The following is a 65,000-nucleotide window of genomic DNA, read 5'->3' as shown; positions in this document are numbered from 1 at the left end:
ATGCCGAGAGTAACCATGAAAAGGTAAGTGTCAGCGATTGGCGTGGTGTGTGGTTGCGTTGCCCAGACCGCATTGAAATGAATTGGACACGGCAAGAAGCACTCAAGATACGGATGGGATAGACGATGGTAATACGGGAACGGAAGTGACACTCACAAGCACCACTTCGTGAGAAGTGTGTCATGGTCGGCGTCAAGCCAGATAGTGTGTGAACTGAAGTGACAGAAAAAAGAAGAGGGGAATTTAAAGGTAAAAAACTTTCGTGTCAGCCCACACATCGAACACTCCGTCAGCACGCGTGACGTCACGCATTCCAGCTGACTTTCGTGCTGACCACGGATCGAACGGAACCTAAGTCAGCACACATGATGGCATGCATTCCAGCCGACAATCGTGCGGACGACAGATCGAACAGGGTCAAATACATACACACGTATTCCTGTAAACAAAACAAAAAAAGCGCCACTTCCGACAAGAAAAAAATGTTACAAGGCAACTAAGCGGAAGTTTTTCATTTTTCGTAGCTGGGTTGGTAAACGCACGAAATCCCAAACGTTAACAACTTACACCGCTGCGCGTGCGCGACGGGGTTGCCGCGCAGACAAGTCGTAAGGGCAACTGAAGTCAGCTCGAAGCTCCACAGGCAGCAACAGGGGTGTAGTTTCCTTTTGATTTGGAGGGGCTTTAGCCCCCCCCCCCCTCTCCCCTCCCTCGCCAACTTGGGCTTCAGCCCCTAACTCTGGGAATGAAGTGGTCCAATTGTGAGGAAAATATGTTTGTTGACATGTTTTGGAGAGAGATTAAGTCACGTTTCCCCGTTCAGCCCCAACTTTTTTGTGAAACCACTCTACCGGGCAATGATGCTGGGCGAGGTGCAATGAGCAGCCGCGTGTGTCGTCCACCCAGTATCCGGGGAGGGACAAACCCGGGGCCCGTGATATGCTTTGGTTGGGGCTCCTAAGTCAAAGAGGGGCTCCAGTGATTGTCAGCGGCCCACAATGCGGACAACCGGCGGACAAAAAAGACGCATCTGAAAGAAGCGCCTTTCAGCGCTTTATAGCATTGATTCGTACGTTTAAAATGTAACCTGGGCGTATTTTTCAGCAGTGTCATTTTTAAATTGACAATATGATCAGATCAGCACTTACAGCACAGCGAGCTGGTGCTGTAACCTCGTGGTGGAACTGGAAGAGTGAAGGTAGAAGATCTATCTTCGTGGCGCTTTGAGTGGTGATCCGCTCAGAGAGCGTCCGTAGCATCAAATTTGAAATATTCGTTCCAGTCTAGTCTTGGAAAAATATGAATTAATTCCTAAAGACTTTCGGAGGAGTGATTGCATGACGGCTGTTTTAGCACGTACTGCGCCTGCTGCCTGGTGTCATCTGCAGCGGTAAGCTTCGTTTGGTTCTACGGAACCTGCAACCCCGACCATCGCTGCTCTTCCTCATAAGATGCGAACATGCAGGCTCAAAACTATTTATGCAATCTGTCCCACAAATAGATCCTGTAAAATACTGAAAGTTTTCAGGCAAACATGATTTGTTTTTTTCATTTTTACATAATTTCCATCCAGTCTAATGGATGATTATGAAACGTCTTACTGTTTTCTTGGCTAAGGACCCCGTGGCAAGTACATAAGAGGACACACTATTGTACCTGGTCAAGGGCTGAAGGACCATTCCGCTCAAGCGTGGGCTGCCTACCGACTGCTATTCTGCCATTGGACAGCTATATTGCTATTAAACACGCAAAATAATACCTATGCTGAAAAAGGCCTGTAGTGGAGCTGCAGGCCTCTACCTTGCGTATAAGCACGGAGAATGTTGTGAGAAGTTTTAAATTTAGATGGCGAAGCCGATAAAGAATACGCGAAACAAAATGTAAATATTGTCACGTCCTAACAAAACTACCGATTTGATCGGAACGATTCTTGCAACACATGCGTGACGCAAACTCGCGACAACCTTGCGTGGTTCCTGAATGAATGTGAACGAAATTTGATAACCGAGCCATCCGATCTGGAGTTTGCTTGTCTGGAGCATGCTCTGCTGTGCAACGCGGCCAATTTCACGCGCCAGGCCCGGTGGTAGACTAGTCCATGAATATGTGTGTAAATATCTAAAATATGTACGTTAGGTTTGTAGATAATGAGCAACTTGAACTCACTCCTTTTTCCAAAATTACTCCGCTTCGTATCCAACGCAATTTGCGTCAGCATTCGGCCGCCGTTCTCCGCCCGTTTCTAGCATGTACGGAATTTCAGTATAGCCTGCAAACCTCCTCGCCAGGCTAAGGTGAGAAAAACGCCCGGCACGTGTTGGCGAAAATAGCAGCATAATAGCTGAAACGGCTCCCATTTGTTTATCGTTGAAGACCAACATGCTTTCCATTTTAGCGCCTCGGATCCACTTGTGCAGATTTCGCAGGTGCGATCACATGTGGGAAGCCTGGCTGGAGCGTATTTAAGAGCGACCCCAGCCTGCAGAGTACCGAAGCAGGCACAGTCCACGTATCTTCAAGTGACATCTCGAGCTCAGCAATGAAGGCCGCCATCTTCGTCACACTCGTAGGCGTGGTAAGAAGCCTGATGTTGGGTACATGCAATTTAAGTTTACGTTGGCGTATATGCGAGGTAGTATATAATGAATGACCGGCGTACATGTTCCTTTGCCATTTACACTGTTATTTGTCTATCATTTCCGTAGTTAGTTTTCCGATCGTGGTTGGATGTTCCTGGCAAATTTCGTGACATGATTTGTGCTCATATCTTTGAAATGTGTATAAACGTGTCAAACACAAAAGGTTGGGTTTGGGTTCGCTGTGGGGGCGTTAATAACATTTTCTCTGCGGTCCGGAGTTCGGTCCGTCCATGCTATATGACCAAAGACTGTGCAAATGGTCATGCTTACGACGCGAAGGAGGGCATTGACACTAGTGTTTGAACTGCACGCTAAGACCTCATATGAAATGAGTGTGTCCCAAAGATGGTGCTCTCGCTGCGTTTTGGCCCGGGATTTGAATGAAGGCCAGAGCCGGATAGCTTTAATTTCGGAGCATTATGATGTTCACTTGAGACGAACGGCTGGGCGTCATGCCTGTAACAGGTCATAATATCTACAGGTCATTTTATCCATAGTGCACAATGTTCACACTTCATAATGTCCACAGCTCAGAATGGCAGCAGTTCATAATGTCCACGGTACCTTATTTCCACATGTCATAATAGCCACAGATCACACGGCCAGGCTTCGGGAAGCTGCGGAGGATTCACTTTACATCAGTGGTGTTGGACTGCATGTCGAATCAAAGGAAATGACCTTACGGCATTATGAGATGTTTCTCTCCCACGAGGGTGAAGCTTCCCACCGTGACGGACGCAGGCTGAACCATTTTGTGGACATTATGAACGACAGACATTACAAACCGTGGGCATTATGACCCGTAGACGTCATGAGCTGTGGATATAGCTAACTTTAGAGATTATAAGCTGAGCACATCTTGAACTTTGGACGCTGTGAACTGTGGGCATTGTGAACTGGGGACGCCATTGACTGTGAACATCATGAACTGTGCACATCATGAGCGTTTGACATTGTGAACTGTGGACATTGTGAACATCGGACGCTATGAACTGTGGACATTATATGGTTCCCGATGAAACAGACATCTGACAATCGGGCGTGTGTCATCGTTTGACCAATAAATGAGAGCATGTTGTACGTGCATGAGTCCCCGCATGCACCGAAACACACCAGACACAGGGCAGAGCTTTCGGACGTGTTTGGACATTGACGTCGAAAATGACGAATAAGCGGATACTTCGCTAACTAGCACCGATGAACTTTCAAGCGGGTACAATCAGTGTCCAGGCAGAGCTTTTCCACCGGGGTTAGGTGAGCGTGTATTCCTTCTGTCCCATGCGTGGCGGGATCCCGCATGCGGCGTACGATCAGTGTATTTTTGCAATGCTCTATAGCCAGTCGAAGACAAGTCAATTTTCGTGTCTGATTCGCGTTTTTTTTGGCAAATGTATGCATGTATGCAGATGCGTGTGTGCACGTGCGTGCTTTGGTGCGCGTGTGTCTGCGTACAGGTGTATGGAGGCGTGGAAGTGGGTGCTGGAGGCGGGAGCTAGAAGAACGCGCTCGCTCACACAAATATATCCACACCAAATTTGATCTGAATGGTTGTTGATTTCTTCACAGATGGCCGTTTACCTTCAATCCACCGAAGCGACAGTTGCGAATCCAGATCTGGGTCTCCTAGCTGGAATGTTCATCTCACGCCACGAAAAGCATCCACAGGAGCGCGATCCGGGGAGGAGTTCTTCGTCTTCGTCTTCTTCGGATGAAAGTAAATATTTTTGTGGGGCGTAAAAGTTGCCGATTAAGAAAGCATTATTTTGTTCATAGGCGAAGGAACGTTTCGAAAACTGCGGGGCCAAGCTCAGGGTGTACTTCAGGAACTTTTTCTGGAAAGCGAGCCCGATGACCGGGGAGGGGGGGGGGGGTAGGGGGTAGGGATGAAGGTTGTTTTCGCTCTTATTCAAGTGTCATGGCTGCTCTGCTGCATCTGCATTTAGAACTGTTTCTCAATAGCGCACAATCTTGCCTACCCGGCTTATTTAGCAACTCATTCAAAATCATGTCATTTAGCAAATAAGGCTATCCATCTTCCCTAGATGATTCGTCCATTTTAACATTGTCTTTCCTGGGGAGGCGAAATTCCGCCAGCGTAGGCATTTTGGGTCATTGAGGAGGCATCTGCCTCCACAGTGTAGATGCCAGTATACGGCCTGGGTATAGGCTGGCGAGAATTTTAAAAGTGGATTGATAGCTCACAGTGCAACAGACTTTTCATGCACCTTCATTTCGCTCGCTGCGTTTCAAGAGATAAGACTTGTCGCAGCATTTAAAGCGGAAGAAAATCGGAGGCTTAAAGCTGCTAGAGACAAGGTGACAAAAGGCCCAAAACTGGAGAGTCTCTTTTAAGAATCTGTCATATGTTTCTTATCTGGGCACTGCTCCTGTCGGACGTCAGTGGGCACCGGCCTGGCCCGGATGTCGCCCACATGACTGACTGCGAACTGATCGTATGGCTGCATTGCTGCGCACTTTTGGATCAGCGTTGCTACTACATGGTGCATGAAACATGTGTTGGACACCTGCAACAGTATCTTTTTCCGAATTGTCTTCCCTCACACCACACCATGACAGAAAAATAGCCTCCGGGAAGCTGTCTGCTTTAGGCATAAAATGCCCCAACGGAAATTTAGTTGCCTATCATGCAACGTATGCGACTTGATCTGCTTTTGTGTATAGGCAGAGGCGTAGCCAGAGCCTTGCCAAGGGGTAACACAAGATTGACAAAAGCCCATCTTATGGTTATCCCCCACCAAAATCCTCGGATATAGCTTGCTTGTTAACAAGTTACACAGTTTTCTTCGTTTTAATGTTTTTTTTTTACTTTGCAGCCAGAACAGAAACCAGGGGCTACCGTAATCTCAATTCTGTTCGTATTTTGAGACAAATAAGTTGCAGAGATCAGGCGTGAACGACTGCATGGAAGAAACCATCGGGGCTCGTAATTTACGATGCGTAGTTGTCTCTTTCTAAACCGAATCAATTCAAAAGATTTGTCAATTTTTTATCTGGGTTCTACAGACATTGGCAACATCGCGAAGGTAGGTTGTAGATCGATATGCTTGATCCAAATTTGAAGATGAAAATTTGATTGCAGATCAAGTGGTCAACAATGTGTATTAGCATGGTCAAGCCACGCTTGTCTGAAAATGGTCAACATTCAGTTGGAATCGATTAGTGATACAATTTATGTTACGTGTTTCTTAACATGCGCGCTCGCAAATCTTGCAACAAAAGCCTCGACACCAGGCGTTGCAGTCTCCATAGTCCGCGGAGCGTTAGCCTAGAACCTAATATTTTAGCCGTGGCCCATCGGTGGACGAAAATTATGTTGCTTCCGAAATGATTACCTTTGAACACTTCAATCAACTAGTAATACAATGTGACATATTTTTGAGCATGCGCACTCCAAAATCTTAGAAACACAAGCCTCGACCCCAGGCGTTGCAGTCTACGTAGAAGGCGCAGCGTCGGCCTAGCACCTAATATTAAGTTGTGGCCAACGGTTGGGCGAAAATGACAACGCTTCTGAAAAATGTATCCTTGAACGCCTCATGACATCAGATTTTACATTTAGAAGGCAGTCTGAGCGCATATTTAACGTGTGCGCTTTTTAGACTGATGAAAAAATGCATTAGCCCTTAACGCGCGCCCGGATGGCCGGCATGTCCGTGAAGCTGGCGACTTATTTGGCGATTTTTTCAATGACGAGATCCGATTTCTCTGAAAAAGGGTCTCAATGTCAATTGTGGCATGAGAACACCAAAAATGACCCTTATTTTCCAATATCATGTGACCTTCAAGGCCAAAAGCTGGGTCAAGCGACGGGAAACTCGATATGAGCCAAAAACTTCTGGCCGATTTGAGAACTGCGAGCATCAAAATATTCACAAGCGCAAAATAAAGTAAAAGGTAGGTTTAGTTCAAAGTTTTAAGTTTTGGTTTCAAAGGTAAATGAATTATTTAGTCCGTCAAAAAGTCGTGAAACCTTAAGGTAACCCTTCAAGGTCCAACGCGGGCTTAAAGGACGGGGAACTCCATATCACCCAAAAATTACCGGCCGATTTCAAACCTTCAAACATCAGACTATTCGCCACAGACAGAACTAGCGTCCGTCCAAAAGTCAAGACCTCTCAAGGTCACTCTTCAATGTTACACACGGGCTCAAAGGACCGGGAACTCCATATCACCCTGAAAGTACCGGCCGATTTCTGACCTCCGAACATCAAAATATTTACCACAGAAAAACTAGCGTCCATCAAAATGTTCTGACCTCTCACGGTCACCCTTCAGGTTAAACGCGGGTGGAAAGGACGGGGAACTAAATATCACCCAAAAATTATCGACCGATTTTTAACTTACAGACAGCAGAATCTTCACCACACAAAGAACAAGCGTTTGTCAGAGCGTCCTGACCTCTCAAGGTCACCCTTCAAGGTCAAACGCGGGTTTAAAGGACCGGGAACTCCATATCGCCCAAAAATTACCGGCCGATTGTTAAGTTACAAACACCAAAACATTCGCCACAGAAAGAGTGGTGAATATTTTGCGTTCGTCAAAAATTCCTGACCTCTCACGATCACCCTTCAAGTTTAAACGATGGATCAAAAGACGGTGAACTCCATAATACCCAGAAATTACTAACCGATTTTTAACCTACAGACATCAAAACATTTAACTAACTTACTTATCAAAACAACACCATTACATTGATCCTTCAAGGTGAAACGCGGACTTAAAAGACGGGGAACTCCATATCGCCCAAAAATTACCGGCCGATTGTTACGTTACAAACATCAGAATATTCACCACAGAAAGAGCTAGCGTTCGTCAAAAAATCCTGACCTCTCACGGTCACCCTTCAAGGTTAAACGCCGGCGCACAAGACGGGGTTCTCCTTATTACCCAAAAATTACCGACCGATTTTTAACTTACAAACATCAAAACATTGAACTAACTTACTTAACAAAACAACATCATTACACTGATCCTTTAAGGTCAAATGCGGGCTTTAAGGACGGGGAACTTCATATCACCCAAAAATTACCGGCCGATTTTTAACTTACAAACAACGGCATATTCAGCACAGAGAGAACTAGCGTCCGCCAAAAAGTCCTGACCTCTCAAGATCAACGTTCAAGGTCAAACGCGGGCTTAGAGGACGGCGAACTCCATACCACCCAAAAATTACCGGCCGATTGTTACGTTACCACCATCGGAATCTTCACCACAAAAAGAGCTAGCGTCCGTCAAAAAATCCTGACCTCTCACCGTCACCGTTCAAGGTCAAACACCGGCTCAAAAGACGGGGAACTCTATATCACCCAAAACTTACCGACTGATTTAAACTTACAAACATCAAGATATTCACCACAGAAAGCACTAGCGTCCGTCAAAAAGTCAGACCTCCCAAGGTCACCCTTCAAGGTCCGCGACAATTGCAGTTGTCGCGGACTAGAGATACACTCTAGGGTTACCACCAAAAAGAAAGAGTTGTAGTGCAGCGACAAAATTTTAACAGTGTACTCCAGGAAAGAATATAATAAAAAATGTCCTCGTGATATCTTCACGGTGGCTTAGTGACACTAGCCTGTGCAACCGTAACACCTAACTGGTTCTGAGATTTCACCAGAGCACGTTTTTTCATTACGCCCCAAAGGTGGGACACTCCTTTTAATTGGCCGAGGCATTATGTATACGTCAAAACATCAGACGAGAACGATGGTTCGGACCCTTGTTCCATTTGTAATCGTAATGCCTTGCCTCAGTCCTTCCGCAAAGTTTCAGTACGATTGTGTGATGACAAGATTACGCCGAGATATGGCGGCTTCTGACCTTGTTGTAATTCTCGAAATTTTCTCGGGATTCCAATCAAACGTTGAAAGGATCGAAAGCGAGTACTAGAAAGTTGAGACCTGTTAGAGCAGCTGATGGCTTCGCCGATATCCAGTGCGATTCCCCGACGCCGACCTTGTGTCTTCTGTTGGATGAGATGTGATTAGCGAGGTCGTCAGCTGTGCACAGGTGGACAGATCTCTTGGTGGACCACTGGAGGAGTGTGATCTGAATCGGGTGAACGTTCGCCGCTGTTGTAGGGTGGCAAGGCTTACCTAGAAACTTGCGCCACCGGCTTGGTGTACAACCCCAACATCCAGAACCGTGACCTGCCCAGCAGCCACGACTGTGGTAAGAGGGCCGTCAAGGTTCGAACCGGGAGGTCAGGTGGGTAAGGCCGGTGGGCGGCCGATGGGCCAGTGACCCGGGCGTGGTGGGCACTCACTGCGGCTGCCCTTCTGTTCCAGGTGGTCCCGAGCCGACGGCCGATGCGTCGGGCTGTCCCAGCGGAGTCGCGTTCATCCCCGACCCGAAGGATTGCAATGGGTACATTTACTGTCTCAATGGAATCCCGAAAAATCAGTTCTGTAACGAAGGTCTCCACTACAACGCCAAGGCAAAGGCGTGCCAGGCGCCCGAAGATGCTGGCTGCCAGTACCCAGCCTAGTGCATCTCCTCTACCGCACCACGTGCTATTGCTAATGCATCTCCTTAGCTGCACCCAGTTGGCATATATAACAAGTGCACACATTTGGCAATAAATTTGCACGTCATAACTTCTGTGATCATGTAATCCCAAGAGAGATGTATTGCACAGTGACACCCTTGGATCCCGAAGTGGCGCGTGTGCTCCGAATGTGTGCATGACCTGCAGAACGGACGCAGCTTTTTTAGCACAAAACGCTACAAAATTGGACATCTTTGGGCTTACAGGCGTTCAAGAACAGTCGCGAGCGAAAGTAAAGGGCCCATGAGCAGATAAAAATGATTCCTTGAGAAGTACGAGAGTGCTGATTCGTTTTTTGTTCGCCTTCTTGTTTTGCTCAGAGACCCGCGCGCTGCTGGCAGGGCAGTAGCGCAGGTAGAAAGAGGAATAAAACTCCGTCCGCTTAGTCCCCAGGGTCCGAACGGCCCCTCGGGACGAGCGAGTCAGGGCGTTTTGATGCCCCGAAGGGCTGGCTGGACATCGCATTAAAGGGCTTGGCTCGCAGTGCCGGACCCTCAAATGCCAGTCAGAGAGCACTTTGCACCTATGAGGGACCCCCTGAGTCAATAAGGATCGGTACTGAACAGTCGGCTCCGTGTCGTTTGGACCTGGGGACCTATTTACCGAACAGAAAGATGACTGGGCAGGTAGTTTACATTGATTAGGGCCACTGAGTCAATAATAGCCTCAGGCTGGCCAAGACGCACCACCACCAGCATGAAGAAGAGACCACCAACACGAAGCAGTCGACTCCGTGTCGATCTGAGCCCTTATGACCCAGTATCCAAGCAGGGATGAGCCTGGGGCCAATGATTTAGATTGGTCAGAGCCCCTGGGGCGATGAGGAGCCCCTGGGTTGCTCAGAGGCCTCCAAAGTAATATGAAGCTGCACGTCCGCAATAGGTCCCAATTCGGCCAAGGGAATAATGTACTGACCAAGGACAGGGACGGAATACCAAATATCAGATAACCTCTTGGCGTCATTTGGGGACCTGTAACAATGAATGGAGATATAGAAACTTAGTGAGAGTCCACGAGACAATGAAAGGGGCCTGTGGCAGACAGGGCCCTCAGTACCCCACTGCCCCCCTCCCCCCCCCCATTTAAGCCAATGGCCCGTTAGGAGCCCTGGAGCGTCTCTGCCAGTTTTGACGGTGGCGCGCCAAATATGGTATTACGGTGGCAGACTGTCTAGCACGCCAAACAAATGGGAGAATGTAGTATATTAACGCCGATGGTAGTTCTAGCGAAGTGTCAGCCGTCATTTCTGGCACTAACTGCTTTCAATGATATGCTGCTACTCATTAACATCACTATAATCCTCATTTAACTAGTGTTGACAAGGGAGATGGCAGCCTTTTAATTTCACCGAACGAATGTAATGTAAAAATGTAATCAACGAATGATTGGTGTCTCACGTATGTCAGCACGATATCTGGTATTAATAGACTTCAGCCGGCCCTCAACCTATAGTATACGTTCAGTGCATGTTCAGTGCTACATAATGCAAGAACTTTGGCAGTGGTACAAGTTACGACGCAGATAAGACGGTATATCGAATCTTAAGAATAGCGCCACAACTGCATATGTGGACGTAAGTTGACAATACAACATCACGTACAGTTATGCAAGAAGACCTCGAGAAAGGACAAAAACATAAGCACATAACGATATTCTGTTTCACAAATATGTTCTAGCAAATGCCGCCATCTGTCGGCAAGTTGAAGTACTTCAAATGAGTCAGCCTACTTGCTCAAGTGCTAGTACTAACATGGCTATTTGGGCAGCGACTCTGACGTTGTAAACACATTTTACGATGTATTTGAACACTGAGGTATTGAGGAATATACATACTGCCAGTTCGAGGTATGCTGAGTGTCCTGTCTATGGATGTGTGTGTATGTGTGTGTGGTGTGTGTGTGTGTGTGTGTGTGTGTTGTGTGTGTGTGTGTGTGTGTGCGTGTGTGTGTGTGTGTGTGTGTGTGTGTGTGTGTGTGTGTGTGTGTGTGTGTGTGTGTGTGTGTGTGTGTGTGTGTGTGTGTGTGTGTGTGTGTGTGTGTGTGTGTGTGTGTGCGTGTGTGTGTGTGTGTTTGTGTGTGTAATAAAACGGGTAAAATTGTCGCGTCTTTGAATGCCGTACTAACTCAAACTGGCAGCATAGTTTTCGGAGATCGTCGTAACAGTGCAACGAAGGCAAATTGAAGCACCTACCTGAGACGAAACACCCGACTATCGGCCACCGTTCCCGGCAAGAGCAAATTCGCGCCAGCAGACTCTTGGCTTCCTGGGGACACCATATCTACACAATACATACAGCCATCTGCGGTGCTGTAGCCGTGCTCAGCAGTTCTAGCCGTTTTGGCTGGTCGGCCAAGCGCCATGAGCCCTTTGCTCCTCAGAGTTGTAGAGCGTCGGCGAGCCGGTGCTGGACGCTGATGCGGTCGGCGCTTCTTCTACGGCACAGAACAATGTCGTGCGACAGACTCTTGGCTTCCGGTGGGTGGCGAATTCCGGCAGTCCAAGAATAAGTCGACGCCTCTCGACCACACATCCTAGTCGAGGTCAGTCCCAATGCGATGCACCAAGCGCCGAGCGAAGTCATCCAACTGCCGCTGCGCCCTGGTGGCCGCCTCCATCTGTTCTGCTGATGCAAACGGTTCTGTTCCACCCGGCACGGCAGCGTTGCAGGACGCTAGAGGGGCCGACAGCATCTGTGCACCACTACGCCTTGGTCACAAGCCGTCGCGGTCGTCCGCGAGCGGGCCCAACCACACGCGCGGTGCCGCGTGACAGAACTTGCATTAGCCAACCGGCCTCACCCATCATCGCTGACCTCTGTGCCTCGGGCCATCATGTGGCCAGGGGTCAGAGGTGACGGACACAGATAGCCGAAAAAGAGGGCCTGACAGAAGAAGTCAACAACATTCGGCGGGCCTGTGGACCTGATGGACCAGCGTAAGCCGATGATTTGTCAGCGAGGGGCGTGAACCAGCATCTGGCCGGCCAGTCTTGGCTACCTGTGAAAATAGGAGCTATCTTCCAAAAAACCGTGCGCTTCCCCCCAATCCTGCCAAGCCAAGTGCACCAGGCAGGCAGCGGAGAATCCAGGATTTTATCAAGGTGCAAGGAGGGGGGATGGACACCCTACATTAGGGCCCACTCCCTGGAGTCTGGGGCCCCCTCCAAAAAAATCCTCCTCGCATTTTGGCCATTAAAGGAAGTGTTCCACATTAATATGAAGTTTTGAACTGAAATACCAATCTTTAACATCATACGGTGCAGTGCACCCCCCTGCCCTTCCGAAGACCCGCCTCTGAGCTGCAGGCCCACGAAAATGTGTATATTATTTCGTGCAAACTATTCCATGGTCAGGCGTGAATGACGCCACGCAATCGTCATTCAAAAAGTGACGTCCCATTGGTTATCAGGCATACAAGGCCAAGAAGAATCATATTGTCCAGTCGTTTATGTCTGGCATTTGTGAATTATAAGAGCTAAGCCGAATGTGAGGAATTACTCTCAAAACTTAGATCCCAAGCACATATGCTTAACATCAGGTATGCAACTCTTTACCGAACAGTTCTGTCACTGATATGACATTTCATGTTCAGATGGTGCCAGACAAATTTGTGGTGCTGCAATGTTGGGAATCATGCCCAGAATACACAGTTGTTTAGCCATTGAGGTTTGGCCTCAAGCAGTACAATCAATGCAGTGCATGCAGTGGTTGGTCTTGATCCCAAAAATTCATTCGGTCACAAAGTCTGGTCTCTTGACCATATCAGTAGAAATATGAAAGGGGATACTCTTTAATGCTGCTGAAGATGTTGAGGTAAGCATCAGATGACATGTGAAAAGCTTACTTGTAGTTGTTGGTAAGCTTTCAACGTTCAAAAACGACCCTAAGTGTCAAATTTCACTTTGTAAAAATGCGCCCAATTACGTCATTGTTTGATGGCGTCATGGAATGGTTTTGTGACGACAGCAACACCTGGCGGCATCTGGTAGTCAAACCTAAAAAATGTCTTGAGACGCACGAAAACTGACGCCAACCAGCGATTCTCGTCGCGGGCGCTAGGTTGGGTGGCTGATTACTGAATGGCTTGTTTGTGGATTTGTTGCCTTGGTACTGATTATAACAGAAGCTTTGATGGGCTGTTTGACATACGCAACGTAGCGATCACCAGCTTTTAGGGCAGATTATTGATATCAAAAGCACGATATGCCGTGAAGAATGTCATATAGCGTCATGAATCTATTACCGACACCCGGCAAGGACTGTTGAGGATGTCAAGACTGTATTGTCGACTTATTCTTGCCTGCAAGGCTGTAGTCCTGACATTGGCATGTGATGTGCACAGCAGTTACTATCTTTATGATTAGTAACTGGAAATGCAGTTGCATGCAAAAATTAACCAATCTTTAGCATTGCTATGAATTGATTGTCAAAGCATTGATATTTCTATGGTAAAGATGGTGAGGCATCCAAGAATGTTTTTCTTGCTCAGGATTATGCAATTGTTAGTGGATTCTGATATAACGATTATGGTGCGACAGGGTTCTCGCTGTTGATAGTCCTTTGGCGTTGTTAAATCAGTCGTTACCAATCTTTCATAAAGTACAGGCCGTTATCTGATGGGCTTGATACAGAGCAGTCAACCAATGTGGTGCGTTGCGTAATGGGACAGGTCAACAGTGTCATCGTGGCACTATCTCAGTGCTATACTGTGGCATGGCATATTGAACAGTAGTACAGTTTTTGCAATACGACCCCTGCTGCTTTCACAATAAATTTAATCATGAAAAGGTGGGTCAAGCATGCATTCTTGTATTTACCCTGCATTTGACATGTGACTGACCAAAAACACATGCTACAATATACAAATCACTTTCAGCAAACCACACAATCGGTAAGTGGCACCACTTGCTCACCCTGTTTTGGAAACCCACAAAAGATATGTGACAAAGATGCAAACACTTCTTCTGCTTCCATAGCCATGCAACATGCTGCAGCCATCAGGCTGCTTCACTCAAAAATATTTTCTCACAAGTAATAACGCCTGTATCAGAAGAAAATATTACAACGAAACTGCAAACCTGCTGACCTTGCTCTAGGCTGAGACATGACAACTGCATGCAGTCATGGTTAGATGGGCGAAATGTAAGGAAGTTATGAAGCCTGCCAGTGCACACAAGGCTCATGATAAAAATATAGTTGAAGGGAATTTTCCACCTTTACATGGGGGTTTAGAACTAAACTAGCCATCTTGAGGACTTTTGATGTAGCTCACGACCACGCGCTTTTCAAGACCCAAAACACTCTGGTTCCTGATTTATACGCCCGCAAATGTGCGAAATGGTTTATTGGGAGCCTACTTCAGAGTCACCTTGGCATTGATGTCGTCATAGAAACGTCATAAGATTCCCGTTACATTACAGACTGCCTTCTGCTTATGATCAAACGAGCATGACCGCTGACACGTTAGCAAGAGCGATGATGTGGCACGTGTGATGCAATCTGCGGAAGGTGATTGGCTGCTAGTAAGATTTCGTTGCTGAATGCGTGTCGCGAACTTCAGCGTGTGCACTTTCGGGCTGTGCGGCATTCGTCGCCAACGGAGCATTTTTCTTTGTTTCTAAATCATAGGTCGATGTTATGAAAAGAGAACACCACTGTCTGCCAAAAAGTACAACAGCGAAAAAACGGCACTCTCCCGAAAGTCGCAACAGAAAGACGCGCCGGCAGGTCCGCCTTCCTTCTCCTGGTGGTGGTTGTTTCCACTGGCGTATTCCTTACAGACAGCGTGGTTGGCGCCTTGCGTACCGGATCAAAGAACCTTGCACGGGTTTATGGGCTAGCAAGACATAAAATTAGGGAAATACCACAGCAATTTCAGATATACATTTCACTAAATATTTGACAACTATTGTAGGACAAATTCAAATCTTGAACGAAGAAGTTGTGTCCAACAAATACAACCTTTTGAGTTCCCCGCCATGAACCCCCGTTAGAATTTTGTTTTGAATGGAGCTCGCGGTCACGGAGCTCACGGCCGGGAACGGTGGCCGATAGTCGGGTGTTTCGTCTCCGGTAGGTGCTTCAATTTGCCTTCGTTGCACTGTTACGACGATCTCCGAAAACTATGCTGCCAGTTTGAGTTAGTATGGCATTCAAAGACGCGACAATTTTACCCATTTTATTACACACACAAACACATACACACACACACACACACACACACACACACACACACACACACACACACACACACACACACACACACACACACACACACACACACACACACACACATCCATAGACAGGACACTCGGCATACCTCGAACTGGCAGTATGCATATTCCTCAGTACCTCAGTGTTCAATTACGTCGTAGAATGTGTTTATAACGTCAGAGTCGCTGCCCAAATAGCCATGTTAGTACTGGCACTTGAGCAAGTAGGCTGACTCATTTGAAGTACTTCAACTTGCCGACAGATGGCGGCATTTGCTAGAACATATTTGTGAAACAGAATATCGTTATGTGCTTATGTTTTTGTCCTTTCTCGAGGTCTTCTTGCATAACTGTACGTGATGTTGTATTGTCAACTTACGTCCACATATGCAGTTGTGGCGCTATTCTTAAGATTCGATATACCGTCTTATCTGCGTCGTAACTTGTACCACTGCCAAAGTTCTTGCATTATGTAGCACTGAACATGCACTGAACGTATACTATAGGTTGAGGGCCGGCTGAAGTCTATTAATACCAGATATCGTGCTGACATACGTGAGACACCAATCATTCGTTGATTACATTTTTACATTACATTCGTTCGGTGAAATTAAAAGGCTGCCATCTCCCTTGTCAACACTAGTTAAATGAGGATTATAGTGATGTTAATGAGTAGCAGCATATCATTGAAAGCAGTTAGTGCCAGAAATGACGGCTGACACTTCGTTAGAACTACCATCGGCGTTAATATACTACATTCTCCCATTTGTTTGGCGTGCTAGACAGTCTGCCACCGTAATACCATAATTGGCGCGCCACCGTCAAAACTGGCAGAGAGGCTCCAGGGCTCCTAACGGGCCATTGGCTTAAATGGGGGGGGGGGGGGGGGGGGGCAGTGGGGTACTGAGGGCCCTGTCTGCCACAGGCCCCTTTCATTGTCTCGTGGACTCTCACTAAGTTTCTATATCTCCATTCACTGTTACAGGTCCCCAAATGACGCCAAGAGGTTATCTGATATTTGGGATTCCGTCCCTGTCCTTGGTCAGTACATTATTCCCTTGGCCGAATTGGGACCTATTGCGGACATGCAGCTTCATATTACTTTGGAGGCCTCTGAGCAACCCAGGGGCTCCTCATCGCCTCAGGGGCTCTGACCAATCTAAATCATTGGCCCCAGGCTCATCCCTGCTTGCATGCTGGGTCATAAGGGCTCAAATCGACACGGAGTCGACTGCTTCGTGTTGGTGGTCTCTTCTTCATGCTGGTGGTGGTGTGTCTTGGCCAGCCTGAGGCTATTATTGACTCAGTGGCCCTAATCAATGTAAACTACCTGCCCAGTCATCTTTCTGTTCGGTAAATAGGTCCCCAGGTCCAAACGACACGGAGCCGACTGTTCAGTACCGATCCTTATTGACTCAGGGGGTCCCTCATAGGTGCAAAGTGCTCTCTGACTGGCATTTGAGGGTCCGGCACTGCGAGCCAAGCCCTTTAATGCGATGTCCAGCCAGCCCTTCGGGGCATCAAAACGCCCTGACTTGCTCGTCCCGAGGGGCCGTTCGGACCCTGGGGACTAAGCGGACGGAGATGTGTTCCTCTTTCTACCTGCGCTACTGCCCTGCCAGCAGCGCGCGGGTCTCTGGGCAAAACAAGAAGGCGAACAAAAAACGAATCAGCACTTTCGTACTTCTTAAGGAATCATTTTTATCTGCTCATGGGCCCTTTACTTTCGCTCGCGACTGTTCTTGAACGCCTGTAAGCCCAAAGATGTCCAATTTTGTAGCGTTTTGTGCTAAAAAAAGCTGCGTCCGTTCTGCAGGTCATGCACACATTCGGAGCACACGCGCCCCTTCGGGATCAAAGGGTGTTACTGTGCAATGAATCTCCCTTGGGATTACATGATCACAGAAGTTATGACGTGCAAATTTATTGCCAAATGTGTGCACTTGTTATATATGCCAACTGGGTGCAGCTAAGGAGATGCATTAGCAATAGCACGTGGTGCGGTAGAGGAGATGCACTAGGCTGGGTACTGGCAGCCAGCATCTTCGGGCGCCTGGCACGCCTTTGCCTTGGCGTTGTAGTGGAGACCTTCGTTACAGAACTGATTTTTCGAGATTCCATTGAGACAGTAAATGTACCCATTGCAATCGTTCGGGTCGGGGAGGAACCCGACTCCGCTGGGACAGCCCGACGCATCGGCCGTCGGCTCGGGACCACCTGGAACAGAAGGGCAGCCGCAGTGAGTGCCCACCACGCCCGGGTCACTGGCCCATCGGCCGCCCACCGGCCTGACCCACCTGACCTCCCGGTTCGAACCTTGACGGCCCTCTTACCACAGTCGTGGCTGCTGGGCAGGTCACGGTTCTGGATGTTGGGGTTGTACACCGAGCCGGTGGCGCAAGTTTCTAGGTAAGCCTTGCCACCCTACAACAGCGACGAACGTTCACCCCATTCAGATCACACTCCTCCAGTGGTCCACCAAGAGATCTGTCCACCTGCGCACAGCTGACGACCTCGCTAATCACATCTCATCCAACAGAAGACACAAGGTCGGCGTCGGGGAATCGCACTGGATATCGGCGAAGCCATCAGCTGCTCTAACAGGTCTCAACTTTCTAGTACTCGCTTTCGATCCTTTCAACGTTTGATTGGAATCCCGAGAAAATTTCGAGAATTACAACAAGGTCAGAAGCCGCCATATCTCGGCGTAATCTTGTCATCACACAATCGTACTGAAACTTTGCGGAAGGACTGAGGCAAGGCATTACGATTACAAATGGAACAAGGGTCCGAACCATCGTTCTCGTCTGATGTTTTGACGTATACATAATGCCTCGGCCAATTAAAAGGAGTGTCCCACCTTTGGGGCGTGATGAAAAAACGTGCTCTGGTGAAATCTCAGAACCAGTTAGGTGTTACGGTTGCACAGGCTAGTGTCACTAAACCACCGTGAAGATATCACGAGGACATTTTTTATTATATTCTTTCCTGGAGTACACTGTTAAAATTTTGTCGCTGCACTACAACTCTTTCTTTTTGGTGGTAACCCTAGAGTGTATCTCTAGTCCGCGACAACTGCAATTGTCGCGGACCTTGAAGGGTGACCTTGGGAGGTCTGACTTTTTGACGGACGCTAGTGCTTTCTGTGGTGAATATCTTGATGTTTGTAAGTTTAAATCAGTCGGTAAGTTTTGGGTGATATAGAGTTCCCCGTCTTTTGAGCCGGTGTTTGACCTTGAACGGTGACGGTGAGAGGTCAGGATTTTTTGACGGACGCTAGCTCTTTTTGTGGTGAAGATTCCGATGTTGGTAACGTAACAATCGGCCGGTAATTTTTGGGTGATATGGAGTTCGCCGTCCTTTAAGCCCGCGTTTGACCTTGAACGTTGACCTTGAGAGGTCAGGACTTTTTGGCGGACGCTAGTTCTCTCTGTGCTGAATATGCTGTTGTTTGTAAGTTAAAAATCGGCCGGTAATTTTTGGGTGATATGAAGTTTCCCGTCCTTTAAGCCCGCATTTGACCTTGAAGGGTCAGTGTAATGATGTTGTTTTGTTAAGTAAGTTAGTTCAGTGTTTTGATGTTTGTAAATTAAAAATCGGTCGGCAATTTTTGGGTAATAAGGAGAACCCCGTCTTGTGCGCCGGCGTTTAACCTTGAAGGGTGACCGTGAGAGGTCAGGATTTTTGACGAACGCTAGCTCCTTCTGTGGTGAATATTCTGATGTTTGTAACGTAGCAATCGGCCGGTAATTTTTGGGCGATATGGAGTTCCCCGTCTTTTAAGTCCGCGTTTCACCTTGAAGGATCAATGTAATGGTGTTGTTTTGATAAGTAAGTTAGTTAAATGTTTTGATGTCTGTAGGTTAAAAATCGGTTAGTAATTTCTGGGTATTATGGAGTTCACCGTCTTTTGATCCATCGTTTAAACTTGAAGGGTGATCGTGAGAGGTCAGGAATTTTTGACGAACGCAAAATATTCACCACTCTTTCTGTGGCGAATATTTTGGTGTTTGTAACTTAACAATCGGCCGGTAATTTTTGGGCGATGTGGAGTTCCCGGTCCTTTAAACCCGCGTTTGACCTTGAAGGGTGACCTTGAGAGTTCAGGACGCTCTGACAAACGCTTGTTCTTTGTGTGGTGAAGATTCTGCTGTCTGTAAGTTAAAAATCGGTCGATAATTTTTGGGTGATATTTAGTTCCCCGTCCTTTCCACCCGCGTTTAACCTGAAGGGTGACCGTGAGAGGTCAGAACATTTTGATGGACGCTAGTTTTTCTGTGGTAAATATTTTGATGTTCGGAGGTCAAAAATCGGCCGGTACTTTCAGGGTGATATGGAGTTCCCGGTCCTTTGAGCCCGTGTGTAACATTGAAGAGTGACCTTGAGAGGTCTTGACTTTTGGACGGACGCTAGTTCTGTCTGTGGCGAATAGTCTGATGTTTGAAGGTTTGAAATCGGCCGGTAATTTTTGGGTGATATGGAGTTCCCCGTCCTTTAAGCCCGCGTTGGACCTTGAAGGGTTACCTTAAGGTTTCACGACTTTTTGACGGACTAAATAATTCATTTACCTTTGAAACCAAAACTTAAAACTTTGAACTAAACCTACCTTTTAAATTATTTTGCGCTTGTGAATATTTTGATGCTCGCAGTTCTCAAATCGGCCAGAAGTTTTTGGCTCATGTCGAGTTTCCCGTCGCTTGACCCAGCTTTTGGCCTTGAAGGTCACATGATATTGGAAAATAAGGGTCATTTTTGGTGTTCTCATGCCACAATTGACATTGAGACCCTTTTTCAGAGAAATCGGATCTCGTCATTGAAAAAATCGCCAAATAAGTCGCCAGCTTCACGGACATGCCGGCCATCCGGGCGCGCGTTAAGGGCTAATGCATTTTTTTCATCAGTCTGAAAAGCGCACACGTTAGATATGCGCTCAGACTGCCTTCTAAGTGTAAAATCTGATGTCATGAGGCGTTCAAGGATACATTTTTCAGAAGCGTTGTTATTTTCGCCCAACCGTTGGCCACAACTTAATATTAGGTGCTAGGCCGACGCTGCGCCTTCTACGTAGACTGCAACGCCTGGGGTCGAGGCTTGTGTTTCTAAGATTTTGGAGTGCGCATGCTCAAAAATATGTCACATTGTATTACTAGTTGATTGAAGTGTTCAAAGGTAATCATTTCGGAAGCAACATAATTTTCGTCCACCGGTGGGCCACGGCTAAAATATTAGGTTCTGGGCTAACGCTCCGCGGACTATGGAGACTGCAACGCCTGGTGTCGAGGCTTTTGTTGCAAGATTTGCGAGCGCGCATGTTAAGAAACACGTAACATAAATTGTATCACTAATCGATTCCAACTGAATGTTGACCATTTTCAGACAAGCGTGGCTTGACCATGCTAATACACATTGTTGACCACTTGATCTGCAATCAAATTTTCATCTTCAAATTTGGATCAAGCATATCGATCTACAACCTACCTTCGCGATGTTGCCAATGTCTGTAGAACCCAGATAAAAATTGACAAATCTTTTGAATTGATTCGGTTTAGAAAGAGACAACTACGCATCGTAAATTACGAGCCCCGATGGTTTCTTCCATGCAGTCGTTCACGCCTGATTTCTGCAACTTATTTGCCTCAAAATACGAACAGAATTGAGATTACGGTAGCCCCTGGTTTCTGTTCTGGTTGCAAGGTAAAAAAAAACATCAAAACGAAGAAAACTGTGTAACTTGTTAACAAGCAAGCTATATCCGAGGATTTTGGTGGGGGATAACCATAAGATGGGCTTTTGTCAATCTTGTGTTACCCCTTGGCAAGGCTCTGGCTATGCCTCTGCCTACACATAAAAGCAGATCAAGTCGTATACGTTGCATGATAGGCACTTAAATTTCCGTTGGGCCATTTTACGCCTAGAGCAGACAGCTTCCCGGAGGCTATTTTTCTGCCACGGTGTGGCGTGAGGGAAGACAATTCGGAAAAAGATACTGTTGCAGGTGTCCAACACATGTTTCATGCATCATGTAGTAGTAACGTTGATACAAAAGTACGCAGCAATGCAGCCATACGATCAGTTCGCAGTCAGTCATGTGGGCGACATCCGGGCCAGGCCAGTGCCCACCGACGTCGGACAGGAACAGTGCCCAGATAAGAAACATATGACAGATTCTTAAAAGAGACTCTCCAGTTTTGTGGCTTTGTCACATTGTTTCTAGCAGCTTTAAGCCCCCGAATTTTTTCCGCTTTAAATGCTGCGACAAGTCTTATCTCTTGAAACGCAGCGAGCGAAATGAAGGCGCATGAAAAGTCTGTTGCACTGTGAGCTATTAATCCACTGTTAAAATTCTCGCCAGCCTGTACCCAGGCCGTATACTGGCATCGACACTGTGGAGTCAGATGCCTCCTCAATGACCCAAAATGCCTACGCTGGCGGAATTTCGCCTCCCCAGGAAAGGCAATGTTAAAATGGACGAATCATCTAGGGAAGATGGATAGCCTTATTTGCTAAATGACATGATTTTGAATGAGCTGCTAAATAAGCCGGGTAGGCAAGATTGTGCGCTATTGAGAAACAGTTCTAAATGCAGATGCAGCAGAGCAGCCATGACACTTGAATAAGAGCGAAAACAACCTTCATCCCTACCCCCTACCCCCCCCCCCCCTCCCCGGTCATCGGGCTCGCTTTCCAGAAAAAGTTCCTGATGTACACCCTGAGCTTGGCCCCGCAGTTTTCGAAACGTTCCTTCGCCTATGAACAAAATAATGCTTTCTTCATCGGCAACTTTAACGCCCCACAAAAATATTTACTTTCATCCGAAGAAGACGAAGACGAAGAACTCCTTCCCGGATCGCGCTCCTGTGGATGCTTTTCGTGGCGTGAGATGAACATTGCATCTAGGAGACCCCGATCTGGATTCGCAACTGTCGCTTCGGTGGATTGAAGGTAAACGGCCATCTGTGAAGAAATCAACAACCATTCAGATCAAATTTGGTGTGGATATATTTGTGTGTGCGAGCGCGTTCTTCTAGCTCCCGCCTCCAACGCCCACTTCCACGCCTCCATACACCTGTATGCAGACACACGCGCACCAAAGCACGCACGTGCACACACGCATCTGCATACATGCATACACTGGCCAAGAAAAACGCGAATCAGACACGAAAATTGACTTGTCTTCGACTGGCTATAGAGAATTGCAAAAATACACTGATCGTACGCCGCATGCGGGATCCCGCCACGCATGGGACAGAAGGAATACACGCTCACCTAACCCCGGTGGAAAAGCTCCGCCTGGACACTGATTGTACCCGCTTGAAAGTTCATCGGTGCTAGTTAGCGAAGTATCCGCTTATTCGTCATTTTCGACGTCAATGTCCAAACACGTCCGAAAGCTCTGCCCTGTGTCTGGTGTGTTTCGGTGCATGCGGGGACTCATGTACGTACAACGTGCTCCCATTTATTGGTCAAACGATGACACACGCCCGATTGTCAGATGTTTGTTTCATCGGGAACCATATGATGTCCGCAGTTCATAGCGTCCGATGTTCACAATGTCCACAGTTCACAATGTCAAACGCTCATGATGTGCACAGTTCATGATGTTCACAGTCAATGGCGTCCCCAGTTCACAATGCCCACAGTTCACAGCGTCCAAAGTTCAAGATGTGCTCAGCTTATAATCTCTAAAGTTAGCTATATCCACAGCTCATGACGTCTACGGGCCATGATGTCCACGGTTTGTAATGTCTGTCGTTCATAATGTCCACAAAATGGTTCAGCCTGCGTCCGTCACGGTGGGAAGCTTCGCCCTCGTGGGAGAGAAACATCTCATAATGCCGTAAGGTCATTTCCTTTGATTCGACATGCAGTCCAACACCACTGATGTAAAGTGAATCCTCCGCAGCTTCCCGAAGCCTGGCCGTGTGATCTGTGGCTATTATGACATGTGGAAATAAGGTACCGTGGACATTATGAACTGCTGCCATTCTGAGCTGTGGACATTATGAAGTGTGAACATTGTGCACTATGGATAAAATGACCTGTGGATATTATGACCTGTTACAGGCATGAAGCCCAGCCGTTCGTCTCAAGTGAACATCATAATGCTCCGAAATTAAAGCTATCCGGCTCTGGCCTTCATTCAAATCCCGGGCCAAAACGCAGCGAGAGCACCATCTTTGGGACACACTCATTTCATATGAGGTCTTAGCGTGCAGTTCAAACACTAGTGTCAATGCCCTCCTTCTTCGCCGTAATCATGACCGTTTGCACAGTCTTTGGCCATATAGCATGGACGGACCGAACTCCGGACCGCAGAGAAAATGTTACAGACGCCCCCACAGCGAACCCAAACCCAACCTTTTGTGTTTGACACGTTTATACACATTTCAAAGATATGAGCACAAATCATGTCACGAAATTTGCCAGGAACATCCAACCACGATCGGAAAACTAACTACGGAAATGATAGACAAATAACAGTGTAAATGGCAAAGGAACATGTACGCCGGTCATTCATTATATACTACCTCGCATATACGCCAACGTAAACTTTCATTGCATGTACCCAACATCAGGCTTCTTACCACGCCTACGAGTGTGACGAAGATGGCGGCCTTCATTGCTGAGCTCGAGATGTCACTTGAAGATACGTGTACTGTGCCTGCTTCGGTACTCTGCCGGCCGGGGTCGCTCTTAAATACGCTCCAGCCAGGCTTCCCACATGTGATCGCACCTGCGAAATCTGCACAAGTGGATCCGAGGCGCTAAAACGGAAAGCATGTTGGTCTTCAACGATAAACAAATGGGAGCCGTTTCAGCTATTATGCTGCTATTTTCGCCAACACGTGCCGGGCGTTTTTCTCACCTTAGCCTGGCGAGGAGGTTTGCAGGCTGTACTGAAATTCCGTGCGTGCTAGAAACGAGCGGAGAACGGCGGCCGAATGCTGACGCAAATTGCGTTGGAAAAAAACGGAGTAATCTTGGAAAAGGAAGTGAGTTCAAGTAGCTCATTATCTACAAACCTAACGTACATATTTTAGATATTTACACACATATTCATGGACTAGTTTACCACCGGGCCTGGTGCGTGAAATTGGCCGCGTTGCACAGCAGAGCATGCTCTAGACAAGCAAACTCCAGATCGCATGGCTCGGTTATCAAATTTCGTTCACATTCATTCAGGAACCACGCAAGGTTGTCGCGAGTTTGCGTCACACATATGTTGCAAGAGTCGTTCCGATCAAATCGGTAGTTTTGTTAGAACGTGACAATATTTACACTTTGTTTCGCGTATTCTTTATCAGCTTCGCCATCCGAAGATAGAACTTCTCACAACATTCTCCGTCTTATACGCAAGGTAGAAGCCTGCAGCTCCACTACAGGCCTTTTTCAGTATAGGTCTTATTTTGCATGTTTAATAGCAATATAGCTGTCCAATGGCAGAATAGCAGTCGGTAGGCAGCCCACGCTTGAGCGGAATGGTCCTTCAGCCCTTGACCAGGTACAATAGTGTGTCCTCTTATGTACTTGCCACGGGGTCCTTTGCCAAGATAAAAGTAAGACGTTTCATAATCATCCATTCGACTGGATGGAAATTATGTAAAAACGAAAATAAAATCGTGTTTGGCTGAAAACGTTCAGTATCTTACAGGATCTATTTGTGGGACAGATTACATAAATAGTTTTGAGCCTGCATGTTTGCATCTCATGAGGAAGGGCAGCGATGGTCGGGGTTGCAGGTTCCGTAAAACCAAACGAAGCTTACCGCTGCAGATGACACCAGGCAGCAGGCGCAGTACGTGCTAAAACAGCCGTCATGCAATCACTCCTCCGAAAGTCTTTAGGAATTAATTCATACTCTTCCAAGACTAGACTGGAACGTATATTTCAAATTTGATGCTACGGACGCTCTCTGAGCGGATCACCACTCAAAGCGCCACGAAGATAGATCTTCTACCTTCACTCTTCCAGTTCCACCACGAGGTTACAGCACCAGCTCGCTGTGTTGTAAGTGCTGATCTGATCATATTATCAATTTAAAAATGACACTGCTGAAAAATACGCCCAGGTTACATTTTAAACGTACGAATCAATGCTATAAAGCGCTGAGAAGCGCTTCTTTCAGATGCGTCTTTTTTGTCCGCCGGTTGTCCGCACTGTGGGCCGCTGACAATCACTGGAGCCCCTCTTTGACTTAGGGGCCCCAACCAAAAGCGTATCACGGGCCCCGGGTTTGTCCCTCCCTGGATACTGGGTGGACGACACACGCGGCTGCTCATTGCACCGCGCCCCGCATCATTGCCCGGGAGCGTGGTTTTACAAAAAAAGTTGGGGCTGAACGGGGAAACGTGACTTAATCTATCTCCAAAACATGTCAACAAGCATATTTTCCTCACAATTGGCCCACTTCGTTCCCAGAGTTAAGGGCTGAAGCCCAAGTTGGCGAGGGAGGGGAGAGGGGGGGGGGGGGGGGCTAAAGCCCCTCCAAATCAAAAGGAAACTACACCCCTGTTGCTGCCTGTGGAGCTTCGAGCTGACTTCAGTTGCCCTTGTGACTTGTCTGCGCGGCAACCCCGTCGCGCACGCGCAGCGGTGTAAGCTGTTAACGTTTGGGATTTCGTGCGTTTACCAACCCAGCTACGAAAAATGAAAAAAAAATATTCCGTTTAGTTGCCTTGTAACATTTTTTTCTGGTCGGAAGTGGCGTTTTTTGTGTGTTTTGTTTACAGGAATACGTGTGTATGTATTTGACCCTGTTCGATCTGTCGTCGGCACGATTGTCGGCTGGAATGCATGCCATCATGCGTGCTGACTTAGGTTCCGTTCGATCCGTGGTCAGCACGAAAGTCAGCTGGAATGCGTGACGTCACGCGTGCTGACGGAGTGTTCGATGTGCGGGCTGGCACGAAAGTTTTTTACCTTTACATTCCCCTCTTCTTTTTTCTGTCACTTCAGTTCACACACTATCTGGCTTGACGCCGACCATGACACACTTCTCACGAAGTGGTGCTTGTGAGTGTCGCTTCTGTTCCCGTATTACCATCATCTATCCCATCCGTATCTTGAGTGCTTCTTGCCGTGTCCAATTCATTTCAATGCGGTCTGGGCAACGCAACCACACACCACACCAATCGCAGACACCTTTTCATGGTTACTCTCGGCATTTCAATTGCCTCCTTATCTTTCTTACGTCGTATTTCCCCCCAAATTAGGGACAAGTGCCCTCATCCCGCCTAACGTACACGCCGATGCAAGAACTACCAAATCAAACCTCCGCCTCTATCAAAGTGAATTTTTAATCTGGTGGCGTTTTTCTCTATGTTGACAGGGATCTCGATCTCGATCTGTGGTCAACACATCTGTCAGCACCAATCATGGCCCAATATTCGCCATACGCCACGTCATGTGACGACAAAGTCACGTGGCGTGTTACGTCACGCAGCGGCTGACGATGATGCCAGGATTTTTGTCAGCCTTCCAGCGTGGGGAGAAAGCGCTACCGAATTAAAAAATCCTTCTGGCTGAGGCGGGAGTTTGATTTTGTAGCTCTTACGTTGGCGAGTGCAGTTAAGTGGGATAGAGGCACTTGCCTCCAATTTTTGGTGACACGCGACGTAAGATAGATAAGGAGAGAATTGAAATGTCAAGAGTAACCATGAAAAGATGACAGTGATTGGTGTGGTGTGCGGTTGCGTTGTCCAGCAATTTAATTACGTTATAAGCAAACATTGAAAGTGAGAGAAGCGAAATGGAGATGGATTGGAAACGGCAAGAGGCACTCAACATACGGATGGGGGGATAGATGATGGTAATACCTGAACACAGGTCGCTCTTCCAAACACCGCTTTGCAAGTAGTGCTTCATAGTCGGCGGTAAGGTGGAGCTAGTGTGTGGACTGAAGTAAAGGGTAAAATAAGAAGGGAGAGTAAAATTAAAAACCTTTGCTGTCAGCTCACACATCGAACGTGCTGTCAGCACGCGTGACGTCACGCATTCCATCTGACAATCGTGCTGACGACAGATCGAACGGGGCCAAGCCAACAAAAAATCCTGGCATCATCGTCGGCGGGCGCGTCACCTAACAGGCCGTGTGACTTTTAGATCACGTGACGTGACGTAGGAGAATACTGGGACGTAACTGGTGCTGACAAACGTGCTGACGACCGATCGAGCGTGGCCGAACGCGGCCAAAATAAATTTGTATTATCGGTTACTTCTTTTCATGATATTGCTGATTGCTACCAAATTGAGCTACCAAATTGTGGCGTAAATCAACGCGCATAAGACAAATTTCGAATTCCACCAGCATCATGCCGTGAGCAGCATACCGTCGGCACTGCCGGTAGTCTGTTTTGGTCTATTTCATTTGGGTCGGCGGAGGACGGCGGTGTTGCACTAAACTCAATCAGTTCCGGAATCTTGACTGGCTTTATTTTATATCTTTGCATCACGAAATCAGGTATGGTGGGCTTCTTTTTTTCCTGCAAAAGCGCAATTCTAGATGGGGTTATGAAATCCCTGCTGTACTTCTCTCGGTGTGGTAACCATGTGATCATTGCTTTTAATGGATAAACAGCATTGATGGAATCATCTTATGAAGAAATTTGCAGTGAGTATGTGTGAAATCATAGTTTTCAGAAGTCCCAGTTGAACCTTGGCAGTTGGTGTATGTGTGAGATCAGTATATAATTCACCTGACTACAAAAATGTCCATAATACCATAGGAGTCTGAGACAGCAGTGGCATCATGGCAACACATTTTAATGCATGCACACCACAAGCCTTGCAGTTTTGAGACTATCTACAATTAACACCCATCGACCAATGTTCAAGGAATTGATGTTGCTAAGGAATTTGAAGCAAGTGTAGCACACCAAGACTGGTTTTCAAAAAGGAAACAGTTGAAAATTTAGTACAGCTTGGCCCAGCTGTACTATGACACATGTGCCTCAGATTCAGCACACTCGCATCATATTGACATCTTACACAGTGGCTGGATTTTGCAGGCTAGACACTAAGAGTGCTTGTTACATGAGCTGTTATCCCATCCAATCACAAAATGCAAATTGAGTGACAAAGTTTTGCAGCAAATACCTTTTCAGCTTGAAAAGAGGCAGTGTATTGTATACCCTGCTAGCCTGGCCCTGGCATGACATTCACCATATAGACATCACTTGCCTTACAGGCTTTTAGGAATAAAGATGAGGATTGAAAATCCAAAAATATTCCCTGTATGTTGCTGTAATTAAGTGGACTTATGATCCAAATAACATGGATTCTGGGCAGTGCTCTTGAATTAACATGTGTTTCAGTTTTTAAGAGCATTATGTTTGAACATATTTTTGTAAGCCCTAAAAACAAGTGACATGTGCTTGGGGGATATCCCGTAGCTTTGCCCCCTACATGATAGAGATATAAAAGTGAGGTGTACAGCAAGGTATAAAGAAATTTACCACTGTGTTGAGTGCAAATAAGCATAAAATAAGTATGATGGTTGTCATCTGTTTGAAGTTTACATGTGAATTTCTATGTGCTGGTGTGCAAGAACTGTGATGTATAGACCAACCCACTGGCTTAGTCTAAATGAGCTGTGAGAGTAAACATGTGTTCCATTCTACATGCCCCCAACCTTCGAGTAAAACTTCAGTGGACCTGTTTGCTAACAAGGATCATTGTTCACCTTACATGTCTGGTCTACAGAGCCTCTTAGAGTTCTTCCCCTAGGGTCTTGAGAGGCTTGAGTCACTGTGGCTGCAGGCTGCCATCCACTTATGTTGACCAAATAGCAAACATAGGTATGCTTCATGTGTCTTTCTAGGCATTATGCTATCTCAGCTCCCCATAAATCAGAAGTCTTGTAGCAAGACTCAAGATCTGATCATTGACCTCAAAAGTTACCAATTTGTTCTGTGTTTAGCAAATGAAATGCTGTTGCATATTCTTTTCTCTTAATACAACTTGCAAAAGACCTTGACAATTATTGTGTAAGGTACTTAAGTTGTATGGTTATTTAGCTTAGACAGCGATTCCATTATTAATATAAGCTGGTAAAAAGACTGAACCAATGAAAGGATTTGTCTGGGTCTAGTGAAGATCGAACCAATGAAAAGATTTGTCTGGGTCTAGTGATAAAAGAAGTTTGTTAAGATCATGCATGCTGCAATGGTTAATGTGGACAATATGGCCATGAGGTCCTGCTTTTTCTTTATGAGTGAACACTTTCAGATGTAAAGACTCATTCCTGTTATTCAAAGGCTGATTAATACCAGAGTAAGGTGGCGATTTGGTTTTTAAGGGCGCATTGGCATTGGGGTCATTTTGCGCCCAAATACCAGAGTAAGAACTCCTAACTTGGAATGCATGATGCCGGTCAGCAAGCCCAAAAATTAGTGACATAATGATGCCTTTGACATGAACTGCCTCAAAGACTATGAAAAACAGGATGGGGTTGGAGCTGGACACATCAAACAGTTTTGAAAATTTCTGGAAACATGGCCTGATTTTCTAGCTTGACCCGTGCTCAGGTGAGGAGGGCAGGTGGATGGAGAGGTGAAGCCATGAAGGGAAGGTGGGCTAGGTGCAAAACAGTTTTCACAGCATTATATTAATCAGCCACCAATGGTGTACAATATCTCCAATTTTCTTGTTTTGTCTAGTCTGGCCTCTTCTTATTTTGTGTCACGTCATGCAGCATCGTCTCGTCTCGTCTCGTCTCGTCTCGTCTTCGTTTGCCTCAAAGATCAGTTACCCTCGTAGCCTTTCCCGAGGACTCTCTGGCCCTGATTTCTGGCATTGCAGGCCTAACTGATCATTTCAGCACAGTTCAGTCCAATCCAATCTCGCTCAGCCAATGCCAATCTGAGAAGAATTCCACCAGCTAAACCAGCTTTCTAACATATAAAGAAAAAACCTTCTTCGCCGCCAAAGGTCTGGGTTGGGAGTCGGACCCCTCCACTCTACGGCATGAGCGTTCTGAAAGAAGTTAACGTGCCAACTTTGCACAAATATGCGTCAAAGGCCGTACAACCAGCGTTGGCGTGTATCGCTCTGCTGCTGACTGCTGCCGCTGACGCGGTCTGCTCCAAGTGCGCCTGAGCGTGCCGCGCCGCACCGGCGCCGCCGTCCGCAGGTGGCCGTCACGCCCCCTCCCCCACCGGCAGCTCTGACTCACTCGGTACACGTGCCGTGTTGGGCGGGCCGCGCCAAGTCGGCGGCGGCGACGGCGGCACGATCGGGCCACAGCTCCGCGACAACGACGCTTGGGATGGCCCCACTCCCACTCCCGGCGGGGGCGCAGCACCGGCTCTCGGCGGGGGGACAGGGACGGGCCGTGATGCCAGAGCCGGGACGACAGTGAGGTGGTGTTGGCCCCCGGCCGTCCGACCTCGCTCTAGTGCTCTCGCTCGCCTGGTCCCTGCCGACGGGCGGCAGATCTGGTCTGAATAGCGACCTTAGCCTATCATGGTCCGTGGCTCATTCTGATTCCCCGAGGCGGCTCCTCCGGCTGGTATGGCATGTGCTGTTGGCTTACGTGGTCAGCCTATGATTCGGCCCCGGCACTACCATATCCTTGTGTGCTCCAAAAAGCTCCGCCAATAAAGATACACGCTTATCGATTTTACTGTATGGGTTTATGAACCGTTATCTAATGCTTTGGCCTGGGTGTTAGGTATCTCCTCCCCGTAGGGCGGTGGTGTCCCCGTGCAAGGCCTTCCCTCCAGTTTGGGTAGCAGTGTCCGGGTGTAAGTGCTCTCTTCCCAGCTGGGCGACAGTGGTGGGGTGTAAGTGCCCTCTTCCCAGCTTGGTGACAGTGGTTGGGTGTAAGTGCTCTCCTCTCAGCTTGGCGGCAGTGTCCGGGTGTAAGTCTTCTGCTCCTAGTTGGCCGGCAATGGCCGGTTGTGAGTCTCCCCCCAGCTGGCTGGCAGTGGCTGGGTGCAAGTCCTCCCTTCCCAGTTGGGCGGCAGTAACCGGGTGTACGTCCTGTCCTCTCAGTTGGCCGGCAGTGGCTGGGTGTAAGTCCTCTCCTTTCAGCTGAGTGGCAGTGCTCGGTTGTAAGTCCCCTCCTCCCCGTTGTGATGACGGCGCTTAGCGGGTTTCTGACTATCACAACGCTGCCGCTGCTGTTCCGTCGGCACTGCTGACGTTTTCTTTGACCTGTCCCGCTGGGATCGCCGCTTCGGAGGCGGCCGTTGACAGCTTACCACAGTACACTTGCTGTCAGTGCTTTGTGACAGCGACAACTGACTTATTTCGTTCCTCGCATCTCTATCCCCGGCTTGCGGTTGTTTTGCCGGTGCCTCTGTCGATCCACGCTCGTCCTGCTGACGGAATAAGATGACAGCATTCGCACATATGTCGGACGGCGCCCTCCGCCGTGCGCTGCACCGCCACCACCTCCTCACGAACGCATCCAATGACTGGCTGTGTTTGCTGTTGTTCTGGCGGCGCTCCGAGCTCGGCAGTGCCGTCTGGCGGATGTGGTGCCGCTAGTGAGTCGACGCCGCGCGCTGGGGTCCGGCTGGTTACACCGACCGTCGCAGTGTGTTCGGATGCCGATAGGCGGCGCTGCTCAAGATAAGCGGACCGTAACCTCACGTGAATTTACACGACGCTTGGAACGACAGGCCGTATTTGCGTTTAACACGAGCGTAGAGCGGAACAGAACGGAACAGAGAGCGTAGGTGTGTCGTAGTCTCGGTCTGGTTGCAAGGACAGCTGTGCGTGACGAGTGAGTCGATGTTTCACGATATACGCCCTCAGCAGGATGGATCAAAAGGAGCGATGTCAAAACAGCAGCTTCCTTCCCAAGCGTAGGTGAGTACTCGGGACCGTGTTGACACGTTCGCCTTGGTTCATGGAACACATTGTAATGCACGTGCCAAGAGATGCTTTAGATGCGTTGAGGTACTTTTCGCGCTCTGATGCCCAGTGTGAACGAAACAAGTCGCACTAATGCAATGAAGGCACTGCTATTGGCCCGGAAATTGTGTGGTATCGTCTCGCTCAGACCCAAAGTGCTGTCCGACAGCCAACCAGCGTTTTGCGGGAGCATCACTCCCACTGGTCTAACTTACCAATGGAACGCACTCCTCATCAGGCGAACTGGTTTTCAGGCAAGAGCTGCTCAAATGGAACGGTTGGGGCTACAAGGACTCCAAGTTTATGCTCAAGGACAGTGCCATAATGTTCTCAGGCGAAAGGTAGGAACGGAATTCGTTGCTCAAATTTGGATTGTCTTATCGCAGCAACGCGAACTGTTTTAGGGTCGGAATTCAGTTGTCAAAATGTTGTTACCGTTTGCTATTGATGTGGAGATTCATACATGTATAACAGCAATTCACTGGAATAGTGGCAGAGTGGGTGTTTTTGTGAGTGTCGGATTTGACAGGTGATGTCATAATTTCATGTTCAGTAATCTGCATGTCCCTTATAATTTTGCTATACTCGGGTTGGGTGTTTCGCCTCCATTTCACCATTCATCGCCGTGTTTATCATGGTTTTGCACTGCAAAAAGATCCATTTGTGTCTCTTGCATACGTGCGCTGCGTATATCTGGTCGTCGATGTGAATAACTCGCGGCGATTGCTTTTGCAATCATGGAGCCTCCCATTTCTAGCGTCTGCGAAATGTGCCCCTGTCTGAATCCTCTGCCTCGGCCTGTGGTCCCCCGACCACCACCAGCTCTCGAGGGCTCCGCACGTGTCTGACATCGTTTGACCTGGCCTGTGGTTCCCCGACCACCACCGGCTCCCGAGGGCTCCGCACGTGTCTGACATCGATTGACCTAACCTGTGGTTCCCCACCACCACCGGCTCCCGAGGCTCTGTGCGTGTCTGGCATCGTTTGACCTGACCTGTGGTTCCCCGACCACCACCGGCTCCCGAGGGCTCCGCGCGTGTCTGACATCGATTGACCTGGCCTGTGGTTCCCCGACCACCACCGGCTCTCGAGGGCTCCGCACGTGTCTGACATCGTTTGACCTAACCTGTGGCCCCCGACCACCACCGGCTCCCGAGGGCTCCGCACATGTCTGGCATCGTTTGACCTGGCCTGTGGTTCCCCGACCACCACCGGCTCTCGAGGGCTCCGCACGTGTCTGACATCGTTTGACCTGGCCTGTGGTCCCCGACCACCACCGGCTCTCGAGGGCTCCGCACGTGTCTGACATCGTTCGACCTGGCCTGTGGTCCCCCACCACCACCGGCTCTCGAGGGCTCCGCACATGTCTGGCATCGCTTGTCTTGGCCTGTGGTTCCCCGACCACCACCGGCTCTCGAGGGCTCCGCACGTGTCTGACATCGTTCGACTGGGCCTGTGGTCCCCCACCACCACCGGCTCTCGAGGGCTCCGCACGTGTCTGACATCGTTCGACCTGGCCTGTGGTTCCCCGACCACCACCGGCTCCCGAGGGCTCCGCACATGTCTGGCATCGCTTGTCTTGGCCTGTGGTTCCCCGACCACCACCGGCTCTCGAGGGCTCCGCACGTGTCTGGCATCGTTTGACCTGGTCTGTGCAGGTACCCGATCGGCCACGGCGAGCGACTCCCCCTGTTCTTGCGCTGGGTGGAGACCGAGCTGGGACTGGACACGTCCGTGCAGTACCACCCGCAGCCGGAGCCGGCCGAGCAGGACTACCCGCCCCCCAACGTGCGCCAGGGTGAGTGCCCGCCGCAAAACATGTGGCGAATGGGTAGGTATGCTCAACAGTGTTGCAGGAAACAGAGAACAGTAGGCAGACACCCACCCTGTGCATAGACCAGGGCTATATGGATAAAAGGTTTTTTGTTGCAATTTGGTGACTGATCATGTGAGCACCCGTTTTGTGTTCTCGAACGAGACAATAACTCAATACGTGCTCTCAAACTGGTGCCGTGACGCGAGCCTCGAGACATCCTGGAAGCGTGACTCGAGCCCCGGGACGCAACCTGGTGCCGTGACCCGAGCCACGAGACAGCCTGGTACTCTGACACCGGCCTCGGCGCTCGGTGTGCCCTAAAACCCAAATGATCGTCATTATTAGATCGTGTGCATGCGCGAATAGCAAGGTCCCGCTCTTAAACGAATGGGTTTGGGAGGTGGGGGTTAAGGCTGCTATGGGTTTGCTATGGCTGCTATGGCTGCGAATGGGTTTGGGAGGTGGGGGGTTAAGGCTGCTATGGGTTTGCTACGGCTGCTATGGCTGCGAATGGGTTTGGGAGGTGGGGGTTGAGGCTGCTATCGGTCGCTGGTGTGGCCTGTGATGGTCCGACTCCTTGTACCCTTTTGTCATTTACCTTCGAGGGAAGCGCTCCGGAGCATGGAGCTACTGATCGGGAGGGCTCGACTTTTGCTCCTTTGGAAGTCCGTCCAGAGTCGTTTGTGGACTTGTCCGTAGCACTGTCCTGCACACTGTCCTTCACGAGCCGGTCGGCCGGTGCCGGCAGAGTTCCTGGCGGCGCTGACGGCGGCTGGCATCAGCCACTCCGTCGCCGGTGACGACCGTCTCTGGCGCTCGCATGGCCACACCATGCACGAGATTTTCGCGCTGCGCTCGGCCTCGCTGCCGCCGCTCGTGGACGTGGTCGTCTGGCCTGGTGAGAGACGGTCCTCCCGTCGGCGGCGCCGACTGGCGGCCTGCGGTTCAGCGCCGTAGGCTGGCCTCGGTAGGACATCCGAGGAGTGACCCCGGGGACGCGCGGCGACGGCGTTCGGGCGGTCATGGCTGCTGTCGTCCATTCTCGCGGGAGGGGCGTGTGTCATGATTCGCGCGCAAACACGGAGGTGCTAGAAAACGCGGGGTTGAACTGTTTGGAAACTTGAACGGATGTGCCAGGCAACTTTGAACCGTGTACGCCTCGTCATTGGGGTTCAACTAAACGCTTGTTTTATTTGTATGTTCATAGCATACACACGTACACATTCTTGCATGTCCTTAACTACAGGTCCCCTAATCGGGCCTGGATCGCAGAGCCACGTGCACGGATTATGAGCGCACGTGTCGATACCGACAGAGAGCCACGAGCACGTGGTGAGGCTGGTGCAGCTGAGCGGCGAGCACGACGTGGCGCTGATCCCGTACGGCGGCGGCACCTCGGTCACCGGAGCGCTCCTCCGCCCGGCGGGCGAGCCGCGCACTGTAGCTTCCGTCGACACGTCACAGATGGCGCGCGTGCTGTCAGTGTGCCCGACCAACTTGACGGCGCGGTGCGAGGCGGGCATCATCGGCCAGGACCTGGAGCGTGTGCTCCAGAGCCAGGGCTTCACGTGTGGCCACGAGCCTGACTCGTACGAGTTCTCCAGGTGAGGGGCGCAGAAACGGCCCTTGGTCTAGCTCATGATCTGCGGGAGCCCTGGTACGACCCTTGGTCTGGCCCATGGTCTGAGGGAGCCCTGGTACGGCCCTTGGTCTAGCTTATGGTCTGCGGGAGCCCTGGTACGACCCTTGGTCTGGCCCATGGTCTGAGGGAGCCCTGGTACGGCCCTTGGTCTAGCTCATGGTCTGCGGGAACCCTGGTACGACCCTTGGTCTGGCCTATGATCGGGGGGGGGGAGCCCTGGTACGGCCCTTGGTCTAGCTCATGGTCTGCGGGAGCCCTGGTACGACCCTTGGTCTGGCCCATGGTCTGAGGGAGCCCTGGTACGGCCCTTGGTCTAGCTCATGGTCTGCGGGAACCCTGGTACGACCCTTGGTCTGGCCCATGGTCTGAGGGAGCCCTGGTATGACTCCCGGTCTAGCTCATGGTCTGCGGGAGCCCTGGTTTGACCCTTGGTCTGGCCCATGGTGGGAGGGAGCCCTGGTATGGCTCCCGGTCTGGCCCAAGGTCTGAAGGCCGCTGAGGTGACGCGCGGCTGATGCCGCTCCTTCGCGCCGCTCCGCGTGGCCGGTTGACCACGGCGTGACCCGGCCTCCGCCGCCTGACCGCTTGCCCCGTCCGCCGGCAGCCTGGGCGGCTGGGTGGCCACGCGCGCTTCGGGCATGAAGAAGAACGTGTACGGCAACATCGAGGACCTGCTGGTGCACGTGCGGCTGGTGACGCCACGCGGCGTGCTGGAGCGTGGCTGCCGCGCGCCGCGCCTCTCGGCCGGGCCCGACCTGCACCAGGTGGTGCTCGGCTCTGAGGGTGGGTGAGGTGACGGGACGGGTAGGGGAAGAGGCGTCTGTAGCCGGTGCCCAATCTGGTGGCCATCTGGTGCCCGTTGGGTTAGCGGTGAGCGCTGGAACATTGACCGTGGCGTTCTAAATGTTGGTCATATTTATGTCAGTGCTTGGCTGGCGTCTGTCCGTTCTTGTGTACCTGACGTGTGTCTCTCCGCATATTGCTAACCTCCGCGCTGACCTGTACCGTTGGCATTTATTCCCTCGTATGTTCAATCCATCTGTCCCTCTACCGCTGAGCTCACCAAGCCCTGTGCCACTGAGTCTCATCTGCGTCTGCTCATCTAACCCCCACGTGTCTCCCCGCCCGGCCGGTCTGTCCTCGCCTGCCCCGCCCCTGACCCCGTCCGACCCTGACCCCGTCCGCCGTTCGCCGCCCCTACCCCCGTCCGCCGCCGCCAGGCACGCTGGGCATCATCACCGAGGTGACGCTGAAGATCCGGCCGGTGCCGCCGTGTCGCCGCTACGGCGGCCTCATGTTCCCGCAGTTCGTGTGCGGCGTGCGCTTCATGCGCGACGTGGCCGCGCGCCGCCTGCAGCCGGCCAGCGTCCGGCTCATGGACAACGAGCAGTTTAAGTTCGGTGAGCGCGGCGCGGTGCCGACGCGTCGACCGAACACGGTGGCGTTGTCGGGCAGGAGTTGGGTGCGAGTCGGGTGCCGGCCCGAGGGGGGTTCAGAGCACCCGGCTGTGTTCGTTCCGATGTGTCGTAGGTATGACGGCCGCGGACAGCCCTGGTCAGCTGTCGTGCACCCCACCCGCGGGGTGACAGAACCAAATGGCTTCTGCCGATGGCAAACGCTGGACGTAGCTGTTTGCCCGCATCGTAAATCCAGCACTGGGTAGGCCAATGCCAGTGTTCTGGATAAGACGTTCTCTGATTGGCTAGCTCGTCAAAAGCGAGCTGGCGTGCGCCCTGCGATGTGACGTCACAGCCTGTGCACTGGATCACATTGCGGGGTTTTGTGCTCGGTGCAAAGCTCACGATGTAGTGTCAATGACGTTGACACATAATGGGCTGTTGCGTGGTTTGGTGCTACCCATTTTGGTGATATGGTATTGAAAGCTGTGAAATTCTGACGTAAAATGCGTCGTTTTCGGCAGGCCAAGCCTTGAAGACGGCGTCGGGGTCGTTCGGCTGGATCAAGAGTGCTCTCCAAAAGGCGTACATCACTAAATGGAAGGGCTTCGACCCTGATACTCTGTGCATAGCCACCCTCATGTTCGAAGGTGAGCTGAGACTGATGCGTCCGCGGCCGTATCTGTCACCGGTGCTGGCGCTGTGGAGGCAGAGCTCCCACGCGCACTGGGTGCTGTTAGCCAGTTCCCGATAATATAGTATCAGCTGCGTGCCGAATGCTTGCGCAGTGGAAAATAAGGATGTGTAATTCTTAGACTGAATTGTGCCTTCATCTCCGTTCTTTCAAGCTGGCATTATGCGATCTCTGTAATGTCCGTTGGTAAATGCGTGAGTGTGGGTACATTTTCTGCGTAACTTACCAGCCCGCACTCTCCACCCCTAGACCGGCCGTTCCTCGCTCTCTCCGGGTCCCATTAGTCCCGGGCTCTGCCGTGACGAGTCAAAAATCCTCGCGGGGTCTGTACACGGCGTTGTCGTGACGCCGACAATACCAACATATTGCGCGATGCGATGTACAGAAAACCGCCGACCCTTGACCCCTGACCGCTGCGGCAGTGACGGCGGCTCTCCCCTACCCCGCGCCGCTTACCGTGACCCCTGGCCGCCGCAGCAGTGACCAGCAGCAGCAGTTTTCCCCCTGCACATACCACTGACCGTGACCCCCGGTGGCAGGCACCGAACAGGAGGTGGCCGAGCAGGAGCGCCGCGTGCTGGAGCTGGCCACCACCCACGGCGGCTTCTCGGTTGGCGAGGAGAACGGCAAGCGTGGCTACATGCTCACGTTCGTCATCGCCTACATACGGGTGCGGACGGGCGGGGCTGCGGCCGCTTCCGCTGCTGGACGCGCGGTGGGACGCCTGGGGGCGGGCGCCGGTCCGGAGGCTTCCCTCTGGCGCTCGTTGGTGGACGTGGCCCGTCGTGCTCTCTCGCTGACGCCGTGTGTGTCACGTTCCACGCGTCTTATGGCCGCCATCGCGAGCGTCCGCACGCTCTGCCCGGCTGTATGCTGACGTCGTGGTGGCTGATTAGTCAATATGGTATTCCTGACATTCGATTCAGAGCAGTGAGGTGCCATTGGCCATTAGTGGCAATCATGGTTAGCTGGTGGGCTGTTATAATCGGCACGTTAGTTTGTCCATGCTGACACGCTATATGGCGACGACGATGGGAGCGATTATTTCATACATATGTAATTAGTTTGGTATTGTATTGCCAGCTGGTAAGTCATTGGCTGGTGGTGTCCAGGGTGTCACCACCTGGTGAACATTTCACGGTCAGCGAGTCGGCTGTTTGGCGGTGGCTGGTGTTTTGTCAGCTGTCGATGAGCACTCCGCTACCGGTCATGTGTCGTCACCGTCGCCTCGCCAGTGACCGAAGCTTTCCGGCAGGACCTGGCGTTCGACTTCCAGATGCTGTCCGAGTCATTCGAGACGTCCATGCCGTGGGACCGGTGCCTGACCGTGTGCGACAGTGTCAAGAGGCGCGTGCGCCAGGAGTGCAGCGGTAAGTCACGAGCGCGGCACGCCTCGCGTCGCCGGACCTGGCGCTGCCGGGCCTCGCGCCGCCGGACCTCGCGCCGCCGGGCCTCGCGTCACCGGGCCTCGCGCCGCCGGTCTCGCGCTCGCAGTATACCCTCAAATGCTCACATAATACACATATACTTGGTCGCTGAGTACTGATCTGTGTTCACCATTAAATTCCAGAAAGTGTCTGTCGCCGACTACATCGGCTGTGACGCGGCTGATATGACGTTGCTGCTGTGGCGTTGGCACATCAACCACGTGTTCTGAGGGCGGGCGAGGGGGGGGGGGGGGGGGTCCGGGGACCATGCTGACTGCTCACCACGTCCCGTCTGTCTCCGCAGACCGCGGCGTGAGCTCCGTCTTCATCACGTGCCGCGTGACGCAGACCTATGACGCCGGCGCCGTGGTGTACTTCTACTTCGCCTTCTGCTACAAGGGCGTGGCTGACCCCGTCCGCATGTACGAGGATGTGGAGGTGAGGACGGGAGTTGGGTCATGACTGGGGTATTTTCAGTTTTGGCGTGTCAGCAAGGACAAGTTTGGTCAGTTTTGTCTTGCGTCGTGGAGATATGTTCCCAGCAAGCTCTGACGGCCATCATTGCTGCTTCCGTTCTCACACTCATCATGAGTGTGCACCACAAATGCGATGCGCTCTGTCTTCATTTCAAGTGAGTCGCCTGTGTGCGGATGATAACCATCGTTAGCTTTTGCGGCGCTTCGGCTGCAACCGGCGTTTCGCGCACCAGTGAGCAGACTGCCGTCGAATCAATATGCTTCATGTATTCCATTATAATTGAAAATCAGGAACACCTTTCTTAACAATTTCAGTCGATGAGGAGGCATATGTTAATGCAGGGTATGTTGTATGAACACATATGTTAATATATGTTAGACAGCGTGTTGGATAAATTTTGGGGCAGCAATAGGCTGGGCGATGTGTGAAATGTTCGGTGCATCTCTGGGTTCTGTTGCACTTCGGTGGTCCACTGTGAGGTTGTGGTTGGTTGATGTTGGTGATATGATTTGCTCTCAAAGTAACGTGCTGTTTGATAGATGACACGTTATTTGCAATATAGTCGTATGCGCACATGTTTGAAAACAACGGTGCGTACTTGTTCATTTCTTCATGCCATGGATTTCGGATTATATTCTCATGAAGCTTATGACCCAACCTAAAGCCCTGCCCACGGCCGGGGAATCGGCTGTGCGGGGGTCACGTCTGCCGCAGGCCCGCCCGGGCTCGGTGACCTGTGGGCCGGGTATTGGTCTGGCATGCCATGGTGACTGTGGCCGGGGATCGCTGTGCGGGAGTCACGTCTGCCGCAGGCCCGCCCGGGCTCGGTGACCTGGGCCGGGATCGGCTGTGCGGGGTCACGTCTGCCGCAAGCCCTGCTCAGGCGGTGGAATCGGCTGTGCGGGGTCACGTCTGCCGCAGGCCCGCCCGGGCTGGGTGACCTGTGGGCCGGGGATTGGCTGTGCGGGGGTCACGTCTGCCGCAGACCCGGCCAGGGCTTGTTGACCTGTGGGCCGGGGATCGGCTGTGCGGGGGTCACGTCTGCCGCAGGCCCGCCCGGGCTGGGTGACCTGTGGGCCGGGGATCGGCTGTACGGGGGTCACGTCTGCCGCAGGTCCGGCCCGGGCTCGGTGACCTGTGGGCCGGGGATTGGCTGTGCGGGGGTCACGTCTGCCGCAGGTCCGGCCAGGTCTCCTTGGCCTATGGGCTGAGGATTGGCTGTGCGGGAGTCACGTCTGCCACAGGCCCGCCCGGGCTCGGTGACCTGTGGGCCGGGGATCGGCTATGCGGGGGTCACGTCTGCCGCAGGCCCGCCCGGGCTCGGTGACCTGTGGGCCGGGGATCGGCTGTGCGGGAGTCACGTCTGCCGCAGGCCCGCCCGGGCTCGGTGACCTGTGGGCCGGGGATCGGCTGTGCGGGAGTCACGTCTGCCACAGGCCCGCCCGGGCTGGGGATTGGCTGTGCGGGAGTCACGTCTGCCGCAGGCCCCGCCCGGGCTCGGTGACCTGTGGGCCGGGGATCGGCTGTGCGGGGGTCACGTCTGCCGCAGGCCCGCCCGGGCTGGGTGACCTGTGGGCCGGGGATCGGCTGTACGGGGGTCACGTCTGCCGCAGGTCCGGCCCGGGCTCGGTGACCTGTGGGCCGGGGATTGGCTGTGCGGGGGTCACGTCTGCCGCAGGTCCGGCCAGGTCTCCTTGGCCTATGGGCTGAGGATTGGCTGTGCGGGAGTCACGTCTGCCACAGGCCCGCCCGGGCTCGGTGACCTGTGGGCCGGGGATCGGCTATGCGGGGGTCACGTCTGCCGCAGGCCCGCCCGGGCTCGGTGACCTGTGGGCCGGGGATCGGCTGTGGGGGGTCACGTCTGCCACAGGCCCGCCCGGGCTCGGTGACCTGTGGGCCGGGGATTGGCTGTGCGGGAGTCACGTCTGCCGCAGGCCCCGCCCGGGCTCGGTGACCTGTGGGCCGGGGGTTGGCTGTGCGGGGGTCACGTCTGCCGCAGGCCCGGCCAGGGCTTGTTGACCTGTGGGCCGGGGATTGGCTGTGCGGGGGTCACGTCTGCCGCAGGCCCCGCCCGGGCTCGGTGACCTGTGGGCCGGGGGTTGGCTGTGCGGGGGTCACGTCTGCCGCAGGCCCGCCCGGGCTGGGTGACCTGTGGGCCGGGGATCGGCTGTGCGGGGGTCACGTCTGCCGCAGGCCCGCCCGGGCTGGGTGACCTGTGGGCCGGGGATCGGCTGTGCGGGGGTCACGTCTGCCGCAGGCCCGCCCGGGCTGGGTGACCTGTGGGCCGGGGATTGGCTGTGCGGGGGTCACGTCTGCCGCAGGCCCGGCCAGGGCTTGTTGACCTGTGGGCCGGGGATTGGCTGTTCGGGGGCCACGTCTGCCGCAGACCCGGCCAGGGCTCCTTGACCTATGGGCTGAGGATTGGCCCGGCCTGTGGGCGCCGCAGGCCGCCCGGCTCGGTGACCTTGTGGTCGGCTGTTCCGCTGCGCAGGCCGGCCACTCGTCCTTGGTCCCGCTGAGCCGGCACACGTCCTGTGGAAGTGTCGAGGAGGGCTGCTTAAACACACGCCCCTTGGGAGTGGCGACAGTGTGCTTGCGGTCCGACAAGGCCAGCACTAAGAGTGTGGTGACATGGAATACTTCTGGCGCTCGTCAATTTTAACCTGCAGCTTGTGATTTATGTATGCAGGATGGGAAAAAGTTGCAGGTTTATCACCTCGAATCCGAACCCATCCGTTTGACGTTCGACTCATCGTGCTATGTTTGTTGTGCTCCGTGGGCGATGCACAACTGTATGGACTGTGTCCCCCGCCCGCCCACTCGAGGCGCTCTTGTGCTCCAACAGCATCGGGTCTTCTCGCATTGCTCGACCGTCTCCCAGCTGCCGTGATCCCCTTGCTCATTTAGTGAGACAATGACGATCGTACGGCGACCGTGAACCGGCCGCCGCCAGTCTGTCGCTTACTGCGGTTGACCACGGACATGGCCGCTGGCCGCGGCCCATCTCCTGCGGGACAGCAGCCGGCCCTGACCTGCCTGTTGACCTTGCCCCATCTGCTGACCCTGATCCGTCTGCTGACCCTGACCCGTCTGCTGACCTTGACCGGCCCGGGTCCGCAGGCGGCGGCTCAGGATGAGATCCTGCGGTGTAACCTTGCCTCACCTGCTGACCTTGATCTGTCTGCTGACCTTGACCCGTCTGCTGACCTTGACCGGCCCTTGTCCGTAGGCGGCGGCCCGGGACGAGATCCTGCGGTGCGGCGGCTCCATCTCTCATCACCACGGCGTCGGCAAGATCCGGCAGCGCTGGATGGAGGAGACCGTCTCGGCGCCCGGTACGGACAGGCGGAGCGCCACGCCGAGCCAGCGGATGACTTTGCCACGCTTCGCTTACGGTTGTTTTTACGGGAGACGAACCTGTCTGAACGGCTGGCCGCGGCTGACGGAACTACGATGGATCAAAAGATGAAATGCAGGGTTGCTAACGGTTTGCACGTTGGCGTGTCGCGGAGCGGCCACGAAATCTTGCTGGACTAGTGACTTTAACAAAGCACACATCCTTCAACAATATAGATACAAAGGTAGATGTCAGTAGCGATCCTTATTTACCGTACGCGTGTAGGTTTTAAAGCTTCTTACACTGGATTCTATCAGTTTCTCACTGCATTTTGTATTCCCGTCAGAGGTGTTTCCCAAATTTCCATGAAGCCGGATGCCTCGAAGTAGTGCTGATAGGGCTGGCTGGCTGAAGGCTGATAGGCCACAACGAACTGAACTCCTGCTTTAAGCTGACTCATTCAGTGGACTTTCATAGAGTACTGGGCTCTGTTCGTATGCGTTGGTCTGCCTGTGATTACTGCTGTCAGTCGACCGCCGAGGCTGCGGCAGCCGTCGCCGTCCGTTCGCCACCGTGCCCCGTGGTGTGAGAGCCTGGACGCGGGCCGCCCTCTGCCGCCAGGCCTTGGCGTGTTGCGCGCCACCAAACAATACCTGGACCCGCACAACGTGTTCGCCTGCGGCAACCTGTACGGCCAGCTGCCCGAGCCGGCCTCCAAGCTGTGATCGGAGGCGGCGGGCTGCGGCGGTCCACCACCGGCCGGGGATGGTGTGGTCCACCACCGGCGAGGGATGGTGCGGTCCACCACCGGCGAGGGATGGTGCACTCCACCACCGGCGAGGGATGGTGCGGTCCACCACCGGCGAGGGATGGTGCACTACACCACCGACGAGGGATGGTGCACCCCACCACCGACTGGGGATGGTGCGGTCCACCACCGGCGGGGGGTGGTGCGGTCCACCACCGACTGGGGATGGTGCCGATGCGGCCTCGGGCGGCCTGACCTAGCCGGCCAGCCCGATCTGCCGCCGGCCAGCCAGCTGTAGCCTAAGCGGCTGCACGTCTCGGCCGCCGCCACCAGGCTCTCCGGCACCGCATTGGCCGCCACCACTGCGCAGGGTCGGCCGCCGCCGGCCCCTGACCGTCCTCACAGCCGGCGCGGGAGGTGCCCTCCGCGACCGGCGGGGACGCGACCGGCGGTCTGTCGCACCGTCCGCCACTCGCGCCCCTCTGCTGTCTGCGGCAGCTCCGACCGGCGGCCCCTCCGGCCTGTGTGTCGATTCCACGCCTTCGGCTCGCAGTCGTGCTGCGCTCCAGCCTCTCCGCTCACGCTCTGGCGCTCATCGCCCCTCTCTCCCTCTCAGAACGTCCGAAAGATGGCGCTGTTCCATTTCCCAGTTTTAGCCTCGGCGGAGATTATAGCATCGGCGAGAGACTGTGCCGCAAATGTTGCTAGACTTTCGGTCATGTTCACCTATCTTGAATTCTCCTTACAGAACTTGGTCACTGCCATTATTGGTCAGCGTCGGTTATTGCCGTTGCGAGGTGTGCTGTGACATCCTGTCGCTGTTTATAGGTTGGGGCGTGATGTCTGTGTACGGTCTTTGGTGCTGGAATCACGGGTACTGCGCGAATTGGTCTAGGGCTTTCCCTTGTTTCGTTGGCGTATCTCTGGAGCCTGTATGCATTAGGACACACCTTGCGAAACACTAACCTGCTTGTTTCTCAAAGCTTTCCTTGACACGGCACCGTGTTATGTAACTTTTCTTAGTGAGATATGCACACGAAGGCTAGATCCTCTTTACAGTCAATTGTCTTTGGTGGATGCCATTCCAAAAGCTGGTCACCCCTCTGGTATAAGCCACTCGCTGTCCATATGCGCAAGTTGTGTCGAAATGTTGTGTCAAATGCTAGTCACTCCTCTGCCAAATTGTCTCTGGTGGAAAGCCATTCCAGACTGGTTGCTCATCTAGCTCCCCTCTACATGTCTAGCCATTCATCTAGCATCCCTCCACACGTCTAGTCGCTCATCTGGCACCCCTCCACACGTTTAGTCGCTCATCTTTTACCCCCTCTACACGTCTAGTCACTCATCTAGCACCCCTCTACACGTCTAGTCACTCATCTAACACCCTTCTACATGAATAGTCACTTCTCACCCTTACACCCAATGCTGTGTGTTGCCGGAATGTTTCTCCAAATGCTAGTCACTCCTATGTACCAGACTCGGTGTCTGGGCGCCATTACATCTGTTTATCGTGACTTCTACAGAAAACTGCTGTCAATGGGATGGGTCTCGAAATTGTAGTCCCCTTTCCACGCAGCTTTACTTATCTTGAATGCTGTTTCACATTCCAGTCTCTCCTTTATACAGGTTATTGTGCGTTGAGTACTGTTCGCGCTACATAGCTCCGTCAGCGTTGAGACGCTTTCCTCTGCTAGTTATTGAGCTTTATATTTTTGTGTTGAGACATTGTTTCAAACGCTAGAACACTGCTTAACACGACCTTTTTGTCATGTGATGCTGTTCAGAATACTAAGCCGCTTTTATGTAACGCCATGTGGGTACAGCAAGATACTTACCCATAACTTTCTGTGGCAGGAGGAAGACTGCTCTCAGTAGTTATACTTCAGTGAAAGCTGTCCTCGTTTGGGATACGTCGCCTCACGCTAGTCAACTCTGCGCACAGAGCTAACCGCCAAGCGCTACCTCCGCGTCTTCTGCGCTGTCGTCCTCTGCGTGCAGAACGCTGATGTTTTGATGTCTGGACCCTCACCAGTCACGTCATGGTCGCGCCATCCCGTCCAAGGCACTTGTCCCACCACGCAATCCAGTTTCGAATTTTAGGGACCCGTACGTGGTAGTCGTGGCACCCTGTCCCACCACATAATCCAGTTTCGGATTTTAGGGACTCGCGCAAACTGCCTGTGATGGAACTCAATCTCTAATGCTTATCAGCTCTTCTGCATTCAGCTGTTTTTGATGGGATATTGTCCCAGATTCTAGTCACTTCTCTTCACGACCGCCGTCCTTCTTTGAAAGAGACACGGGATGCCGTACCCGGTGGTGGGCCGTCCCCTCTCGGGCTGTGAAGCGGTCGCCTCACTGCCGGTGCAGACGTTGTGTTCGTTCCTCGTTGCGCGGCACCCGGGCAGTGTCCCGCTGGCGGCGTGGGGAGCCGGCGGGTCACTCCCACGGCAGCCGGGCTCGGGGCAGGCCAGGGCGACACTGGGATCGGTCTCAGGTCACCGCTTTGCTGGCGAGTTGGTGTGGCGGGTTGTTCATTGGAGTCGCTCCGTAACTTGGATTTGGTTTCGTTTGACCATCGTTTTGCCTCTTGTTCTTTTAAGCGCAACAGGTGTTAGTTGCACTGTCCAGCTACGCAGTGCGGGATGTGGTTGCGGGGGGTGTATGCGGCGCTTGAATGTATTGGCATATGTGTTGGCGTGCAGGGTAACAGCGATCGGAGCTTCGGTGGAATCAGCCACGCTCAATTCCTCTCACCAAATCAGACGCTGGCTCTTTGCTACGCATGAATTAATTGCTTTTATGTGTTATTTTTGCTGAACCATTTGTATCAGTTTCGTTACCGCACAGTCTTGCCTGATCGCTGCCATCCTGAATGTTATGGAGGCGCCAAGAGGACCATATCCGCAGTTTCTCACCGGATGATTATGTTGTGACGCTTGTCACTGTACTGTTAACTGGTGTTCATCTGAATATGTGAGGTGGTCAGACACGGTGTGGAAGTCGTAATTACGTGCTGCTGCTTATTGGCGTTCGTACGAGATCGTCGTCGGGGGCATTCGCAATAGCGGGTGTGGCAGTCGCTGGTAGTTAAGTGGCAACTACTATTACGTATGTGGCAGCTACTGGCCCATATGTGACGGCCGTCTAGTCACTATTAGGTTTGTTTAAGCTGGTGCGCACCACACCACTGAGCGGCCCCTATGCCTGTACTGTGGCTATGACGCCGCGAGCGCGAGCCGCTGCACCGCTGCCGACCCGTGCGACTGTGCTCGTGCCCCCCCCCCCCCCCCCCACTGCTCTGCCCGCCCGCATCAGAGGACTGGTCTGTGCTGGTCCGGTCGGCTGGTGTGTTCGTTGATCCGCCAGTGCGTTGGATTCCTGTCGCTGCCAGTGCCCGTGTGTGAGTGGAGCCAATAAACGGGCCGCCATATCATCGTGAGCTTCTGCGGATTCCGCAGGTATTGCCGAGGGCTGTATGCCAGGCTGTATGACAAGAAGCGTGCTTGCACCGCACCTGTGCTTGGGTTCGCTTCAGAGGAATCCGTGCGTCACAAGGAGGGGATTCCGACTCCGAGCGCAACTCTGCGCGGCGCTGCTGTCACTCTCACTCTTTCACTCACTCCCGGGATGAGTTTCGATGGAGCGGACCTACGGGGGCGTGGCTCCGGGACCTTACTCTCTCTCACTCTCACTCACTTCCGGGATCAGTTCCGATGGAACCGATCGCAATTACACCGGTTTAGAAAAGAACCCATTCTATGGCCCGCATGGTAGCCTAAATAGCGCATTCATTGCGATGGCAGCGCAGTGACATATGACCGTCTACCATTCGGTACACATGCGTAGGAGCTGCGAGAACAGAAGCAGTGCAGTGACATATGACCGTCTACCACTCGGTACGCATGCGTGGGAGCTGCAAGAACAAAAGCAGTGCAGTGACATGACCGTCTACCACTCGGTACGCATGCGTGGGAGCTGCGAGAACAAAAGTATACCCTGCGGCTTGCATTTTTGCTTGAGATGACATTGGGGACTTTATTGACAACTTTGGTTTTAACTAGCGAGAAAACTGCAGCGTAATCGGCTCCACTATAGGCCAATGAAAGTTTTGTTAATTCCGTAGTCGGTGCCATCCTCAACCTGCGGCAAACACCAACTCACTGTGAATGAGCTTGATTCAAATGATTACTTCCCTGTCATGTGGCTTTAGTTTACGGGCTCGGAATAAATCGATTCTTACACGGCGTAAGTATAGCCTAGAGTGAAATGTTTGTGGCGATTGGGTTGGCCCTCAGAACAATGCCTGGAATGTTTTGACTGGGCTTGCCGGGGCTGGGTGTGTCCTTGGCGCCGTTCGGAGCTCCAATCACGGTGCGCGGCGAGTGTCCTGCATACCGGCACGAAGGTGTGAGGCGGAGCCGGTATTATTGAATAATAGATCCGATATATTGGCCGCGTTTGCAAGGCGGTGGAAGTGATGTGGTTTGCGGTGGAAGTGATGCGGGCTGGCAGCAACCTTGAGCCTGTTGCCTATCGACCACCTGCGTAACTCTGCCGCGTATCCGTTCTTCAGCCGGACCTTCACGATATCTGTCCGAAGCGCAGCCCGGCTTCGCCACCTGCCCCGAGATCAGATCCCGATCTTGTCAGTGGTCACGAGCTCAGATGGCGCTAGTTCTCATTTGTTTCATTTTTCAGATTTGGGTGCATGTGTTCTGCTCGTTCATCTGAGCAGCACACGCATGCATAAATCCATCAGCTTCTGGACGCCCCGCAGGTGATGGACACAGCACCTAGTACCGCAGTTGCTATTCCATATCTCTCCTTACCACAAACTACAGAGGCACCCGCTCTTGCCCGCCGCTGGCGCTGATCCCACCCTTTCACACTGAGTAAACAACCCGCCAGGGCCGGGGGGAGGGGGCGCAGTCACGTGACCAGATCGGTATGCGATAATGCCTGGCCGGAGAGAAGCTCGCCGACATATTGACAGAGGCATCGACAGTGGCGCCCACCAAACAGCCGCGCCGCCAAAGCAAGCCGAGCGCGCCGCTCGTCTTCCTGTCGCAGCCAGTCTGTCTGCTGCGACAGTCTGTCGCAGTGTCCGGCTGTCCGTCGCAGTGTCCTGCTGTCTGTCGCAGTGTCCGGCTGTCTACCTCAGTGTCCGGCTGTCTGCCGCAGTGTCCGGCTGTCTGCCGCAGTGCCCGGCTGTCTGCTGCAGTGTCCGGCTGTCTGTTAGCCGTCTGGTGACGCTGCTTCAGCTATGTTGACTCGGGTCGTTAGCATCGGGTCCAAACACAAACAAGTCGCGAGCATTTCGCGCGGCTGAACCAAGTCACGGGCGCCCCTCCGAGTGTCGCCTCACGCAGAAGACGTGGACAGACTACCCGTGTACGTGTCGCGGCGTCTGGTTCCGCCGGCGGCGGTCGTTCGTCCGCGTCCGGGCGCCGCCATCTTGTGGCGAGAGGCGCACCTGAGCGCGCCGCCGCCGCCGCCGCCCCAGTCGAGCGGCGTCAGCTGAGTCGAGCGGACCGGGCGCGTGGCGAGCCGTACACATCGGACGAACCGACTGCCGGCCGGCGCGATGGTCTGCTCGGCCATCACCCTGTCCCTGGCCACCGTGGCCGGGGTCATCTCCGTGGCGCTGCTCGGCATCGCTTTCGGCACCGACAACTGGATGTACATCCGAGTCGACCGGAAACAGATCCAGGTGAGCGGCGCGCATGCGCACGAGCGGGGTGGACGACCAGCGGAATGTTGACCGCTATGCTTGGCTGGCGAGGCCGCTCGCACGGAAGCCGTCCAGCCGGGCGAGACGTTCGCCCCTTTCCCCTCCCACGCGCGGGCTCGAGGTGCGGCAGGTGCTTGAGGAGTGGTGCGGGGCGATCACACGATATCAGCACAAGAAATCCCGGTGGTGGCGTTGGGCGTCACGGTGGATGCCCGCGTTTGCGGAGTCGTGTTGCGCTTTTTTGTTCATGGTTCTGTAGCACCATTCAGTACTCAGTGCAGGCTTGCGGATGAATGCAAATCAGTGCCAGACAATCTCGTATGCAGCTCGTGTTGCAGTCATTGCACACACTGATGCCGTCGGAATTCCGCCCCGCCGGCGCTGGTGCATCCTTTAAATGACGCGACGCGTCAAATTTGGTGTTGCTGACAAGGCGCGCGGACGGCCGCAGTCTTCGATATGTCCCAATCGGACGTTGCAGTCTCCCCGTTGAAGACCGTGTGGGGCCTGTCTGGCCGGCAGGGCGCAGCGCCGGCCGCGTTCGCCGCACCCCGCGACGCCACGCCACGTTCGTGCCGCACCGCGCGGCCGGTCGGATGTGCGCACGGCTCGCCGATTCCCATGCTCCATTTTCGCGGCGTGAGACTGCAACTCCCGACTGAGAACGAGCACGGCGACGGTGACCAGCGGCCGGTCGGCCCGCGGCCCGGCGGCCCGGCTCAGCCGAGCAGGACCGCCAGCCGGGCCGGGCGGGTCTGCGGCCGCCGCGGCAGGGGCGGCCAGCCTTCCAGCTGCTACCGGACTGATTGGCCGTGAGGAACATCCTCAGGGTTAAAGGGTGCTCTTTAGCTACGGTCCTGAGCCAGCCCCGAAAAGTTCCGGCTGAGGGATTCAGTCTGGCCACTTATATTCCAAACTATGGCCATCTTAAAGCCTTTGCTGCCGTTACAGGCAAGCAGAGGAAAACAAGATGGTCTAACAATTTTGTTTTATATCCGTATGAACCAAAAATAACTGAAGAACTCAACTTAAGCATAAAGCTCGTATGTCTTGTTGCAAGGAACTCTCAAAGTGTCCGCTCCCATTTCCCAAACTCCCAAGCCATCACAGCCGCACCTGCAGTAGACTTGAGAAGCCCGCAGCCGCTGTCCCAGTTCTGCGGCGTGTTTGGCGGCAGCACGGTCGGCGTCGCAGATTACTCGGCAGCGGCAGGTTCGTGCGGTCGAGCCGGTGGAGGGTGGAAAGTGGGCTGGCGGCGAGGGACCGGCCCCGTCCGGCGCGGCTGCTCCGAACGTCGCCGAGTGGGGGTGGACCGCCGGTAAAACACAGGGGTGGAGCCACGCACTGACGCAAGCGTGAGGGTGGCGAGCAATGCAGAGGCGGGCAGTGAAGGAAGGGGCACAGAGAGGCAGGAGAGAGTATGGGAAACAGGCGTGAGAAAACGAACGACAAAGAGCAGAGATAGACAGGAACAATGGGTGCAGTGAAGACACATAGAGCAGACACGAGAGGAGAAAGAGGAAGAGAGGAAGGAGAGAAGACAAGCAAGAAGAGAGCAAGAGCGAAAGAGAGAGAAAAAGAGAAGCAAGGGGGAGAAATAGGGAAAGAGGGGGGGGGGGGGGAGGACGGCAAAGCTGGTCGGGCGTGGTAGTTTCCCGGTATGGGGCAGCCGCAGCCGTGTCCGTCCTGTATTCTCAGCACGTCCCGGTCGGAAGGAGAAAGCGCGGCCAGGCCGGAAGCGCAGGACCGGGCGCTTTCTCCGCGTCCGGTGCGGGCAGGACCAGCTGCGGCAGGTCAGCTCACCAGACGGACCGGCATGGGGCTGACCGGAGCCCGTCAGACGGGACAGCACGGGCGGACCGGAGCCCGTCAGACGGGCCGGAACGGCTAACCGGAGCCCGTCAGACGGGCCGGAACGGCTAACCGGAGCCCGTCAGACGGGCCGGAATTGGCTGACCAGAGCCCATCAGCTCGCCAGACGGGACAGCACGGCCCGACTGGATCCCGTCAGCTCGCTAGACGGGACAGCACGGCCCGACTGGGGCCCGTCAACTCGCCAGACGGGCCGGCACGAGCCGCTGGAGACCATTAGCTCACCAGACGAGCCGGCACGAGCCGCTGGGGACCATTAGCTCGCCGGGGCAGGTCCCAGCTCGGTGGCCGCCAAGGCAAGGCACCATGGCCAGCTGTCACTTCGGCTGTGTTGTTATAAAAACGGCTTTGATATTAGCGGAGGGAATATCAGGATTTGGGATGAAATCGAGATCTTAGAAGACAACCTGAACTGAAAACTGTATTTTAAATCGTAAAACAGAAAAACGTGCATTATACGGGGATAATTGGAGGGGCGAAATTGGATTTAATTGCGGGAATCCGTTCCCCGTGTCGCCCCCATGGTCACATCTATGCCTCTGATGCATGTATCTACGACCACATACACACCTAAGATGAGAAATCTCGCTAGCCAAAAGTGATTCTGTAATACGGATACACCCCAGGAACAGTGAAAGGTCGAACGAGTCTTGCAACACGCTTAGGAAAGACCATCGCGATGGAAATCAACACGTGATTTGGTGACTAAGCTGGTGATATGCCATCGTCCGGTGAAGGGGTCGCCATCGGTTCAAGGTTGCAGGCTTGACGCGCCTGGAAAACAAGAGCAGACACGCCAACAACCTTCACCAGTTTGTATGTGTTATCATGGCATCTTGAGGATTTAGAGACGACCAAAACAATCGGCTGATGGGCTGAGGTCGGCCACAGTCAGCATGACACGCAAGGGAACATGGGAACGTTTACTTCACAAACATCTATCAACAACGATGGCATTTTCTCCGCTTAGCGTTGTTGCGTTGTGGAATGTGGGAAGTGTTCGTGAGAGCGAAGAAAGTCAGCTTTCGACCAAAAGGCTCGAAGATTGTCCAGGAGACCAAGCCTTGAGGAACGCCATCAATACTTCAAGATGGCCGAGTCCCGACCGGTCAACCGTTAACGACAAGTCGATTTCATTTGATTCAGTACAGACCGCGGTCAAACGTACGGCGGACGCTGACGCACCGCAGACGAGTCCTGGCGCACTGTCCAGTGTCTGGGGCGCACGGACGCCCAGCCCGATCCAGCCGTCGGCCTCCTCTGCCCACTGCGGGGCGGATTGGCGGCGAACTTGGCTCGTCAGTGCGACGCGAAGACAGATGGGGATTCAGAACACTCCTGAGATCAACGGGAGAATGTTTGATCGGGTACTGCTGTTGAGGTGTTGTGAGCATGGTGTTGTGCTGAAACTGAACAACATGGGCGTGGCCAATGAAACTGGCCACGCCCATGACTGTGCGTGCGAGCGTCGCCGAGCGGTATGTGTTGCAAACGCATGCACTTGAGCCTAAATATGATCTACAAGCAAGTGACCCATGAACACGTGCTATAACTTGTCACTCAAAATGACAATGGGCCGCGTGCTCGTGTTCTTGTGATAGGGTGACTTACACCCACACTGATCCGCGTGAAATGGTCCATTGTTAACCAGAGGCCCGGCTGATTAGCATTGCTCCATGCCCTGTCTTTTGTAAATGTGGTTACACGTCCTTTCACAACGGCAGGAAACGAATCACAGGCGACACTTTGCAGATGACGCCGTAATCTATGTAAACTGTGAAATCATCCAATCTTGGAGCAAAATGCAATTGTCATGTCCAACGATGCGGCTAGATATTTTTTTTTCGATGCGTAGGCACAGTTCGAGAACTGTCATGCGCATTGCTATATAGTTTTGGCAGTTTGCCCGGTGGTTATTTATGACATCTTTTACTCTAGTTTTGCATCTCTTGCTCTGACAGTAACTTTGTAGCTCAAATTTCCTAGAAGAATCAAGTAGTTGCCGTACAGTTTCGAGAAGGATATCACACTGTCATTTGCTATCTACCTCCTAACGCTCACAGCGTGTTGCATTTCATTAGGAGCCGCACAGCTCACTTTGAAATGAAATATTAACTTAAGTTGCAAAATGCACGATTCAATAAGAACGCTGTATACAATATTCTGGTTGCGTTGGGCCAGCGTGATGTAAAGCCATTAAGCACACCCAATTAGGTATATACTCGTCAATTTTGTGTCGTGGAAGCTATGCATGTTCCAAAGTAATTTATTCTTGTCTCTGCCCGCTACCATGCAGTGATTGGAGAGAATGCCGTGCCATCCACGTGTCGCGTGTTCCATGAAGTTTGTTACGTGAACTGTACTTAAAACAAAAATCACGTGATTGTACCAGGGGCCGTTATGTGCAAATCTCCTCATCTTCGTTGTCTGCAGAACCCGCTGTGGAGCGTGTTCCTGCTATCCCGTTTTATTCCGTTACTCCGGACAACAATTATGGTCAATGGCGGCAAAAACCGCATCGCTGGCACTGCACCCGGCGGCCTTTTGTGCATGCACCCGACCTCAAGGTGAAAATAACGAGGAAAATGGCCAGTTCCGTGCGCGGAAGAGCCGCTGGTTCTGTGTGTCAGCTGTTCGAGGCGAACAGCGTCTGGCGTCGGCCGCTGGCCGCCGGCGCTGACCTCCAGGGGAGAGGCTGGTCGGTGGCTCCTTTCTTCGAGGCTTCCAGCGCTGATGCGGCCTCAGAGCCGCGAATGCTGACCACGCCCGACAAATGATAAATGTGTTTTTACAGAACAGCATCTCTTTGGTCCTCGAATGATGCACGCCATTTCCTTATACCAGATACCTATCGCAGATTCAGCTGGCTTTTTCACCCTCGGAGTTGTGGGCTGTGCTGCAGCTCCTCATTACCACCAGTGCCGAATACCGCGGTGTCCTGCAGGGATAACTTGTGGTAACGTCGAATGGGATAACGGCTACGCGTGGGGTGAAGGCTTGACGCTTTCTAAATGTTTTTAGCACATACTTGAACGAACACCTTCCAGGTGCAGTGAGACAGATGGAAAATGGGCCTGCGCCTACTTTGTAGCCCCATTCACCAAATTATATTGTTCTGACCATGATATGTGTCGCAAGCTAAGCCGGTAGTAGCTTACTCATGGCTCTGGTTGCCAGATGGTCCTGTCCATTGCGTCATATGGGGCAACTCCTGCTCCTAAAGTGATTCACGGCCTGCAGGAGTTCCAGTGGACAGTGCTAGAGCCTGGGACCACTTGCCATCATATGGTCATCGGCATCGGTGACAGTGCCATCGGTATAAAAAAATACAGTTCGCGGTTGCCTGCCAGGGCTGGTGGGATGCGGCGGTGGTAATGAACGACTTCCGTTCCGCAGGTCTGTGCCCTCTCCCCCTCCGTTCAGAGTCATTCGGACCATCTGGCTTCACGCCACAGCTGGTCCTCATTGTTAATCACCGTCACAGCCTTCCCATTCCCTGGCGGCTATCCCGCTCTGTATCTGGCCGGGGCGACTGCGGGCTCCTGGCACACCAGCGCAGCGCAGAGCCTCCACGGCCGACCAGCGAAGACCTCTGACGGCACCACGGCCGACCAGCGCGGACCTCTGACGGCTCCTCGCACAGCGGTGAAGAATCAGACCAGGCCTGAACCCGAGCACCGGCGGTGACCTCGGCTCCCCGCGGCGCGCCGTCGCCTGGGCGCCCAGCTGAGGGGCAGGGTCGCTCTCAGACCTCACGCCGCCGACTCCGGGCGAGGTCGTCACGGCTGGCTAACGCCCCGCTGATCACCGCCAGTCCCATCGTCGTCCGTCTCGCTCGGCGCGGATCGGTGCAGCGCGCTCCGGCCGGCGCGGCCCACCAATGGGCCGGCGCTCGCACCCCCGGCAGGGTCAACGACACCTCCTCCACGCCACCTGACCGGCCAGCTGACTCTGACGTCAGAGCCGGCGTGGCGTCCGCGCACGTGGCGTGGGATTCGGCAGGCGCCGACTCCGGAGCAGATGACTCGGATGGGACTCTGGAGAAGCTGACTCGGGCGCGCCACTTGCGGTGCTTTTTTGTTAGCTCACAAAACTGGCCAGAAGAGGTAGCGAAGTGGTCCTTGCTTTAAGTGTCTCCTACTGAAACGCCTTTGATGATTCGTCTGGTTCATGTAGTGCAAACTGGAAACATGCGCACGTGATGTATATATGCACATAATCACAGAAGTTAACATTCACGGCGCGGGGAAGACTGACAAATCATGTTTTCATTACATGTTTTTCTTAGTTCTTACGATCTTAAGACCAGAACATTATACCAAGATGCATGGCTGCCCGGCGATGTAACGGTAATTACGGCACGTCTCTGAGTGTCACCTCCGCGAGCTCTTGAGCCGTCTGACCAGTGACCCGTGTCAGCCCCTGTCTGATACCATCAGTTCCTCGGCTTATCTGTAGCCGGGCTGCCGCCGGGACTGTCATCACCACCGATCACCGATAGCGCATCTCCGAACCTCTCAGTCGGCTGCCTTTGTGGCACTCACGGCTGGCGGCACCCATCTTCCGGTCGGGATTCCCGGCCACTTGAGCGTCGCCTGGCCGAGTGGCGGTCATCACGTGGGTCCTGGTGGCGGTGACGGAAATCGCAGCCGTTTCCAGTCACCAGCCGGGGTCAGCAGTCAGTGGGCAGTCAGCAGTCCCAGTCAGCAGTCAGTGGGCCCCCTCCCTGAGCGGACCGGTGCCAGTCAGCTGAGCAAGCCGCGAGAAGCGGCGGCGACAGCGGTGCGGCGGCGCCGGCCGTCAGACAGCGGCAGCACCGCTGGCCTCCGCCGCTCAGCCGTGACCGATCGGCCGTGCGCCCCGCCGATCGGAGACAGGCGGGACCTGGAGCGGCTGGCCGAGCCGCCGCCGAGCGGAGACAGGCGGGACCTGGAGCGGCTGGCCGAGCCGCCGCCGAGCGGAGACAGGCAGGACCTGGAACGGCTGGCCGAGCCGCAGCCGAGCGGAGACAGGCGGGACCTGGAGCGGCTGGCCGAGCCGCCGCCGAGCGGAGACAGGCGGGACCTGGAGCGGCTGGCCGAGCCGCCGCCGAGCGGAGACAGGCGGGACCTGGAGCGGCTGGCCGAGCCGCAGCCGAGCGGAGACAGGCGGGACCTGGAGCGGCTGGCCGGGCCGCCGCTGAGCGGAGACAGGCGGGACCTTGAGTGGCTGGCCGGGCCGCCGTCGAGCGGAGACAGGCGGGACCTGGAGCGGCCGGCCGTGAGCCCCGCCGGGGCGCTGTCCAGCGCTCTCAGATGGGACCCCGGCCTCGCAATCACTGACACTCTGCGCTGTCACATGCCTGGGGACTGCGGGGCGAACGGGACGTCCGTATGTCACAGGGGCGTGGATGATAGATGCCTGCTACGAAGCATTTGATTGCGACACAGTGGCGTTGGCTGTTGTCACTAAAAGTGATAGTCGCTGATCTAGCGTGGAACGTTTTCGTATGTCTGACATCAACCGCGCGACTCGGCCTCTATCTCAGCAAGCATGACTGGAAATCGATAAGAGTTGAGAAAGTTAAGCTTCTCAAAATTTTCCACACATTGACATTAGTAATAACCGGTTCTACATACCAAAAATAAAGGCACGACATCGTGGTGCCAAATCTTGTCTGAAGATAGTTCCAGATCACTTCTTGCAGTCATGGCAGGGGCTGTTACGAAGTGAGCGAGATAAACTCGGGTTGTATGAAACGATGTTGTGTTTTATCTTTGAAAACTAAGTCAATTCGTTGTGAGAATCACAACAGTTTGCGTTAACATTTGGACACACCTTCCAAAGGTAAACATTCTATCCACCAATAGTTTACCAACGCTCACGACGCCCGGCTGTGGCGGCTGGGCCCGGCTCGTCGCCGAGCCTCAGACTGTGGGCGGAGGCGTCTCTCGGCAGTAGCGCGCGCCGTGGAACGCGATCCCATCGACACAGATCGGCGCAGGGTGAGACGCTCCAGCGACCGGTCCGTAACGGACCATGGACGGACTGTCGGCCGTGGCCGGGACCTGGGTCCGGGTGTGAGTCAGACTCAGCCGGCGGGCGGATCTGAGTCAGACTCCTGGCAGACTCCGGCAGGTCTCCGACACTCTGGTGCGGTGTGAGAACCTCTCAGACGTTTGCATGGGCAGTCTTTTTGTTGCGCTTCGCAGATCATATGTGTTCTGTGATCATTTTTGGCCAAATGACGTTGAACGTTTACCGCTTATGGAGGAATGCACCTAGTACTCCAACAAACCCCCTCTGCGCCCGCGCACTCTGCGACTCTTGCGTCCTCCGTCGTATAGGGGAGCCACGGGCCAGAACCGGGGCCGACCCCCGCCTGGCTGCGCACCACATAGCCGCGCCGTGTGGCAGCCAGTGCTCGGAACAACACTCCACCCAGAGCGGCGGCCCTGTGCGGCGCCTCCGACGGCGGCTGGGATAGCCTTACACGCACCGTTGCAGTCCCCATGGCTTCGCCTCTCGGCGCCGTCCGCAGGCCCCGTAAAACCCTTGACACATTCTTGTGCTATTTCAGAACACCGGTCTGGAAATATCACTTAAAAATGCATTGATTAACTTAACAGGGCTCAGCACGTCCATTGGGGCGGTGTTAGTGTTCGTAATCTCTGGAACACAATGAACAATAACGTCGCACGTATACCTGGTACATATTTGTGCAAGTTTTCTTCGCTTCGAAGCGTCTTGACTGGCATCATCAATGCCGTTTTCGTCTCTGCGTTTGTGGGAGGAGGCTGGACATTGGCCGCGAACGCGCGCATCAGATGCGTTTAGCCGCGACGACGGATCCGGTCACCACCAACCTTCGCCTGAAGCTCTCATCTGCGCCGAAAGTCCGTCCTTCTTCAGCAGCGGATCCCGCCGTCGAACAGGCCTGTCTATGTTGCGGCGCCACTTCCTGTCGGAAGTCGACCGCCGCCGGTGGCCCAGTTCCCGGGCGGCGGGGTCGCGGCCGCGGCCTGCGAGGCCCGGCGAGCCCGGCGTCACGGGATCGCGGCTCGAGACGGCGGACCTTGACTGGCCACTCGTGACTCACCCCGGGCCGGCGGAGGGGATGGGGGAGGAGGCTCAGCTGGCGGTCAGGTCCGCCGGCCGGCCCGAGCCTGCAGCCGCCCCCCCCCCCTCACCCCGGGCCGGCGGAGGGGATGGGGGAGGAGGCTCAGCTGGCGGTCAGGTCCGCCGGCCGGCCCGAGCCTGCAGCCCCCCCCCCCCCCCTCACCCCGGACCAGTCACGTGTGGCGCCGCCGCCGCTGCTCGGCAGTCTCCGGGGCGTTCGCGGACCGAGGCGAGCTCCGGCTGGCCGGTGTTGTTTCGGAACTGTTTGCAAGGTCTGTTATTGGACTCCACTTGATGTATGGCTGTGGCCTGTGACGCGCCGTGCGTGTCGGATGACGACAGCGGTGGGAGGGGTCGCTCGGCCGCGCAGCTATTGCGCCGTGGAGCCAGCCGGAGCTGATCCAGAGCGTGATGCGTGACGCGTTATGTTCGCTAGGTGGTCGGGATTTGTGCTGTGCGGCACAATAACATGCCGCAAACTAGCGCTGGATTGCTGATATCCCGTGCACGATTTAAAACACTTTCCACGCGGGAATGATTCGAAGAGAGATACTAGACTACTTAAAGCAATCATCTGCAGAGAGAAGCTTACGTGCTAATGCCGTTACCAAAATGGGCATTAATCTGAAGGTGGTGTGTACTTATGTCCTTAAGTCGTATAATGAGTTAAATTCGCCCATAAAACATGCACGATGCAATTAGCGCACTATTCATAGCGGCGTCAGCTGATGAAATCAGTCACGATGCTGGCACATCTAACCCATTACCTCGTGGATTTTGCATGGATGCAGCACTTTGAAAAGTACACTTTTGCACCAACTGGTGCAACTGGCTTATCCTTCGTCCACATCTGAAGAAAATGTCCAGAGGTGGACCCACTGGACCAGCAGCTCTCTTCAAAAGATCATCCGAAGTGTTCTTAATTCAAGACGCCTCAATCCGATAGTATTTTTTTGTGGGTGACGACAGAATCAAAACCGGTGCTAAAACCCCTTGGTCGTCGCTCGTCGCCCGTCACGAGCCAGGAGCCTCACAATGCAGCCATCGTCTCCGCTCGAGCGTGACAGCCTGAGGCGGCCGGAGTTCTGCCGTGCCGCTGGAGATGTGGGCCGTGTCATGCGGCTGGGCGACGCGCCCGGCCCGAGCCTGCTCACCGGGCCGGCCCGGGCCGGCCAGCGGCGCCGGTCAGAGAGCTCCACACGCGGTCAGGGAGCCCCCGCCCGGTCAGGGAGCCGGCTCTGGCCAGCCAGCGGCGCCGGTCAGAGAGCCCCGGCCCGGTCAGAGAGCCCGGCCCGGTCAGAGAGCCCCGGCCCGGTCAGGGAGCCCCGGCCCGGTCAGAGAGCCGGCTCCGGCCAGCCAGCGGCGCCGGTCAGAGAGCCCCGGCCCGGTCAGGAGGCTCCGGCCCGATCAGAGAGCCGGCCGGCTGGGTTATCCGTGCGGCGCGGCTTAGCCACGCTGCCCTGAGCTGGGGCACATGACTGCCAGGCACATGCTGTGATTCATGCTGCGGTGGAACGTGGTGACAGCTTGGGACACGGAGTGCTGCAGACGGTGCAGGCTTATTGACCCAGGTGTCAGACCCAGTTGCTGACAGGCAGGTATCAGGTTCTAAAAAGTGATCCTGGAACCTAGATCACAATTCCTGGATCTGAATCTTTCCTAGACCCTATAACTTATTCTATCGCAGAACTTTCCGAAGTCCAGGATTGTCTGACGTATTTTTCAGAGCGTTCTTCATAAAAGGGATACACACTGACTTTTGATTTGCGCTCCTTACCTCGACATCAAGCTGCGGCTGGATGTGAACACATCTGGCGAGTTGTTATCGTGGTACTTGTGGGGTAAGCTCATCTATCTACGACCAACCGTTCAACCGCTTCAATCAACAAAAATATCACCCATGACAGGCTGCCAGTGATTGCTAAACTGCTCCACAGGGTCTCTGTGAACAGCACTCGGCGCTTTGTTTGCCAATCCAGAAATTTCCCACACGCTAGCGCTGTGGGCCGCAAGCAAACCAGTACCAAGTCTTCAAGGCTTTCAGGGCCGCCTGGGGACCGCCAGTCTCGCAGCACCAAGGCCAACCTGCCATTTTCACGTGGCTCCGCTGTCCGCCCGTGCGTCGTCCCGTGTTCGCAGGGCAGGGCCGTGCCAGCCCCGCCGTACCGACCGTCAGCGCTCTCCCCGGGTCCTGACGTATCCGGCGGTCCTGACAGGACAGGACTGCCGCGTGAGCCCGGACGGACAGGGCTGGTACCGGACGCTGACGGCCTGGGCCCTGTGCTCGAATTATGGCGCGGGAAATCCCCTCTGACCACTCTCGCAGTCTCAAAGCCAGTGGCTGGAGCGTCCTGCAGAGCCCATTGTGTCTGGGAGCTCTCCGCCCCGCCTTACCTCGCCGCCGATTACGTCCCAGCACGCCCCGCTCGCGCCCCTCAGCAGGCTGGCCAGCTGACTGCAGTGCGTGCTCGCCCGCGTTCTCACCTGCGTTCTCACCAGCGTGCTGCCCTGCTGCAGGAGGACATGGCCAACGGCGAGGGCACACTCTCGGCCTCGGACCAGGAGCGCTTCGACTCGTCCGGCCTCTTCCGGTCTCGCACGCAGGGCCTCTTCAGGATCTGCTACCCGGAGACCAAGCCCAAAGGAGGTAAGGCGCCCCGGTGCGAGGCACAGCTGCAGGCGGGTACGTTCGCGTGCAGCGTCTGGCTCCGGCAGCCATGGTGAACAGTTGCATGGCTAGAGATAGGAATCGGGCTTGGCAGGTCAGGCCGTCATTATCAAAATGGGCAATCATCATTAAACTTGGTCATTTATGTTTACACCTCCTTGCAAGCATGCTTATAAGGGAAGGGAGGGGCGGGGGGGGGGAGCAGGGCATGTCGGAAATCACTCCACCTACAGGGGTACCGTCCGTGTGCCTGGGGACCGCTCAGACGCTGATGGCGCCACCCGCGCGCCGTGAGCAGCACCCGAGCGGCGGCGGCGGCGGCGGCCTCGCCACGCTCGTGACGGGCGACCGGCTGGTCGGGCTGGCGGCTCAGGGTCGGGCGGCGTCTACACGCGCTGGCGGCCGGCCCGGCCACCGCCCAGTCCAGCTGGCCCGGAGCGCGAGCACCGACCTCTCTGAGGGACAGGGACTCTGGTGTTGTGGTGACCTCGTCGTCACACCTACTAACTCCACTCTTGCTAGACAGTCAGATGTAGGGAGGTCAGGTGACATAGCGGGAGGTGAGGCGATGCACATAACCCCCGCAGCCTCTCGGCGAGTCGTCAGCCGGGCACGGCCCCTGCGGCGGGCTGGGCACCGGTGGCGGGCCCGTTTGGCCTGGCCGAATGCTCGGAGAAAGTCCGTGGTCCGGCGGAGAAATCACCGGCCGGCCCGTCCTCGTACCAGATTCCGGGGCCGGGGCGGTATTCCTGTCCGGCGAGGGCCACTTCGGTGGACAGGATGCGGTCATGCCGGCCAGGAAACTCCCTGTGTTCAGTCATGCATTAGTTCTGAGTGGCTCGCTGAGGCCAACGAGCAGTCAAGCGGTCACTATTAGTCTACCGCCTAACAGTGCCCGGATACCGCATAAGCGCCACTGTTCAGCACCGGTCGAGGCAAGCATCGCGACCGCGCGACGGCACTCGGCGTTAGTGGCGCTGCGGAGGTCAGCCGAGCGCCATCACCGCGTGCCCGGTGACCCGGCCGAGCGCCATCACCGCGTGCCCGGTGACCCGGCCGACCGCTGTTGACCAGCTGGGCGCGGCTGAGTATGATTGCTGTTGTTCTCCGGCCGCCGTGCGCCGCTGATCACCTAGCGGTCTGCGCCGGCCTCCGCGCCGGGCCGGATGCTGGTGACAGCCGGCGCCAGCCGACGGTCATTGACGGCAGGCCGCGTGACAGATCGCGCTAATAACGTTCACTTCCGGTAGAGCGCTGGCGTCGACGCTCCACCGACCATTGGCGCCGAGTGAGATCGACGCGCTAATGGACTTGCCGCCGCCGCCGTCTCGTGACCGCGCCGTGAGGTGACCCCGCGTGCAGCTGACCCGGCGTCCGGGCGGTGCCGTGAGCCGGAGCTCGGTGGCAGACCCGCGGCCGGCCGAGAGCCCGATCTCGCGGGGATCTCGCGTTGTCATCAGTCGCGCCCGGACGCTGGCGCCGGCGCCGCCTCGTGACCGCGCCGTGAGGTGACCCTGCATGCAACTGGCTTGGTGCCCCGGGCGGTGCCGTGAGCTGGAGCTCGGTGGCAGACCCGCGGCCGGCCGAGAGCCCGATCTCGCGGGGACAGGGCGCGCCGTCATCAGTCACGCCCGGACGCTGGCGCCGGCGCCGCGACCGATGGACGCTGCTTCAGCGGTCGGCCCGCCGCGGCGTTAGCAGGCGGAACCGCTGTTGCGCCACGCGGCGGTCGTTCTGCCCGTGCCGAGGCCGCGCCGGCGCCCGGACACGGCCACCCGGGTCAGTTAAAGCCGGCTGATCCGCCGGCGAGACGAGCGGGCACGCACAGTCTGCCGACATCGCCGCCCGGCCAAGCGGGCCGACTCGCGCAGCCGGCCGGGTCAGATTAGGATCAGGCGAGGACAAAGGCCTATTCCAGCCTCTTTTGATTCAAGATGGTATTTTACTGGGTCCCGGGCCTTGATGCAATCAGTGTCTGCTGCCTCTCTGGCCTGCGAGCTGAATCAAGGTCGCAGGTCGCAAGGTCGCGTGCACGGTGCAGCCATTATGTCTGGTAGAAAGCTCGCTCCGAAAATGCAGTTGGACCGATTATATGGACAGACAAGCCGGAGAGGCTACTCATTTGCCATCTGAGCTAGCAGCTTTGTGAGAACCGGTTACTTGAAGAACAAACACGGTAGTGTTCGACGCTCGCCAACGTGCCTGGTCTAATCCTTTCTGTAGCATACTCGACTTTCTAATGTAACACAGCGGAAACAAACCCGCTACCCACCGGCGTTGTCACCGCCAGCCTCCCACACTCGTCAGGGTGGCGCTGCCCGTGACTGCCAGACCGGCTCGTCTCGCCGCCCCGCTGGCCGGTGGTGAGCCGCGGTCCGCCGCCACCGAAACAGTTACACGCCTGGCGCGCCGTCAGCGGCACGTCCGGCCCGCGGCCGGTGCGCGGGCGCCGCACAATGGTGCCCCGGCGCGCCGGCCGGGCCAGATGGCGGACCGTCGGCGTCATCCGGGGACCGGCCGACGGACAGCGGTCATTCGGTCACCGGGACCGCTCCGCCGCGCCGACCGGTCCGCTCCGCCGCGCCAACCGGTCCGCTCCGTCCGTCGCCGATGAGTTCAAAGGTCGGCTGCACGGGCAGCAGCACGCGTGTGCTTGCTCCCCCTCCCCAGAAAACAAACTGCCGTCAGGGGTTCTGTGAGACCCGGCGTCCGTCCATGGAATCCAGGCACACGTCCCACAGGTGCGCTGCTGCTGCTGCTGCTGCAGGAGACGAATCATCCTTCCACAAAAGTCGTGATGCGCCGATCAGCTGTCTGCGGCCGTTTGTCAGATTAGGCCTGTCAGGTTCAGAACGTGATGGACAGATCATGTCGGCTTCAACAGTTCTCCAACAATGCTCGTTTGCTGTTCAATATCCCTGTTACCCTAAATAGTGTTTTTTGCTGGAGAAAAAAAGTAAGTAAACCGATGCTTTGCTGGTCATGCGTTCCGCTTTAATTATGCTTGTTGTCCATGTTGAAAAGATGGACTGGTTCTCAGCGGCGCGGATCTTCCCTTGACCAGACCAGTTCGCACGAGTCTGGAGCAGCGCCGTTTTGCCTGCAGAATTGGGTCGGTGTTCCCTGGCTGTGCCGCGAGCCGAGAATCCGCTGTCCGAGCGGCCGCCGGCGTCTGCTGACCCCCATACGCCGGGACACAAACAGGACCGGAGTCGCGGCGGTAGTCATTACGTCGGCCCGCGGCCGGAGCCGGAGCCGGAGCCGGAGCTGGCTGGTCGGCGGGTGTCGGTCCGGCCCGAGGGGCGACACCGGCTGGGCCAGGGCCAGACCGGGCGCCGCCGAGCCGGGGCGGGCCTGTTAGATCGGACCCGGCGCAGGCTTGTGGTCAGCATCTGTACAGGCTCAGAGTACGGTCAGCATCTGTGCGGGCCTACGCGGGCACTGGTGGACGCTAGAGCTATCTACAATGAATCCAACAGAGGATCAAAAAGCCCGTGTTTTCGTGATCGTGATCGTTCTCGGTCGTGAGCCGATCTGGTTCCAGATCCAAATATTTCAGCGGCCGTGCGGTGACAAACAGGCATAAACGACTCCGGCGTCAATCAACGATGCTCATAGCAATGGTTTTCGATGTGACGTGAAGGGACGTGTCTCTCCCCCAAAGACTGCAGCGTTTTGTCAAACACACTCTACATTTCTGGGCCCTGCGTCCAAACGCAAGTGAGACTGACGACCGAATGGTCGGGGGCAAGAAGGTCGCAAAAGTGGCGGGAGGATCCTCGATTTGGCGTAATTCAGCACTACAGCGTCGTTTAA

The 65,000-nt window shown here is 54.0% G+C and overlaps 3 protein-coding genes and 1 long non-coding RNA gene across 7 annotated transcripts in view; 3 read left to right on the top strand and 1 right to left on the bottom strand.

The window, feature by feature from the left end:
* Positions 1–7,241: 7,241 nt before the first annotated feature.
* Positions 7,242–9,144, top strand: LOC119102877 (uncharacterized). The gene is made up of 3 exons (XM_037226327.1): positions 7,242–7,256; positions 8,738–8,864; positions 8,945–9,144. Exons 1-3 carry the CDS (start codon positions 7,242–7,244, stop codon positions 9,142–9,144), a joined length of 342 nt encoding a protein of 113 aa, XP_037082222.1.
* An 8,219-nt stretch (positions 9,145–17,363) lies between these two features.
* Positions 17,364–24,077, bottom strand: LOC119102232 (uncharacterized). Its single transcript, XR_005094675.1, has 3 exons — positions 24,000–24,077; positions 22,221–22,368; positions 17,364–17,631 (listed from the first exon to the last, which is right to left on the bottom strand). It is a non-coding gene; the product is annotated as an uncharacterized LOC119102232 (long non-coding RNA).
* A 3,682-nt stretch (positions 24,078–27,759) lies between these two features.
* Agps (alkyldihydroxyacetonephosphate synthase) lies at positions 27,760–44,225 on the top strand. Of its 3 annotated transcripts, none has more exons than XM_037226865.1 (14): positions 27,760–27,874; positions 32,179–32,229; positions 32,529–32,615; positions 33,933–34,072; positions 34,839–34,988; positions 35,406–35,694; positions 36,337–36,515; positions 36,953–37,132; positions 37,654–37,779; positions 38,363–38,493; positions 39,079–39,193; positions 39,555–39,688; positions 42,957–43,062; positions 43,686–44,225. In XM_037226865.1, the coding sequence occupies exons 2-14, from the start codon at positions 32,180–32,182 to the stop codon at positions 43,787–43,789; spliced, it is 1,791 nt and encodes a 596-aa protein (XP_037082760.1). In that variant the 5' UTR covers positions 27,760–27,874; position 32,179; the 3' UTR covers positions 43,790–44,225. The 3 variants fall into 3 exon arrangements, with proteins under 3 accessions (XP_037082760.1, XP_037082759.1, XP_037082761.1); XM_037226864.1 differs by having other exon boundaries at positions 32,176–32,229; XM_037226866.1 differs by lacking the exon at positions 27,760–27,874 and adding an exon at positions 30,790–31,157.
* Positions 44,226–49,307: 5,082 nt separating this feature from the next.
* LOC119103248 (uncharacterized) overlaps positions 49,308–65,000 on the top strand; it is a 24,231-nt gene continuing 8,538 nt past the window's right edge. For both annotated transcript variants that reach the window (XM_037226690.1, XM_037226689.1), the window contains exons 1-2: positions 49,308–49,525; positions 61,034–61,163. In XM_037226690.1, the coding sequence (XP_037082585.1) occupies positions 49,400–49,525; positions 61,034–61,163 (256 nt within the window). In that variant the 5' untranslated portion in view covers positions 49,308–49,399. The remainder of the gene's footprint in view (positions 49,526–61,033; positions 61,164–65,000) is intronic.

The sequence above is a fragment of the Pollicipes pollicipes genome, unplaced genomic scaffold (assembly GCF_011947565.3).
Source record: "Pollicipes pollicipes isolate AB1234 unplaced genomic scaffold, Ppol_2.1 Scaffold_5724;HRSCAF=6776_pilon_pilon_pilon, whole genome shotgun sequence".
In the NCBI taxonomy this organism is placed as follows: domain Eukaryota; kingdom Metazoa; phylum Arthropoda; class Thecostraca; order Pollicipedomorpha; family Pollicipedidae; genus Pollicipes; species Pollicipes pollicipes.
Note: the sequence above shows the minus strand (reverse complement) of the source record. Positions and strands in the feature narration are given on the sequence as shown.

What these genes read in the sequence shown, in the direction of transcription:
- LOC119102877 (XM_037226327.1), top strand. An exon ending in GGTTCGAACCGGGAGGTCAG is followed by an intron (nt 8,865 to 8,944) that starts GTGGGTAAGGCC and finishes CTTCTGTTCCAG; the next exon opens with GTGGTCCCGAGCCGACGGCC.
- Agps (XM_037226865.1), top strand. Translation starts at nt 32,180, where the DNA reads ATGGATCAAAAGGAGCGATGTCAAAACAGCAGCTTCCTTCCCAAGCGT. An exon ending in AGCCACCCTCATGTTCGAAG is followed by an intron (nt 37,780 to 38,362) that starts GTGAGCTGAGAC and finishes CCCCGGTGGCAG; the next exon opens with GCACCGAACAGGAGGTGGCC. An exon ending in TCGTCATCGCCTACATACGG is followed by an intron (nt 38,494 to 39,078) that starts GTGCGGACGGGC and finishes GCTTTCCGGCAG; the next exon opens with GACCTGGCGTTCGACTTCCA.